General features: G+C 37.8%; 3 protein-coding genes and 3 non-coding genes across 8 annotated transcripts; 4 read left to right on the forward strand and 2 right to left on the reverse strand.

Moving 5' to 3' along the window:
- The first annotated feature begins 30,085 nt into the window (after window positions 1–30,085).
- LOC141647436 (small COPII coat GTPase SAR1A) lies at window positions 30,086–35,453 on the forward strand. Its single transcript, XM_074455610.1, has 4 exons — window positions 30,086–30,491; window positions 31,202–31,333; window positions 34,728–35,049; window positions 35,161–35,453. The coding sequence occupies exons 1-3, from the start codon at window positions 30,363–30,365 to the stop codon at window positions 35,043–35,045; spliced, it is 579 nt and encodes a 192-aa protein (XP_074311711.1). The 5' UTR covers window positions 30,086–30,362; the 3' UTR covers window positions 35,046–35,049; window positions 35,161–35,453.
- Window positions 31,632–31,749, forward strand: LOC141650392 (small nucleolar RNA snoR83). Its single transcript, XR_012546430.1, has one exon. It is a non-coding gene; the product is annotated as a small nucleolar RNA snoR83 (small nucleolar RNA).
- On the forward strand, window positions 32,099–32,215 carry LOC141650394 (small nucleolar RNA snoR83). Its single transcript, XR_012546432.1, has one exon. It is a non-coding gene; the product is annotated as a small nucleolar RNA snoR83 (small nucleolar RNA).
- A 56-nt stretch (window positions 35,454–35,509) lies between the features above and the next one.
- On the reverse strand, window positions 35,510–40,536 carry LOC141647437 (eukaryotic translation initiation factor 5B-like). 3 transcript variants are annotated; one of them, XM_074455611.1, is made up of 12 exons: window positions 40,425–40,532; window positions 38,371–39,599; window positions 38,172–38,279; window positions 37,983–38,083; window positions 37,804–37,894; window positions 37,602–37,712; window positions 37,442–37,507; window positions 37,251–37,310; window positions 36,470–37,027; window positions 36,236–36,355; window positions 35,965–36,084; window positions 35,510–35,877 (listed from the first exon to the last, which is right to left on the reverse strand). In XM_074455611.1, exons 2-12 carry the CDS (start codon window positions 39,562–39,564, stop codon window positions 35,812–35,814), a joined length of 2,595 nt encoding a protein of 864 aa, XP_074311712.1. In that variant the 5' UTR covers window positions 39,565–39,599; window positions 40,425–40,532; the 3' UTR covers window positions 35,510–35,811. The 3 variants fall into 3 exon arrangements, with proteins under 3 accessions (XP_074311712.1, XP_074311714.1, XP_074311715.1); XM_074455613.1 differs by having other exon boundaries at window positions 35,520–35,877; window positions 40,439–40,536; XM_074455614.1 differs by having other exon boundaries at window positions 35,612–35,877; window positions 40,429–40,504.
- A 712-nt stretch (window positions 40,537–41,248) lies between these two features.
- On the forward strand, window positions 41,249–41,321 carry TRNAA-AGC (transfer RNA alanine (anticodon AGC)). Its single transcript has one exon. It is a non-coding gene; the product is annotated as a tRNA-Ala (tRNA).
- A 628-nt stretch (window positions 41,322–41,949) lies between these two features.
- LOC141647438 (pentatricopeptide repeat-containing protein At1g09190) lies at window positions 41,950–43,512 on the reverse strand. Its single transcript, XM_074455615.1, has one exon. It carries the CDS (start codon window positions 43,430–43,432, stop codon window positions 41,975–41,977), a length of 1,458 nt encoding a protein of 485 aa, XP_074311716.1. The 5' UTR covers window positions 43,433–43,512; the 3' UTR covers window positions 41,950–41,974.
- Window positions 43,513–72,089: the final 28,577 nt, after the last annotated feature.

Raw genomic sequence — 72,089 nt, forward strand, 5'->3', positions numbered from 1 at the left:
ATGAAAATCACTTTTTTTTAGGTTGACCCCTGAAGGTTCTGAGTAGTGGATAAGGAGTGTTGCTACTGAATATAAATCTAAAATAGGTCAAACTTTTGCTACATTAGATGCTTGTATTGAGTTTTATGACATATATTTATCAACATGTGGATTTGAACCGAGATTGTGTACAATTAAAAAGTTGATTGTGGTGATGTAAAAACAAAACTTATTGTTTGCCAACGAGAAGGCTTAGAATTGTAAAAGAAAAATTTTGCCTTATAATGGTGAAGGAGAGGAGACAATGGTCAAGCTATATGATCCTAATAAGACTAAGATCACTGAAATTTGTTGTAAAGCAAGGATTAAATTTAGATCTATTGGTAAGGTTTTTGTTGTTGTTGTTGTTGTAAAGCAAGGATTAAATTTAGATCAATGTTTGTATCGACGATGGTAAATGTTTGCATCAACAACGTTACACTCAACAGTGTCTTGATAGAGATAATGGCTATGGTCTAAATGTCCCCCCTTCTTTGATGTGAACTCTTTTACTTTCTCGATCAAATGAGTCATCTACCCCTACACGATCCTCGATGCACCAAATGGATCCTCAATGAGGTAGGGGAAAGAAGTGAAGTTGTGGCAGTCAAATTCATATCTCATAGGTGTAGAAATTTCTCCATTTTCTTCCTCATTTGTCATTCTCTTGGTGCTACTGTTCTGTACACCTTTGCTACGTCCACCTGCCAACAATATGCCTTACATCCATTCGGCCTCTTCCGTCTTTTAATTGTATGTCTCCTAACAAAATGGAGATTGATAAGTATACGAGACAATAAGAAATGACAAAGGAGTAAGTATAGTTTACCAAATACACAAGAATAACCAGTGATAAGAAAGTTGGTAATGAAAGGTCCAAGTGATTCTTATTATTTTGAGAAAAAGTGATTCTTATTATTTAGACGAGTAATTGGCATTTTGGAGTGACCTGTCCAGTATCACATCCATACTCTACTGTTAATTAAGACTGAACGAAGTAGAAACTTTTGTTACAGATACTCATAGTTTTTCAAAACGGAAGGAGGGCAATATAATTAAGAGATTATTGCATATTAGTTTATCATTTCACATAATTTCACTAATAGTGTTATCTAAATCTAATATCATGTACATGTGACACTAGTGTTGTTTAATGTACTATCAACAACGAAAGAACAAGACAGTGCTTTGATCCAGCCACCATCAAATGCAAAAAAAAAAAAAAAAAATGTTATTTGAACTAATTAGAATTCACATATATTTCCCAAATGAGTAAAACAAAATTTGACTATGTATACTATTTTCACAATTACGTGATATCACACCTTTTATTTGGTTTTAGGCTTTTTTCTTTGGTTTAATCCACTTACTATGCCAGATTTATGATGATTAAGTACCACTAATGTACACATTCAATATCACAATATACTAACAACAGTATCACATATATTTTTGTTTATCAAACCAAAAAAATAATACTAAACGAGCTTTATAACTAACAGGCATATCTACATTACTCATTTAGTGGATATTAAATCACAATTTCTCAACTACAATGTCAAACAAATTCAATTTCATAATATACCCTAATTTTTTAGAATTAAAAAAATATAAACCATAATTTTCACAATTAAGCAACAAAAACATCTAATAAACAACTACAACTACAATCAATGATAGTTTCAATATGTCGATATAATCACCAAAAAATGTTGATTATCATGTATAACTAAGATATCTACAAATTTAAAGCAAGAACATGAAAGTACCACAAATCGCTCGACAATTAGTTCGATATTTTCGATTTCATCCCATTAAATTCATGTAATTCACCATATATACGGTAATTTCTAACAAATCAACATTAATAATCAATTTAGTAGTACATTAGTTAAATAAAAATCGCAGAAATCAAAAAAAAATGAGAAAAGAATATACCTGTATGAATTTGGAGTGAAACTTAGTGAGATTATTCAATGTAGTGAACGAATTAATCTAGAAATTTAAAAATCAATTGAAAAGGAGTTGAATTTTAAGATTCTAGAGAGATTTTTCGAGAATTTTTGTGAGAGTAGTTGTTGAATTGTTACGATTGATTTTGGTGTATTTTTTAGAGAGAGAAGAAAAACTGATTTGGGGGAAGTGTCAGAGGGGTTTTGTTTGTTAATTTTGCTTGTGATTTTGTTTTGTATAGTGCGTGATACATTTGTTGAACTCACGGACTCAAATAATTAGGTGGACTCACCGGATCCCGCCTCACTAAAAGAAGCTAAATAATTTTTTATAACAAATTAATTATAATACTATTATTTATTTTACTAATTAGCAAAGAAACAGGTAAAACTTTTGATAACCATCCGCCCCATCAAACGCTTCAATGGACTACGAATATGGTGTGGTACCCAACTCGCTAAAACCAAAGAGACCCGTAAACTTTTGATAGAATAGTTATTTATCCAATATTGGATTACAAGATTGGATCGACGATGTAAAGATACAACTTAACTCGATCGAAACCTGATTATAATACTCCCTCTGTCCCGGTCATTTGTTAATTACCTTAATCACTTTTTATACTGAGACTCTTTTTGAAGTGTAATTTGATCATCAACTAGCCTATTATTGTCCTTTAATCACTTAACAACACCCTCAAATGGACCGCTCCTCCGGCCTCTTCTTAGTTAGTAAATTTCTATATTAAGACTTGAGAGACTACTTAAAATGTGAGAATGCATCATTTGTAGCTTAAACATAGTACCAATATATGACCCCACAATATGTCAATTAATAGTATTTATTTGTTTTGATCTCCTTCTACAGTAGCTTTTAATTTGCTATGTTACCTTACGCAATCAATTATGTACATACTACAAAAACCAAGCCACCCTACTCCTGACTCCTGAGTAAATCATCTGATATTAATTCTGCCATGATCGCGCCAAACCCACTCATAATCCCTCCATATCAATACTTCTGATTTGTTTCAGTCAGCACAGTTCATGCCTAGCAAGTGTTCACAAATATCGTACCATATCGTTATCTGCAATGACTCCTCTTAAACATAAACTAGTATAGATCTCGTGCGAATGCGCGATTTTCTAGATAAACATATTAGAGAAACTAACAATTAGTAATAGTATTAACTTCAATTAAAATTTAATTATAAAATTTACTATTAATAATGTTTAGTATTAAGAGGTAGAAAACATAAGATTCAACACTTTTAATACTTGTCGCTTTTTATCAAAAAATAACATTTTATGTAATTTTTTTTCATAATAAATCTATATATATTTAAATTTCGTCTATCAAAATTTTATACTTTTGATGGAATTCAGAGTCAAAATTTGTGAAGTTGGACTCGCAGAAAGAGAATGTAACCTTTGGTTTGAAACTTTGAATGAGGGGGAGTAAATGAAATTAAACAGAATGGCCCAATTGTAGATATTACATAATGAAGCCCAATTATAGAGTAATTTTCATTTAGGCGTGAAAATATTGGAGATCTCTTATTCTTTTAGTATAAGGGTGATTCTCAAACTGTCTTAAGTTACGAAGAACTCACAACCGCTTTAAATAATGTGAAACTGAAAGAGGTTTGTGATTTGTGAGACTGTTTTAAGTAAGTTTTTGGAGGGAAATATAAAATTGAAACTTTGGAATGAATGAATGATATAACGTTGAAAGTTGTTAACATTCTATGCATGACAAATTGCCCTACCGAAAAGGTTTAAAAAAGAATGTTGCTTCGTACAATATTAAATTAAATTCATATTGTCTTGGTTCACAATGACGTATTTTAAAGGTTTTGAAGTTTATTGCCTCTTCATTTTTAGTCTGACATTGGCCACATTTATTGCATAATAATTAAGATTAGAATGCAACAATTGATTTCAAGATCAAAATAGGAGTAAATATTTAAAACTATTTCTATTACTCTGCATATCCAATTATCCATAGCATAAATTTAGGTGTAAATGAAGTGACAGTGGAAGTAGAAGCAAAAAACTCCTTTGAACTGATTTACGATTTTTTCACTTAATGAAATGTAACTAATCTTACTTGGACTAAAACATACTCCCTCCGTCCCGGTCATTTGTTGTCCTTTTCTATTTCAGGGTGTCTCAGTCATTTGTTGTCCTTTCTATTTTAAGATTAAATTTGATGAGTAATTTGATCATTCACACTCAATTTATTCTACTTGTCATTTAGCCATTGGCCCCCCTCCCCTTTCCTTGATCTTTGTGCCAAAACCAAAGGACAACAAATGACCGGGACGGAGGGAGTAATAGGCACGCACATTTTACGCATTTAACACACTATGCAAAATTCTAAAGATAGATGACTAAATAGGGAGTATAATTGAAGGTTCTAAAACAAGGTTCCTACTTTGTATTATGGACAAATAAATAAGGGGTTTTTGCTAGTTGCCTTACTAATTTTGTTAAACATATTTGTAGTTATAGTTTTAAATGAGGACAACGACACTAAACACCTACTATATTTGATTAAGTTATAAAGGTTTTGGAATTTACTACAACCACATTTTACCATGTTTTTAAAGTGATATTGACCGTATTTAGCAAGATTTGGCCGAGACAATTGATGACATGGTCGAAACAGAGATAAATAACACTATGTTTGTAATATGTTATTTCCTTATATGGAAAATTCATAAATTTGCTAAAACAGGGAAAGTAAATTAAAAATAAGAAAAGGAGTTTAAAGAAGAGAGAAAGAAGACATTATCAAACTCGACAGGAGGAGGAAGAGGATCAGTAGGACTGACAAATATTTCAGCAGTAACAGAAGATGGTGAAAAGCTTTGGCCTCCTAATAATAATCCATTTGGTGGCTCACTCATTGGTGATACTTCCTGCAATTATCCACGAAAACCCATAATTCATAAACATAACTCATCAAATTTCAACATTTCAACAAAACAAAACATTTCGACATTTCATTTTACAACAAAAGATCATATTATTCGCTTTAATAAAATAGCCATTTCAACCCTTTGATTCGGCTTTATGTATCATAACTAAAGTATTATTAACTCAAGAAGAGTAGAAGACATAAGTCATATAACATTTCGACACTTCATATTGAGCTAATAACTTAACATTACAGAAAAACTTGTATTCGACTCTTGGAGTCGAGTTCGAGTAACATAACAAAATCATTAACAAACAAACTTCAAGAAGACATAATATTTGGACGCTTCATATTGAGCTAATGGACATTACAGAAAAGGTTGTATTCGACTCTTTTAACCGAGTTTGAGTAAGATAACAGAATCATTAACAAATTAAACAAACTTCTTACAATGTAACAATCACACAAAAAATGTAAACTTTGACTAATACACTTACAGATTGAGACATAATCCGTTCATGAACAAGCTGAGAAGTAGTAGATGAAGAGAAAGAATTCCCCGAAACGAATCGTTTATGATCGTCAGTCTCTTCATTAAGAAAGAGAGGTTGATGTTCTTCCTCAAGAATAAGAGGAGTTGCACATGAAGAAACAACATTTTTAGACATTATGGAAGGAAGAGAATGAGAAAGAGCCTTAGAAAGGTCTAAACTTATCTAAAGTGCTAAGAGAGTGAGACTACTTCTTTCTTTCCTACAAGAATTGCTCATTTCATGAATCTCTCAATAGGGCATAACGACGCATTGTTGCAAATTACATTTAATGGTTTCAAAAAGGTACTGTTGTAGTGTTGTGAGAGGAATGAGATAGGATAAAGAATTAAAGACGGTAGATCGCATTAAAGTGGGACTATTTTATTTAATTTAAGGGAGATTGTCAGGCATGCGTAATGGGAAATTAAGATATTAAATTTCATTCAATACAAATACACAACCTCTTTATTTTTTGTCATAACCGCAGAAAAAATGACTCGTCAAACCGGCACTCGACCGAGTACCAGAGATACTCGACTGAATACTCTATACTCGACCGAGTGTCTCCTGAACTCAGCTGAGTACATCCAAGGCATTAGCCTGCCTAAAACGTACAAGACACTTACTCGGTCGAGTACAGCCCACTCGACCGAGTACTCAAGAAACACAAAAGGGTAGTATTACAATATGCACAGAAAATTATTTACAATTATTTAAAATACTTACACGATCAGTATGTAAGGTAAAAAAATGATTGAAACGAAAGAAGTATAATAGTAAAATCATTTACTCTGTACAACTCAAATACGACTTATATTTGAACCCAATTCATAGGCATTTGTAATTGAGCGAACAGTAAATCTCTCTTGTGACGGGTCAAATATCAAACACATAGGTAGATAAGATAAAAATTAAAGTACCTAGGGAGTCATTAATAACTGTATTAAGAATAAGAATAATAATAATAAGAGTGAAATGTAGGGCTAACTGTATGGTCTTTCTTTCTTTCATTCTTCGTAAACTAGTTGAGGAATATCTTGATATATACCGTAAACAGTCATTGTAGAAAGTTGGCTAGATAATTATTGTTGTAGTTGCATGAGATTAGATACATTTTTATGTCAAATATCAAACACATAGGTATCGAATTTTGTAAAGTATGAAAATTTCCTTAAGAAAATTCCCGTTGTAGAGCGATTTACTGATACTGATTGCAATGTTAGCGTATTCTACAGTAAGCAGACGTCAAAATTTAATAAGTTTGTAACCACCACATGATAGCAATTGCATTTAATCAAGCAACACGATTACTCGCTCCTACATTCCCAACAAATTTGATGAAAATGGATAAACTTAAAAGTAGGGTTTGTGAATGTGGAAAGCTAAAGTAGTGATTAATGTCCGTGTATTTATGAAGGAGTAGTATGTATGGTTGTCTGCGAAAATCAAGTCGTTTGTAGCTAATGTGAGTAAATTCACTACTTTTTAATTCATCATTTATTTATTGTTATTTACTTTTTGACAAGTTTTTCTAGTGAGTGAGTGTCATTAAATGACTTAGTTAATCGAATGCTTAACGATGAAGATCAATTAAGGAAGCATGGAGGAGATCCTTAACAGGATTCTTTTAGCACAGATTCTTATTTTAGGCGAGCTATTTTTCTTCTGAAATAAGACAGTCTTTTAGCATGGATTCTTATTTTAGACGAGCTATTTTTCTTCTGAAATAAGACGGATCAAATGTAACCATTTTACGATAAAATGATACTATTTTCTGATAAAATGTTACCATCATTTTCAGAGTAAAAAGGGACAACTTTAGTTATATAATTTTATCATTAAATGGTTATATTCTATTAAAAAAATGTGACATTTACTCCGTTTTATTTCAGACCGTCTGAAACAAGACTTATTGTTTAACGCGGATTAGGTCTTTAATTAGACCCAAACACTATCACTTTAATTCCAATGAAGAACGTTAACTATCAAACATCAAACATTCCAGTCAAATTAAAGACCCGAGTTAAATATTCTGAAACTTGTAACTCTGACTTTAGTACTTTCTGAAAGTTAAATACAGAGTAATTACTTCACATTGACTTCTTCAACTCCAATCTAGTTCTTATCATCCCTACAGCAGTCCTACAAATTGGTTTTCAAAATAAATTCATACTTTAATTTAGTAATTCTCGACTGTATAAATGTCAAGAATATTTACTCCAGGCTCATTTATATCCTCCACCCAACCATCAACGCCTATTAAATGCGGAGTATGAATTGTATGCATTATACTATTCTTATTAAAGAAAAATACGGAGTACAATTTTAAGTAGCTAAAGCCTTCTAAATTTGGCTATATTAAGAATTAATTTTCTCTAGGGCTGTATAATTAGACCTGGTAAAACGGGTCAACAGGTCGGGTTTGTCTCATTATCGGGTTAGTTCGGGTCGAGTCGGATCCTTTCGGGTTTTAGGGTTGTTTCGGGTATGTTTGTCGAGTCATTTTCGGGTTAAGCGGGTAAGGTAGTTTAGGGCCGGATCATTTTCAAGTCAACGATTAAGAGAAATAAAGCCATTTCAAGTCTTTTAGGGTCAATTAAAGTTATGTTTTGTCGGGTCAATTTCGGGTTGGGTGGTTTCAGATTACGTCATTCTAGATCGGGTCTGTTACGGGTCCATGAAAGCTCGGATCATTTACGGGTAAGGTCGGGTCAATTCGGGCTTCAGGTGTCATTCGGGTGTTGCAGTTCGGGTTGATTTTGGATCTCGGGTCAGCCTTTTCGGACCGGGTTGATTTTAACAGGTCTAACCTTATTTATCATTTTCCATTATTATTATTATACACAACTCTTAAAATAAAAGGCATTAAATTTTGTAATTTAATCATTAGCATGATTTTTAATTCTTAATTGAATATTTAACAGAAGAAACAACCAAAAAATTTTAATAAGGAAAAATGAGGTCAGGAAAATGTACCATGTATGGAGCATGCTTCCATCATCACATCATATTTGACTACTACATTTATTATTTCCAATGTTCCCAAAATCCCAACTACAAAAATAAATATGGTGGTAAGGAATAATCAAAATAATGCACATGTACAAAATCACTCTTTTTCTGTTTTCTCTACGAAAAAATCCATTTTGACAAGTTTTTCACTACTTTGACTGTGTCTGACATCAGACATTCCGCATTGTTACAAATTACATTTAATGGTTTCAAAAAGGTATTGTTGTAGTGTTGTGAGTGGAATGAGATAGGATAAAGAATTAAAGATGGTAGATCGCATTAAAGTGGGACTATTTTATTTAATTTAAGGGAAATTGTCAGGCATGCGTGATGAGAAATTAAGATATTAAATTTCATTCAATACAAATACACCACCTCTTTATTTTTTGTCATAACGGCAGAAAAAATGACTCGTCAAACCGGGCACTCGGCCGAGTACCAGAGATACTCGACCGAATACTCTATACTCGACTGAGTGTCCCCTAAACTCGGCTGAGTACATCCAAGGCAGAACCCGCTGTAACATCCCGAAAAAAAAAGGACTAATATTAAATAATATAGTCATATGATATATTAAGAGTTGGAATTAAAGCCTTTATTAATCTATATAGACTGATAGTTTGGACCCTATATAATTAAACACGAAATAGTTAAATATAGTCACCCGAATTAGAACCTATCTGTCTCGACCGAGTTTTTTTTTAAGAGTGTCATATAACGCACATTTTGATATGTAATGTTACTTAGATCTAAATAATGATAAGATCTTTTTATAAAATATGTATCGGTGTTGTTATGAAATATTATGGTATAATATTATATGGATGTCCATATCTTAGAATAACTCTGGAATATATTATATTATGGAAACTCCATGCCCATTGTATTATATATATACATATACCCTTCATAATTGAATAAGAATATGGTTCTGTCTCTCTCTCTATATTCTCCCTAACTTCTCTCTACAATTCTCATGTCTTTATTTCACAACACGTTATCAGCACGAGACTCTAACTTATTATTATTCAGATCTCTAACTTATTATTATCAACTTATTATTATTCAGATCTGATAATCAGGAGGTTCATATCAGATATCTTATTATATTATTTATATTATTTACTTAAATTCAGGTATGTAAACTCATATTTAATATTGAGTTGTGATGAAATAAATTCAGTATGTTAATTTATAAACTACGACTCATAAATCATATATATGAAGTGCAGATTTAGAACATAATTTTTCTTTAGTTACGCGTAAGTCTTGATTTGGTAATTTGATACCCAATATAATCTAGTACTGTAGTCCTAATTCCTAACTAACCGAGTAAAGAGAAAAAATACATTGAGCATCATGCAACCTCAAAACTTTCATGTAGACAAGTACGTACTACAGGATTTACGTTTCTAACTCTTAATGAAAACATTAGTACGGTTTCATCACACTTTTCGTTTATTGGTCATCTTTGATTTACTGTTTCATCAGTGTTTGAATATCTATAAATTGTGAGAAACTTTGGAAAATTATGATTTATTTTCAATTGAAGAATTGTTGTTCACAAAACCATATATGTTGTTTGTTATCAATGGCATTGGATAATTTATTTGTTTTGTTTAACATGTGAAATCGTTATTGCATCTGCTATAGACAGAAATCGTATCGGTTAATTCCTCAATTTTGTTTGCAATAAACAAAGTATTACTGTAGGTTGTTTCAATAATTTTAAGTGTTAGAATCTTATGAGAGTAGTGGCCTGGTAGCAACTCTTCTTGGTGCTTCAATTATAATTAATAAATTATATATTAATTATATGTTTGATGGTATAAAATTTGGCCGTAGGCTTGAAAGAAATTCCATATAATTTTATCATTGAGGTAAGGTACCTAATTGTACATAGTCTGCATGTTATAACAAGCATTTAAACTGTTGTTATTGTAATCCTTACTACGTGAAATTGGTTATAATTTTACATGAACACATACAACAACTCTAATTTGTGAGTCGTCGTCAGGTATAGCCTAAACAACTCTATTTTTAAACTGAATATTATTGGTACACAAATTGCTTTTGAATTTTGCATTATTTATATACGCGAGCTAATCTAAGACAATAATATATAATAGACACGGTATAAAGCAGGATAAGATTGTTGAAAAAATAACAATAATAATTGTAATAAATTGTGGAGGGTGGATTGGCGGCATAAATAGAGAGGTATGTTATATGTAAACGACGAATAAACGATAATACACAAAACTCAAAATAGCAGAAACCTGCAACAAAGCACTTTCAGAAAGACTAAAGTAATACTCCATATTATGATGTGTTAGTTATTCCATGCATGCAAATATACAATTCAATGACGTTCTAAAGACAAGATGCATCATCATGGAGATTGAGTAGGGAAAAGTGAAAATCAGAGTAGTGAGGTAAAAAGGTAAAAAACACAGGGAATTGTGAAAATATGCTTCGTTTGTTAGCTAGTAATATGAGCTAACTTGAGAAAGGAAGCAAGGTATGTTCTTATGAAGAAAACAAGCCTAATTTCATTGTATAATAAATACCCTAAATTTCTAGTATTCATAGCATAAGTCTAGGGAGTAAATGAACTGATGATTTGTGTATGCATGCAAATAATGCTAAGCATGCAATAACTCAAAAGGACTAAAAAAAGAAAGAGATGTGTATAGCTTAGATATGGAATTTATTATTACTCTGCATATCCAATAATCCATAACATTAAATTCCCGCCGCGCCCTCTTTTTTTGCTAGTTGCTTTACTAATTTTGTTAAGCATATTTGTAGTAATAGTTTTAAATTGTAGCATGGACAACGACACCCGACACCTATATGTGATCGAGTTCAGGGGCGGAATTAGGCTATTTTTACTAGGGCACTAATATTGCATAGCCAAATTGTAGCATTGATGGTAGCTTTGTTGGTCACCTACCAAGAAGGCAGGGGATTGACTCCCATTGATGACAAGTTTTGTTTGATTTTTATTCAAATACCAACCTACCTCTATCTATCTCGAGGTTCCATAAAATTAATAAGGCAATTTTTACGTAAAAAGTATACATTTTATTTTATTTAGCCTAAAAATTGGACAAAATACACACACAAAACTCACTTTGCGAGTGTCCCAAAACCCGAAAAATCATACATGTATATGCATGGTTTGATTTTTTTTTTTATAACCAATACGCTTCAATAGTCCGTAAATCTAGCCCTAGATAGATTTCACTCCCGGCTCCGCCCCTGATCGAGTTATAAAGGTTTTGGAGTTTACACCCGACACCATCTCCTTGAACTAACATGAACTAGGTCGAGTTTATGGTTTCACCGTTAAGTGCCATAAATGTAATGAGAGTGAGAGCGTTTACCTATTCTAAAGTGCGGAATGAATTAAAATAACCTAGAGATCGGACGATCCTTTGCCGAAAATTGGAGTTCGTATCGATTAGGAGATGGATTATGGACCTATACCCTTTGGACCACACTGGTTTGGCTTTGAAGGGTAATTTTGAGCTTTTTTTCGAACTTGGATCAGACTGCATTGGAAACTGGTCACCAAGGATTTGTAGACAAAAATACCTAACCACAGCAAATATGAGTATGTGATCAAGGGATTGGAAACTGGTCACCAAGGGTTTGGACCAGAAAGTATGTGATCCAGACTGGCTCGTCCGGTTCATTTCAACTACCACTTCGAGCCACTTTATGAGTATATTTTCATAAATGATGTATATTTTTTCTCTTAGGAAAAAAGTCACTACTTGTATTAGTCTAAGAAATCAGATAATTTTTTTAATATGATTTAGATAACATCATTCATAGTTAGTTACAGGACAAATGTTTCTAACTCTAAAAGTCACTACTCGTATTAGTCTATCGTCAAACCGGGAGGTTAGAATTGGGGTGTAAACATATTTTGTAACGTTAAAAGTCGTCGCAGGAAACTCAACTAGTCTTACTTATCGGTCTTAAACTTAAGACGGATGAAATATCATCCCCTATCTATAAAAGCTAAAACATTTAGCTTACTCTTATTGGTTCCTAAAAATTAGGGAATGAGAAAGCAATTTGTATTTTTTTTCCTGGGGGAGGGAACCCACGATCTTATCACAATTAATTACTCTCTTTCTTAACTTTAGTCCTCTCTCCTGCTTTCCGTATTATTATGAGTGGTTATATGATATTATATGATAGGGTTAAATGATACAATGACATTATATGATATGATGATAATATAAGATATCTAACATCCGAAATAACCAAATTAAAAGAAATTATTACAAATCATTACATACCCACAAATTAAATTACAAATTACATTACAAATATTTACAATTACGAATTATGAATTACAATTACAATTAGAAACAAATATAAGAGAACTACGATATGTATTCAAACAAATAAATTCCACAAAATATATATAAAAGATTGGATCAATAATGCAAACTAACCCCAAAAATTTGAATGTATTTACAAAATTGGTGAGAAAATGACAAAAAAAAGTCAAAATTTTTAATTAGATTTAACCTATTCAAACAAATAATTTCACAAAAGATAAAATCTGATCAATAATGCAAAATAAAGCTTATTCAAACAAATAATTTCACAACATCGAAATTTTTAATTAGATCGAATTTTTTAATTAGATCTAACCTATTCAAACAAATAATTTCACAAAAGATAAAATCTGATCAATAATGCAAAATAATGCAAAAATATTGGCCAATAAACCAATAAAATCGCAGTAAAAAAAATTAAGACTCAAACGGAATTATTAGATTATTCTTTAAAAAAATCAAATCATTTATAATGACTAGATCTGAATATTTTGGTTCCTAAAATACTATATTATTTTGGAGAATCCTATTTATTAAAAGAACAACCACATAGGTGACGTGTCAGCCTGTGGTTGAAAGTACATTTTTTTTATTTAAAAAATGCAGGGCCACCCACATTCAGGTATCAACATTTATTTAGAAGAATCAATTTGATCTTATATGATATATGCTTGATCTATATCGCTCATAATTAACTTGATCCTTGTAATTATATCTAATATTTATTGTTAACTTCATTATGTTATAAAATAAATCAAATATTAAAAAAAATCCAATCTACAAATTTGGCATTTCATTTGCACTTTAGTTATTATTTCCAATGCAGTTAAGATTTTAATTTTATTTGGCTTATATGCAAATCTCAATTGATTTTATCAGCAGTAATAAATAAATTAGGAATGAAAATATAGAAAAAAAAAGTTATTTTTTTTTGTAAAAGATCGTTTTTAATTTTTTTGACACATTTATTGCTTAAAAAATGGAAAATTAAAATCACCTTATGGATGTTTAAAAAACAAAAATCTCAAACGCTAATTTAGTGATGCAGTTTAATGATGCAATTAGATTTGTTGCCAAACAATAGAACCATTTTTAATAAAAAAAAAAAAAAAAACTACAATGTTGAAAACAAATATAACATGGTAAAATTGTGTATATCACCTGAAACAATATTGAATCTTAAAAATGCGATTAAATATTTTTGAATAAAATGCATGTAACAAATTTAAATATTATAGCTAAAAAAATTAATAAAATTTAGACTACTAACAAAAATAAAAATAAATACGTTTTTAAATTAAAATTAAAATTAATATATTTCCGTAAACATATGTAAAGAATTTTTTTTGTAGCAATATAAACGGAAAAATATTATAATATCTAACCTTTTCAATTTTCCGGAGTATCATATAAGACACTAAAATTGTTTCAGTAAAGATGAATTGAAAATGAGTATATGAAGAGAAATACTCCAAATTAAATGTGAAGAATTATTGATCTAAGTATGAGGGTATAGACAAATATGGGTAAATAATTAAGGAGTACTTAAGTGGAGTTGTGACTACAGGGTAGTTGCGGTGCGTTGATATGTTGCTCCGACATTGATTAACCTGAATGGCATAACGGTGTAGCAATAGGTACCCCCATTGAGTGACGAACGCCGTTTTATGCATATCATCTTCAGCCATTTTGATCTGATTGTATCCCGCATACCCATCCATGAAAGAAAGAAGCGCGTGATCTGCTGTATTATCTATTAGTATGTCGATGTGTGGCAGTGGGAAGTCGTCTTTCGGACTGGCCTTGTTCAGATCTCTAAAATCAACACAAACCCGGATTTGGCTATCCTTTTTGGGTACGAGGACTATGTTAGCCACCCAGTCTGAGTACTTGGAAAATTTGATGAATTCGGCTTTAAATTGCTTATCTACCTCTTCTTTAATTTTGAGAGCCCATTTTGTTCTCATTCGGCGAAGCTTCTGCTTTACAGGCTTGAAACCTGGTTTGATTGAGATTCGATGTTCTGAAATATCCCTGTCTATCCCTGTCATATCCTGGTAAGACCAAGCGAACGACTTTGAACTCGTGAAGAATGTCGATGAAGCGAGCCCTTTCAATTGGGTCCAGGGTCGTCCCTATCCTAAGGTCTTGGGGTTCTAAGTTTGTCCCTACGTTGATAGGTTCAGTGTTCCCTATATCTGGTGCTTGTTCCCTCTCTTCTAGTATTTCTTTAATTATGTAGGGAGGTAGTTCGATTGAGTCTGGGTCAGGATCATCCTCAGTATTATAATAAACAGAATTGCAATCAAAATAACACGAGGAGTAAGCATAATCAGATTTATTCATATTAAAGTTTAAAAATAGCTGAAACAAAGAGGCCATCTACGCAATAGTCAGTGGCGACAGAGGGACAGTTGCTGGGACATTCCCCATATTACTGTTATTAGACGACGCTACGCTAGGAGAAATGATGGGATGGGGAGTGACAACAGGAGGAGACTTTTTAGCGACTTCTCTAGACTTAGACTCAGGTTCCAACCTCGACTTCGACTCGAACTCGTCGTCTTCTGGTTCTCCTTTGAACATCTCTCCTTCTCCAGTTGTGAGCTTGAAGAGTCTTCCTTGATTATTGGTCCATTTGATCGACTTCCTTCATCCTTTCTACTGATTGGCTAGATCTACATCTGTGATGAGCGCTGCAGGGTTGAAATGGTCATCCCATAGTATCATGGTAATAATCTCATCTTGGGTTGCCTTGACAAATCGATCCTCACCAAACAAAAGGCTAACAGCTTGTTCGTCGAGATAAGGTGCCGGACGAGTTTCGACGGTAGGAACCGTTTCTTGAGGAATGAAGTAGCAATCATGGAACACTTCGATTCCGTCTAGCTTGTTGCCTTTGAATATCCAAGGTTCAGGAAACCGGTGAAAAGATTCATGGTCTCCTTCCTTGACTTTCGTTAGTTCCGACCATCTTGGACTGAGGATAAGAACTGACGGCAAATCAAAACACAATCGACCACATTGCACACTTACTCGAAGAAAACAAGGACTCGTGTAATGACTCAAAAGGACATGAGTGCCCTTGTGTCGTGTGACGGATTTTGAAAATGTTGATTTTGAAATGTTATCCTAGATAACCATTGTGTGTGATTGTAGGAGTGCTGACTCGAAGTGACTTTGAAAATGATAGCGTAATGCTTAAGACCTTTGAAATTTCGACAGAGTTTCGACTTAATTTTATCGACTTTGCGCTATTTAGGCCATTTTGAAAGATTTACATTTTACATTTTGAAGAAAGGTTTTTGAAAATTTCGTCATGGTTTTGTTTACAAAAGGTGATAACATACAAGCTACAAGCATAGGCATAGGCGTTATAACGGTATGCTGAGTGCTTTTAGAAGGTTTTGGCTTAAAGGCGGGTTGCCATACCAAGCTATCAAACCCTGGTATATGGAGAGGTCCGTGCCAAACATGAGTAAGGTCAATTCCTAGTCCATTCGCTTAAGTAGTGAAAGCTCTTGATACAAACATGAGTAAGCATCGTGGTATGGTTGACGTCAATCGCTATCCATCTTTGGGCACAAATAGGAATTTGCACCGTCCAGACGGGACGATTGGTCGAATTGGTTTGGCTAAAAGCCTAGGAAGGCTGGCTAAAACGACCTAAGAAAGTCGAGTAATGAAAACTGACAACTGTCTCATATAAACTATTCCCTAACCTTATTCAAGTTTCACCCTAGGTAACACTAGACTTAGTCTAAGTGTATCATCCCCAGCGGAGTCGCCAAACTGTGGACCAAGCCACCCGCACGTTGGTTAGATTTCGAGGCGACGACACTTTTCCCACGGAACTTTGGTTGGACAAAGCATGTGACACCCCGCGATAACGCGGAAAATATAAGTTATAAATTCAAGCGGAAAAATAGGGAATTTTTGAAAGTTTTAAAATTTAAAGCGCGGTTTTATTAAAATACCAAACACAAACAAAGAATGCGTAAATAAAGTTTAAATTATACAAAAGTGATAGTCAAGGTGAGGGAAAATATATCCCTCGAATGACAATACAATAAAAGGTAGGTCTAAACAATCCTAATAAACCAACTACTAGGCCGAAGTGCTCGCTAGCTCACACATGTCTTCACCCCATGAATGCACCACTAATACCTGTCATTCATGTAAACATGAACGCCACAGTCAGTGGGGAGTAACTCAAGGTTCTCCCAGCCACAAAATGTCGAAACGAACATGACAAAGAACTAAAACAGGTAAGTCATGTAAGACTCTTACAAAAATATGGATACCAAGTTTATGTTTAAACATGGTAATTAAATGAGATGGAATAAGATAGATCAACATTAGCATGATAACGGTTAAACTACTCATGTGAGACAATTAAATAATATGAAAGACAAGAATACGGTAATCTATACCAAAGCACGCATTTCAAGGAAATACAACATAGATGTGAGGTTAGAATTCGAATCATGTGAAGCAGTTAAGTAAGGGGTCATCCAATGCAATTTACAAGAATAGAAATCGTAGCCATTATTTGGAAAACCACTGTAACACCCCCATACTCCAAGTGCCTTACCAGGACCACTCAGGTATAAAGATGCTACCATCTCGGTTACCCGAGGCATGATAATCATAAGACAATGAAGAAACATACTTTATTAAACAAGTTAAGTGATTACATAACAAAACCAACTGTAAGCAAAATACAACTGCTCTCCAACTATAAACCAACAGAAAGGAACTGTCCTAACAAATACAGCGGAAGACTAAAGACTCTGATATGTGATGACTCCATCCCAGACTAGATCCCACGCGTATCCAAGATATACCGCTAAGCAATCGCTCACCACCCCGAATGGATCACCATAGTTTTTAAAACATTTAAACGGGGTCAGTACTAATCACACAACTCAATATACATCAACAATAAGATAAACAGACAGCTTAACTGTCACACACACAACCACACCAATTCCAATAATCTCAATCACCGATCGTCCACCTTTGGGACCGCCCGCCAGTGGGGGACCCGCAGCCACCCACCAAATCCCCGCTCATCATACCGAGCGATAAACCCATGTTCATTAATGTGCATATCCCCTTCCGTGGCGGGTTCCACGAAGGGCGAAACCAGGGCGTGAAGCCACTCCCGCAAGTGACTCCACTCAGCCGAGAACGCATCTCGAGAACCATAGGCAACCAGTCACAATCACAATATCAACAACCGTCTGAATCTATCAACAATGTACAATCACAATCACAGTCGTCACAATACAATTACTATAACAAACAATCAATCTCAACACATCAACAATCATCCCATTATGGGACTAATACCGAGTAGAAATCCTACCCGGTAAGCACACAATCGACGGTCTCTCTTCGCCGAGTCAAAAGCTTCCTCTATGAACCCTCCTCCTATCATACAACATATAGAGGCTACCAAATCACATACTACACATAAACCCCCGAATCTCTAAATTAGGGTTTAACCAAATCAAAGGAAAGACAATAAAAAGGGTACATAGATCTTACCCTCGACGCAAGGAACTCAACGGTATAACCAACGACGCGAACTGACCTTCCAAACTCCGGGGATTGCTAATTATGCGATTAGAATGAAGAACTTGCTTGCTTTCTCTCTTAAACAGTAATTTAGGTTTTGCAAAAGTGATTTAGAACAATGACGACAAAGCTTATATACCTTAATCGCATAATTAACAAAACCCGAGAAAACTCCCCGTAAAACCGGATACTCGATCGAGTACCCAAGGTACTCGATCGAGTACCCCCTTACTCGATCGAGTGCCCCAGCTACTCGATCGAGTACCCAACAGGTCAGAAACTTTTTCTAAAACGCTATTACCCTTACTCGACAGAGTAAGGCCTACTCGATAGAGTACCTAAAGACTTATAAATACGAGTATTATTACGGTCTTCCCTCCTTAAAAAGAACTTCGTCCCCGAAGTTCAACCCATACATAAAAACAACCATACTGCCTCGACCGAGACACAACAACTTAGCTAAGGACTCAAGAACTCGACCGAACATAGAACATGAACTCTTAACACCCATTCCACCAACTATGTTTACTTCCACAACATGACTCACTATATCGTATCTACCACATATATATCTCTCACGACACCAACTCCATGCATAACCAACTACCATCCTCTAATGCTGCTAGCTCCATAATATCATCAACTATCAAATCCAATACCAAGACACTCATAGACATCAAACGGAATGTTACATTCTACCACCCTTAAAAGGAACTTCGTCCTCGAAGTTTACTCACACTCGTAACCTCATCATCCAACTGTCAACACTAGTGAAATATTCTCACACTCCTAAACATCACGCTACTACAAGCACGGTCATGACCTTTAATAAAATCACCCACAACACGAATCGATCTTATATTCTACATCAAGACTCAACTTCCGAATATATTATCATATGTACAACCATCAAAATCTGTTTTATCGCATCCTACTCCTCTTAAGACAAATGTTACGTCCTCGTAACTCACTAATACCAAACCATATCTATATCTCATTACCCTCTGTACCACCACATGTTAAAGATAACCGTCTATAAACCAAACACTCACTATTCTTATATCCAAGGCTCCCATACATAAACATTTCTCATTCCTCAACTCATTCGGCATAGCACCTAACCTATACCATAAACTCGTAGCAAATCACCATACCCACTCTTCATTATTACTGCCAAACAACATACCTCTCTATGTAAGGCACTTATCTCCCAGAAGCATAACTCGCGATCCGTACTCGTTACGTACACGCACACTAGATCCTCAAGTTCTTTCTTTCATTACCGTAAAACTCATACACAACTTAACATGACACTAGTTCCCAAACACCCTACACTCACTGTCTCAACAAAAGATTATGAACTACCTGCCGCTTTCAGATCATTACAACACATGTTCCACGAATCATTTTCCATTACCATGACTACCGATGTCTCATCTGAAAACAAGATCAAAATTACTGTAACAACCTCTCACAACCGTGTCCCATCAACAGAATATCACTATAACATGACAACAACGAAAACATATACAACTCTATTTCATATCATATTCTACCTCATTCCCAACTTAACCTGGTAAAGAAAATATCAATCAACAGACAACTGTCTATCTGCACAAACTGAAACTCGCAGGGAGCAACATCAAACAAAACAACAATCTATGTATAACTGGTATGTACTTTCGAAACTCGAATCATAATCATCCTGCCTACTCCACCACAACCGGTGACGGCATCACAACACCGCCACCAACAGCCACACCGTAGTGCGAAAATACCCGCATCACAGCACTATGTACCGTGCCCGGATCACCACCCGAGGCACCACAACCACACCGATAGACATCACAACTGCATACAATTCCCATAAATACTGACTCAGCATAACTTCTCAGACAAGAAAAACTTACTCAAACCGACTTTATTAAATCACCACGCAACATATTATATGGATAAACAGATAAGCATCTCATGAACATCATTTCTACCATTTCACGGAATACACATGTGTTATCAATACACATAAAATTATAACTAGCCATGTCAAATCAATCAAATTATTACCTTTTTGGATATCATTCAATTAAATTACCGTGTCCAACATATATATTACCGAACATTCATAAAACAACTTTATAATTATCACACCATACCACTTCTTGTGAGGTCAGAACCTCACACTAACATTTACACATAACATAGACTCGTAATCACAACCAACTAGTCAATCCTGACCACGTAAGTTACCACTCGATAAAGGTTACCTGTCGCCCGAGTTTAACTCATATGCCCCTCATAACATATTCCCCCATTCGCACAACCATCACTTCCTGTCAAATATAACCATACCTTTACTATTCAACAATTAGCATCCGCCTCATCTAACCACATCTTATACCCTCTCACAATCATACACAACAATCAGGTCCCTACCAAATCAACCTCTTTAGAATTGCTACCTTTCTAATATACCATCACTCTTAACCACTAGTGCTAACACCACAATGCCACCACTGCTCGTATATCAAACCTCTTACTCTCATATCAAAATAACATGGTTTTTCTCCTATTTTTGGTTAACATTCCAAATAACGAACATCAAACCCATCCACAAAATTACCTCAACATTATTCCCAATACTATCTTATTTGTATTGTCATCCAACTCTCCACCAAATATCTCGTATCGTGCCAATACTCCACCAACTTCTTACTCCCTTAATTCCTCGAAACTCATTATCAATCATGTTGTCCTGTGACTCCTATATAACCTTTAGCTAACATCCTCGTAATACTATCACACATTTCGATGATTCCTTACCTTTATATCACATAACTCCGGTGAACATTTTCCTCAGCTTACTTTTATCCTTCTTTCCTCTTTACACTCAATAATACCAATTAATAGTCCAACTCCTTATTCCTTCTAGCTAACTCTTTAGAAATCCAGTTACCCCTTCGTTGCTCCAAAACTCAAATTCCATTATTTTCTACCGACATCATCTCACTCTTTCTTACCATGGATCTTCTATTATTATGCTATCACTAACACTTGCCACTAATCTATCCATAGAATCAACGTTTAATGTTCAAACAATTGCATCTCCCTTTTTACATCTCTAGAAATCAGAATTCATTTAATACCGTTAATTACCCAAGGAAATCACACAGTAGTTTCATCTTTTAATAAACCAAACCTCCCAAACTCACTCACTGTCTACAAATACACCTCGTGACATGTCTCCACAAAGTTCACTATATATTACTCTTCTCAACCCCTTTAAACGAACTTCCACTACATATATCCATAACCCACACGACTCCTAACCATTTCCCTCCATAATTCTTTACACATCTCAAGCTGCCACTATCCACATCCTTACTTTCAATCTTTTATTCTCACGTTCATTATACTCACATCATCCCTTGCCCACATTCACTTACTTTTACATTACTCAACACACAATCATATCACTCATCCCGTCTCGCAAAACGTGCGCCATGCCTCAATAAACTATACCAATCTTCCTTTTCTTTTTCCACCGTCTATCATAATCACATATAACTAATATCCTCCCCACCGAACTCATACTCATCATAAGTGCCACTCTTTACATCATAAGATTGGGTAACTTACGCTTCAGGACCAACACATATGTAAAACAATGCATAAAGAAGTAATACAACACCTTTTAATTAAACATAATATGCAACGAATGTCAAAAGATAAACATATGACCCGAAACACGCATATGACCTGCATAGACCCCACTCGATCGAGTACCAGAACCTACTCGATCGAGTTGAGGCTACTCGATCGAGTGCCCAATCATGCTCGATCGAGTGCCCCGACTCTTAACCCAAACAGACCTTCCGATCTCTCGACTTACTCGACCGAGTAGCCCGGCTACTCGATCGAGTGACCCCATACTCGATCGAGTGCCCGAGGTACTCGATCGAGTGCCCAAAAACACGATTCTGGTCAAAATAACGACAAATACCCACTCGATCGAATCTTGCAGACTCGTGAATACTACTCGCATGTTATCTCACATACCCCAACGTACTATACATTCATTATTATTTCAACATTATGATTACAACTACGCATTCAAATCTGCGCGACTCCCCATACAATCAACAAAATAATCTACTTCGTGTTATCAAGTGCCACGTTATAAACAACCATCATACTTTTCATCCAATTCGTTATACAAAACACATATCATTGAACCTCTATTCTTCATGTTACTACTTACCAAAAGCCAAACATTACCATCTATCATGCTCATATAACATTCAACTTTCAATCATGTATTACCCGCATGTTTTAATTTTCATAACTTTTCATAACACAAACCACACCCATACACTACAAATCCTATTTCCATGTTGCTAATACAACAACACTACAAATCCACTTCATCACATAAACACTTCCATAATCAAGAGATTCATATCCTTACGAAAGTGCCACTTCATCTTTTCCAATCAATTCATCTAGTTCAATCACATACTTCATCTAACAAGCGCATATGATACGATAGTAGACAATTATACGAACTTAATATATAGCTTTACGCAAACAAAATTACGAAAACAAATCTTATCACATCCCCTAACCACATGTTATTAGGATTGCTTCACTATAAACCATTCGTCCTGCAACATCATTATTCATCACGCATCATCATATACGAACTACTTTCTTTTTCTACCATATCATTCATCATTCTCATATACTTTTTCAACGATTCCAACCAACATGTAAACCAACTATCATGCAACATGTTTCAACAAACCATATACAAAAATCACATCGTCACCATCTTTATCTACACATTCCCCATTCTCCACAATCATACATCCACTGGTTCATACCACACATTACTATATAGATACACAATACACAAGGTAAACACATAGCGATCCCGACTCATATCCCAAGGTGACCGGTTCAAAATTGTAGGGCGAGTTCGCGACTTTAGGACGTCTCCCAAGTCTTTGCATTAGCTCCTACAACCTTTACCCCGGGTTCATTTTAATTGACTCCCTATATTCATTGGATTTATTGGTTACAGGTTTCAGGATCGTCGCTCTGATACCATTTGTAACACCCCATACTCCAAGTGCCTTACCAGGACCACTCGGGTATAAAGATGCTACCATCTCGGTTACCGAGGCATGATAATCATAAGACAATGAAGAAACATACTTTATTAAACAAGTTAAGTAATTACATAACAAAACCCTTTCGTAAGCAAAATACAATCGCTCTCCAACTATAAACCAATGAAAGGAACTGTCCTAACAAATACAAACGGAAGACTAAAGACTCGATATGTGATGACTCCATCCCAGACTAGATCCCACGCGTATCCAAGATATACCGCAAGCAACCGCTCACCACCCCGAATGGATCACCACAGTTTTTAAAACATTTAAACGGGGTCAGTACTAATCACACAACTCAATATACATCAACAATAAGATAAAAGATGACTTAATCGTCACACACACAACCACACCAATTCCAATAATCTCAATCACCGATCGTCCACCGGACCGCCGCCGCCGATGGGGGACCGCAGCCGTACCCACCAAATCCCCGCTCATCATACCCAGCGATAAACCCATGTTCATTAATGTGCACATCCCTTCCGTGGCGGGTTCCACGAAGGGCGAAACTAGGGCGTGAAGCCACTCCCCCAAGTGACTCCACTCATCCGAGAACGCATCTCGAGAACCATAGGCAACCAGTCACAATCACAATATCAACAACCGTCTGAATCTATCAACAATGTACAATCACAATCACAGTCGTCACAATACAATTACTATAACAAACAATCAATCTCAACACATCAACAATCATCCCATTATGGGACTAATACTGAGTAGGAAATCCTACCTGGTAAGCACACAATCGACGGTCTCTCTCGCCGAGTCAAAAGCTTCCTCTATGAACCCTCCTCCTATCATACAACATATAGAGGCTACCAAATCACATACTACACATAAACCCCCGAATCTCTAAATTAGGGTTTAACCAAATCAAAGGAAAGACAATAAAAAGGGTACATAGATCTTACCCTCGACGCAAGGAACTCAACGGTATAACCAACGACGCGAACTGACCTTCCAAACTCCGAGGATTGCTAATTATGCGATTAGAATGAAGAACTTGCTTGCTTTCTCTCTTAAACAGTAATTTAGGTTTTGCAAAAGTGATTTAGAACAATGACGACAAAGCTTATATACCTTAATCGCATAATTAACAAAACCCGAGAAAACTCCCCGTAAAACCGGATACTCGATCGAGTACCCCCTTACTCGATCGAGTGCCCCAACTACTCGATCGAGTACCCAACAGGTCAGAAACTTTTTCTAAAACGCAATTACCCTTACTCGACAGAGTAAGGCCTACTCGATAGAGTACCTAAAGACTTATAAATACGGAGTATTACAACCACTTAGCAAACATTGCACGGGACGTGGCTACTAATGTCACATTCATACTTATGGCTTGCATCTCACCATAAGAACGGATGGGAACATCAATCCCGACGATCATATCGCAACTAGAGGGCTTATAGCTCACCTCTAGTATCCGATAGGACCAAGTCAAACATCACAAGGCATAACTCTTGCCTTGAAAGACAAATACCAATATCTATAACCAAGCAAGACCTTTACTACTCATATATAAATATATAATTCCCCTGGTAGGACGACAATGGTACTCCCAAGACTCAGTCCTAGTCTAAATCTGGCCAGACTCTCGGGGCAGAACGGTCCCCGATTCGACATGCGGCAGAACAGTCCGCATCCAAGACTCGATCGACAGAACGGAAGTCGAGAACTCACAATCGGTAGAACAGTCCAAAAGAGGCGGAAAATATGAGGTAAACCCACAATCAGCAGAACAGTCCGAAAGAGGCGTAAAGATAAGTCAAGCAATACGGTATAGCATAAAGGCATTATCACCAGAATACGATATGAGCTAACCCACAATCGGCAGAACAGTCCGAAAGGGGCGGGTAAACATAAATCAACCAACTCCCGGCAGAACGGCACAAGAGCGGCGCAAACCAATACTTGGCAGAATGGCACAAGTAAGGCGTAAAGATATATTAAGAATGTATGATAGTATCATGGCATTTCTACAAGAATACGACTCTTACAAGTAATTATTTATAATCACCCTTTTCATACCTGTAACATATAAAATAAACATTTCATTTTATAAATATACATGCCGGTTAATTAAAATATAACAAGCGGTAATGAATAATTTACGTCATGTGAAAATTTACGAAATGCATACAATCGAATACATGTGACAAAGTGAGTCCAAAGATACAAAAGTAGTGAGTCCAAAAGAGATAAGAATATGAGTCCAAAACTTTTAAGAATTTGAGTCCAACAAATATGAGGAGTTGAGCCCACGAAGTAAAAGTCAGTGAGCCCAACACCCACCATCGCACACAAAACGAAACCACAATCAGAGGAGGAAATAAGGGAGGAGTATGGCTCGGCGTCGTGACCAACAGCCTGGTCATCAGCCACGTTATGGCCGTACAATCACCAGCCCTTGCCACTCACAGTCAGTCCAATGTCGCGGCCAGACCGCACTTCGCCTTTCCCGCACCAAAACAGTCCTCAAAACAGAGGTAAAGCAGTTTAAGACCCGGTATAAAACAAGGCTCAACAGTCCAAAACGAGGTTTTCAAAGCGGGAAAAATAAGTACACATGAGACTACGTCAATGCGAGGGAAAAATAAGCGAGAAAGCCAACCCGAGGGACTGATTTGTCCGTCTCAAAACAGAGAGCGAAAACAGTCCCGTTTTGGTTACCAAGAGGAGTTTCTAGCAGCATAACTTCGTTTCATTAAGGACAATCATAAACCCGGGTTGAGACAGACACGAAAACATGCTTAAGGTACCATTACCCAACCACATCTCATCCAATAATACAAGGAAAAAGACAGAAACGGGAATGGCAGCAGCATACAGAACACGGAATGAGCAGTGAACACAACAACTACCCCCATACCCGATTCCAGTTTGAGACGGGTCCAAGGCAACCAAATCAGCCGTGTAAAGTGATCATTATCAACACAAAGACAACCCCATTCATGAGGAACACACAAAGACTTAAACTTTACGATAAATGAAGGTAAAAACAAGTAGGAAGGACGGATTCCCGACATTTTGTCGAGTAACCTATCACCGTTACCTTAACTCCTCGAATTTCCGAGTAAAAACGTCAAAAATGGCACGAGCTACTCTCCGGGCTTCAAGCTTGACAACTAGAAAGGATGAAAAACGGGTTATACGAATTAAGAAACCGAGTTGTCATAAGATGCCATTTTCGAAAACTCAACAAAGTCGAAGCTTTCTTACCTTAAAAGAACGAGGGAGGGACGAGGAAGCTAATGGTACAAAAATAATGGAGTTTGGTTGAGAAACGAAGGCAGGATCGAAGTTTGAAGGGTGCGAAAATGGAGGTTGAGCGTGGTGTTGTTGTTGTTTGTTGTTTACTGGTGACTGCTGCAATGCTTGTTTTATTCGAAAAAGAAGAAGAAGGGATGAGGGGGTGGGACACGGGTAGAGTAATGTAACAACAATAATATAATAATAATAATAATAATAATAATAATAATAATAATAATAATAATAATAATAATATATAATAATAATAATATCTAATGATATAAAATAATAATAATGTAAAAGTAGAGTGAAAAAGGGTAGGTGGGTGTGAGGTGTTGTCGATAAATGGTTGGTCCGGATTAAAGCGGGTACAAAGTAAAATGTGACGGTCTATAGCTAGATGGAAATTAAGACGGGAATTATTACCATTGCTGTCACTATTATTATCCGACCAAAATATGTATACATTTATTCTTATAGGAGTATAATTTACGCCTCAAAAATATAATTTAATATTACGTATTTTTATAAAAATGAGCTTTTATATAATATGTTTCTAAAAATCGTGTTTGACATAAAATTAATTAATAATTCAAAATTATAGAATAAAGTAACCAAACGGTTTAATAAATTTTAAATGTCAAAATGGGGAATTCGCGGGTGTTACAAAGCACGTCATGGGCCGTTACTGATTTGAAAGGCATTGAAACCGGTGAAAGGTTTGAGCAAGCCTGCATTTGTGGAGCCGCCACCAATTTTTATGGAAAATTGGAACCGTTCGAATACTTCGATCATGTCATGTCAAGACACAAAGTAGTGACATGAACACTAAGAAATTCGTTACCCTTAGCATTCTATGTCTAGAATGACTCTCGCGATGCCAATGAGCACGAATGCTCACAGATATCTGAGTAAGGGGTGAGGGTACGTATTAGGAAGCTCTTTATTTGAACACTTAATCCTGTCCGCCTCGATAACGGCCTCTACTAATGATCAGGGAAGTATTTATATTCGATATGTTGTCACTTGTATGCATGCTATGCAACAAACATGTTTTAAACCTAGCATGTGAATATATACTATGTCGGTTGACAAGCAATTTAGCACTCAATTGGGGGTCAAAATTGAAATTTAGGTTGATTGACATGTGAAAAGGCCAGATATATAAATCATACAAGAACGATATGAAATAAATACGCAAATACAATTACAATAAATTACATGATATGAATAAATTACAACGACTATTGAATTTACATCATAAACGTGCTCAAAAGGGATTTTAGAAGTAAAAGAAAATAAATAAAACGAAATGAATAAGATAATTGAAGTTTGAAATATAGGAATATGCCGGAAATATGGCAATAATATGGATAATAGTTAATTAAAAGCCTAAAAGAAAGCCTACGTCAAGACGAGAAAGAGTTCAGAGACAGAATCCAACTCAGAACAGGCGCAACATCCACTGCGTCCTCTAGAAGAGGCGATCAGTTTATGCGGCTGTTCTCGAGTTAGATTCTGACCGTGAAAGTCGAACTTGTGTTTCAGTTATCGTTCGTTGGTTGATTTTAGGGTCGATTATTAGCATATGACTCAAAATAGGCGATTTAGTTAGATTATATGCGTACAAGGACCGTCATAAAGAGATAAAAGGACAAGTTAAATAAGATATAAAGGTGGTTTACAAACACGATATGTATACGATGTCGGAAACGAAAAGGTTGAAACTTGAGGTAAGGCTAAGGTAGAAAACAGAAACCATAAAACGATGTATCAAAACGAGCCCAAGAGACTTGATATGAACGAATCGAATCTCTTAAAATCCAGTTTTGAATATATGACGAAAAACCACAAGTATCGATTATAAGGGATCTAATGTCGAAAACATTGAAAAGGATTTGATAAAAAAAAAGGGTAATAAAAATAATTTGTCGAAGAAAAGGAAAGAAAACGAAAGAACAGAAGAAAACGAAACTTGCAGGAAACCCGAGGAAGAAGAAGACGTGCAGCAACTGATGGCAACCCCTGGAAGAGGCGCAGCAGATGCTCCGGCCTTTCCAGAAGGCGCATCGGTTGATGCGATTCTTCCCCACGCCAGATCTATGCTGATTTCGTAAAAAGGGTTTTAAAAGACAATTTTGAAAGAGTTTTCGAGCATATTTACAATATAAATTCTTACATTAATATCTACAAATAAACAAAAGAGAATAAAATTGGGATTTTACACCCCCAGGCTTACATGTTTGACGAAGCGAGATTAACTAAGTTGTCATTAGTGATTGCTCGACTCGATGTAGGATTGAAAGTGCCCTCTTTAGGAGGATTTAGAACGATTGATTAAGTTATTAAGTGGAGTTGGTCAAGTGGGTCGGTCTATGGAACGTGACTGGTACTCAGAATGATCTGAGCTTACGTGGTCGAGTAGATCAAGCACGTAGGCGTCGAAAAGTAAGAGCGCGGTCTTAGAATGCAAATGGAGAAGAGAAGGGCGGACACTCGCGTGAAAAATATGTGAGGCGGAGGCCTCTATTTATACTAATCACGAGGAGGAATTTAGGAAAAAGTCGGATTAGAAAAGAAATCCGGAAAGATTTTGGGAACTGGGGAAAAAACAACCCAGGAAGAGGCGCAGCAGGAACTGCGACCTTTCCAAGAGGCGCAGCTCCTACTGCGTCATCTCCTGAGGCCTTTCTTCCTCAGCAAGAAAGATTTACGCTATTTAATTTAGGAATTAGGGAAGATGTATGCTTCCTTATTCCGTAAAGAAGATATTTTCGATATTTAATCATAAAAAATAAATATTTAGGAATAAAATTCTAGAATATTCTAGAACATTCCGACTCGGCTTAAGACGGTTTTAGAAAATGGAAACGGGTTTTGACCCGGACTCCAAATGTACTCTAATTACTATCAAAACGACTGTATCGGCGCGTAGATGACGACCATGAGGTTGACTCGACTGTTTGAGCTATCACTTGTCGCGAAATGTCATAAATCGCTCTGCGTGATAAACATGCAGCACAATCATGGGTGGTTGGCGGAAGGTGTAGAAACGAGGCATCTACACTTTCATACGGAGTATTTAACATAAAAACCGATTCGACGTGAATCCATTTTCGATAATTAAATTCATCGTAAATTTGTAACTCCATTACTCCTACTCCATTTGTACTTTTTTTTCTTTTCTTTTCTTTCTTTCTTTTTTTTTTTCTTTTTTTTTTTTTTTTTTTGGTATGTGTGTTTTACCATTATGTTGTTAAACATAAAATAAAAATTAAGCTCCACTATTTGATTGGATATTTGGATTGTATTACACTATTACTACTCTGGTTGGTTAGTTATTGTTCATCTGAGTCATTTTCTACTTTTTGTTTCATTTCAAAGAAAAAAAAAATCAGTGAATCTTATTGTCGACTCACCCAAGTTTCTCTTTTACCCTCATCTCAATTCTCAATCAATCCCTCTTTCAATTGAATTAGTCTCAATTTAGGGCACAGTTTAATCCCTAATCGTTCATTTTAAGGTTTCAAGAACTCAATAACAATATGTTTCTAGTCGATTGGTTTTATGGAGTTCTCGCATCACTTGGTTTATGGCAAAAGGAAGCCAAGATCTTGTTCTTAGGTCTTGATAATGCTGGCAAAACTACCCTTCTCCATATGTTGAAAGATGAGGTTTTTTCTTTAATCATTTTTCATGAATTTGGGATTTTTTTAGGTTTTATTTTGACGGGTATTGATTCTTTTGGTCGTTTAGTATTAATTGGGTTTAATTTGTGATTTTATTAGGGTTTATTTTGATGGGTATTGATAATTTTGTAGGTTGATTGATTTGATGGGTTTCAACTTTCAAGTTATGATTTTAGTTGTTGAATTTATCTTGTAAATGATTTTTTTAAGTGGGTTGATTGATTTGATGGGTATGATACTTTGTTAGTTTAGTTAATTGCGAAAGTGGTAATGAGCCTCTTTACGTTGTATGATAATGAAATTAAACCCCTTTCGTTTCAATTTGATTGATTAGATCCCTTTAAGTTAAACAAAAAGTGAAATTCAATGGAGAGGGGCTTGATTACAATAGATGGGTTTAAATTATGATTTTATGTAGTTTTATTTATCATGTAAATGGTTTTTATTTAGTGGGTTGATTAATTTTAGTTTAGTTAATTGCGAAAGTGGTAATCGAGCCTCTTTACTTTGTGTAATTATGAAGATTAAACCCTTAATAGTTTCAATTTTAGTGATTAGTTCCAAAAGTTCAACAAAAAGTGAAATTCAAAGTAGAGAGGCTTGATTGCAATAGCATGGGCTTAAATTTTGATTTTAGTCGTCGTATTTATCTTGTGAATGGTTTTAATCAAGCGTGTTGATTAATTTGATGACAGAGGTTGGTGCAACATCAGCCAACTCAGTATCCAACATCTGAAGAACTGAGTATTGGTAAAATCAAGTTCAAGGCTTTTGATTTAGGAGGTCATCAAATTGCTCGTCGCGTTTGGAAAGATTATTATGCCAAAGTAATTTCACTTATCCTGAACTTTTTATGTCAACTTTTTGGTGTGTAAAATAACATAGCTGATTAGTGTACTTGTTCTGCGGCATATTGTGTTTAAAGTCGAGGTACATTTTGATGGTTTTTTAATGTGCTTAACTATTTTCGGGGAAGTTTATCATAGTTGGTGAACGTTATGAGCTTCCCTTCATGATTGCAGATACAAGTTTCAGTTTTTCTTAAATGTGTGGTTAAATTTTAACTGAGAGTCTTATGTATGCACATTGTTTTGGTTGGATGAGTGGTCGAGCAAGGCCTTCATAATCCCGGATAAAAGTATCTGTTTTTATCTGATTCATGGGAGGCCAAGAAAGGTATTGGCAGTTCGCTGATGACGCCTTCTTGTTTCAAGGCGTTCTAATAGTAGCTTCCCAGACATTTACTTGTTTAGCATAAACCGCAATTTTGGCATGATGTATTGTGCTTAATTTGTGCTACTGTATTTGTTATTTTTTAATTTCCTGTGTATGATTTGCAATAATCTCGGGTAGTGCATAGTTTTCGTGTTGTTGTACCTGTGCTGTCACGTTTAATGTGGCGGGGTTGATTGAAGTTGTCGTAGATCAGTTTATAAAGAGGTGCTTTTTTTTTGGATTAATGTGAAACTTATTAGCATCATCGACTTTATATATGAACACGTTTGTCGAATTCAAAATGTACAGACCTAGTAGTAGGATTGGTCTAAGGTGCGCATTGTATTTGTTGCATGAGTGTTGTTCAGGCCTTCATAATCCCGGATAAAAGTTTCTGTTTTATCTGATTCATGGGAGGCCAATAAAGGTATTGGCAGTTTGCTGATGACGCCTTCTTGTTTCAAGGTGTTCTAATAGTAGCTTTCCAGACATTTACTTATAGTTCAGCATAAATCAGTTTTTTGGCATAAACTATTGTGGTACTGTCTTTGTTATTTTCCAAGTTCCTGTGTATGATATGCAATAATCCCGGGCTAATGCATAGTTTACTTTTTGTTGTACATGTGCTTTCACTTTTAATGTCGTGAATTGATTGAGGTTGTCGTAGATGTGTTTAGTCATTTTTTTATTAAATGTGAAACTTATTAGTATCATCTACTTTATATGTCAACACGTGTCTCTAATTCAAAATGTATAGACCTAGTAGTAGGCTTGGTCTTAAGGTGCACAATCTGCATAAAGAAGCGCTGTATTTCTGATGCCACTGGTGACAGAGGATTTACAGAAACCACCTTCTCCGATTCTCTTATTTCGCTGCGTTTTCAAAATCTTTGAATGAATTTTGAAAAGGAAAAATGAATTCTGAGAATCGGGTATTGTAATACTTAGTGGATTGTCAATATGCTATTCCCTTCGTTTTGTTCAATTCTTTATGTTTGCTTTATATTATATTCTAAGACCAATGTTAATGTTGAAGTTACTCTCTTACCCTCCCTTTCTCTTCCTTCCTAGTACCTGCTTTGCTTTCTGTTTTTTAATACTCCCTCCTTTCATTTTTGTTTTCCCGTCAACACTAAATTCGGATTAAACAATCAAAATATGCACAATGAAGGTCACTTGTTGCTCCATTCAGACTTTCAGAGTCCCCAAATCTACCATCACTTATTGAGCATAAATACAGAAAATGGTTGGCTAACATTGCCTCAAATGTCTTACAATTAAACGAATGTTATAGACTTATAGATATGGCAGTAGGTGTAGTCCCAAACATTTGATTTGATTTTTCTTTGTTTATCTGCTCTCTTTTGAGTTACATTGGGAGGCAGGCCTATTTTCATGGTAATCGTTTTATGGAGTTCGTTCTGAAAATTGTGGTTTCTCCGAAATTTTAATGTCCTTGGGTGAGTCAACAGTGATTGTCACGGGGGTCGGGTGAGTATGACGGTGATCGTCTTGAGGTTGGGTGAGTATGGTGGTGATTGTCATGGTGGTTAGGTGAGGATGACGATGGCCGCGATGTTAGGTGGTGAAATATGGGTAAACGAAAGTCGGTGGCGTTTTGGGACGGTAGTTGATGCTGGAATTGGGAAGTAAGAGAGGCGGAAGTGGTGGTGGCTTTTTGGGATGGTAGTTAGTGGTGTAATTGGGAAGTAAGAGAGGTGGACGTGGCGGTGGCTCAGGGTGAGATTAGGAATGATGAGTGGTGTTTGAGATGTACTGGTGGAACTTGAAAGGTTAGAGATGGGGATTATTATCATTGGGTAGGGGCATAGTTGGAATTCTGAAAACAAAATACTCATTTCACCCTTGCTGAACTTACCTAAAATAGAAATGTAAGGATTCATTGAGACGATTTAAAATTGAAATGTAAAGAGTTCATAGGAGTAGTCACTATATTGATGAGTACTCGCATCATATTGTAACACTGTATTTTTTATGAGGTTTCCTCCATTGCATTTCCTCAAAGTACTCTGTCAATTAATAATTACACTATCTATTCTCCGTTAGTTGGTGGTTAATTCCTCGGAGGGTGGATCAAGAATTTATTCTTTCAAGTTTTTAATCTCATCGATCATTTGCTCTGTGAGGAATCAAGAGGTATAACAATTTATATACTGGTCAGCTTTTGGATAGTCTGATGACTCTGATCATTAGTTTCTAAATAGCAGAACCTTTTCACACTAGATAAATTCTTGATCCTTCCTACGAGGAATTAACCATCAAATAACGGAATATCTTAACAGATATTTGTATGTTGCTGATCATTTAATCGCACATCGGTCTCTAGGCCATCAATATCTCATACCAATATTTCTACTTGTACATGACATATGACTATATGAGAGATTTTGATTTTTGTTGGCGATGGTATTTTTATGTTCAACTCTCAAGCAGGTCTTTTTGCTGTGCCTTTTTCAGGATCCAATTCTTTTTCCAACTATTCTCACAGCCTGACAGTTAATTCTGCATGCTATGATTGTGTTGCCTGAATCACTTTTACTTGGTGTAGAGTACTTCGACATATATTGTATCGGCTGATCTCAGTTATTGATGGGGTGGTAGTGTACTAGTGGAGTTGATATAATAGTTGAACCAAAAGTCATCTAGACAATAGCCTGAAGCCCTGAATAAAATGTTTACACTTATTTCCCGCGCTTATGTTTTTCTACTCCTTCCAAGTTATTTCGGGTTTGGTTGTTAGAACACAAAATCCTCATTTATAGCTATTTGGCTAAGAACTGGAATTTTTAAGCAATCGATGAGTGTTGTGTAAAAAGTAAAAAGGCGGTCTCACAATGGGAGACCAACTTCAGTACTTATGAATGCAGTTTTCATTTGACTATATGGTTAAATGTGTTGGGTTAGTCTTGCACAAGTTTTTATGTTGTTTCAATTTGTTTCTTGTCATGCTATGAACATGAACCTGAACGATTTTGGATATGGAAGGTGGATGCAGTGGTATATCTGGTGGATGCCTATGATAAAGAGAGATTCGCCGAGGCAAAGAAAGAGCTAGATGCTCTTCTCTCGGATGAAGCTTTGGCAAATGTCCCATTTTTGATTTTGGGCAACAAGATCGACATACCATATGCAGCTTCAGAGGATGAGCTGCGTTATCATCTAGGGTTGACCAACTTTACGACTGGTAAGGGCAAAGTTAATCTGGCGGACTCCAATGTGCGTCCCATGGAGGTATTCATGTGCAGCATTGTTAAGAAGATGGGCTATGGTGACGGCTTTAAGTGGGTCTCTCAGTACATCTAGTAACGTATGTCATCTCTTCTTTACGTGTTTTATGTTTTACATGTGTTTTAACTTTTAAGTGTTGAACTCTTGTCCCCGAGCTGGATTTTTATTTTGTGGTTTTTTTTTTTTCCAGTTTCAGGCAGCTTGTGGAGTACTCGAAATATATGCCAGACTACTTGTCCTTGATGATGGATGATTCGATTACTGTTGTTAGTTGTAAGTTGCAAATAGCGTGCTGTATTTTGCGTGGCATATAAGCCCACACTTTCTGTTTCGATGTGTATATGCAGACAGAACGTGAAAGTTTGGTTTCAAAATCTTTACTTTGTAGCGTTTTATGGATATTGTTCATGTACTTAATGATGTGCACAACTTTGTATTTTACATTCACATTAAGTAATGCCGTTCAATTTGGTTTCACCACAATCGAGCTCAGCACAATTCTCCCAAATATCTCGACACAAGTTGGGCCATTGTATCTCTTTAAACGGGTAAACGGAATTAATTAATTGTAATTAAATGAAAAATATTACTCCGTATTATATCAGTGCATATAGGGAGGTAATCTCGTACAACACCTGCCGTTTTTTTGAGGTAATCTCGTACATCTGTCGATTTATAAAAGGGAAGGCAACCGAGTAGCATTACAAATTACAAATCTCCATCAAACCTCCTATCATACAAAGCTAGGGTTTCTTAGTGAAAAATTGCCGGAGGAACCCAGAGGCTCGAAGGCAAGGCGGAATGGCATGTCCTCGTCTCCTCGATCTCTCTTCTATATATATCATTGTATTTTGAAGAGCAACTTCAACTTTTTAAGCAAAATCTTGTCCTGATGAGATATTTCTTCCTGTTATATACAGCAGTTAGTTACAATTAGAACAGGTAGAATGAATATATGAGAGCAGGAATACAATCAATGTGGTAGGTTACTCACCCAGTAATTAGCTTTAAGTGCGTCGATCGATTTCCTCGAGATGCGACTAACTAGCTCATCCGTAATGCTGAAATGTCGTCCGAAAATCTTTTGCTTCTCGTCTGGATTAGTACCTACAATCTGCAAACCATATTTAAACCAATTTTCTTGAGATTCTACACTTGAACAACAGTGGCATAAAGATGGCAACCGCGACAGAGTCAGACAACAAAAAATCAACCCTACTAACAACAGTAAGTAGATTCGATAACACAAGACCCGAAAATCTTACCTTAATGGCTACGGTTTGGCCTTTCTTTGCAATGTCAACCTCTTCATTATTACAATGAATTGACACAATTTGACCAATATCTACAAAATCTTGAGCGCGAACGCAAATGGGAGTGCCTTTCTGAAACGCAAACCATACTCGATGTCAGTAAGAGTATACAGCAACTGATTTAAGGTCTTTATGCAACCAACAGTGGTAAAATAGGTCAGGTATACTCGAAAAAATAAATCATACCTTTACAATACCCTCAAGAACATCCACACCCAATAGAATAGGATCCTTTTTGTTGAATACACCATTAGGCACGATCTTGAGTACGCAAGGAAATACTGCCTCATTGGCCGCGCCTTTCTTCTTTTCCTCTTTGATAGTGTCAATGTATGCCGTAAATTGATCAAACAAGTGATAAATGATATCAGCCATGAAGATCTTAACACCAGTTTTGTCTGCATATTCCCGTGCCTCGGGTGTGGCCTTAACATCAAAGGCCAGAATGGTAGCATACTCTTTCTTCTTCCCGAGCATTACCCCCGCTTTCATAACATCCTTCTTATGAATCGGGCCTATACTTACTGCACTCACAGGGATGCTTACAGCTGGGGATTTCAGAAATGCTAGCAATGCTTCTAAGGATCCCAGGGTTGATGCCTGCACGCAAACCCCCTCACCACTCTTGTCAATCTTGCTCATAACTGAGTCCATGTCTTCCGTGGCCAAACTTATCATCTTTTCAAGATCGTCATCAGCCCCCACAACATATAACCCGGTGCCAGCTATTGCATGCTCAAGACTCTGTTGGAAAACATCATCAAAAAAGTGGGAAAATTCGAGATAGGCCGCGTGTTTGAACATAGATTAGCATGATAATCAGGCACCCCACTTAATTGGGTTTTACCTAAGAGGTCTTAGCCTAGGGGTTAAGACAGAACACTTGAGGACAATAGGCCGCGTGTTTGAACCCAAAAAGAAAACTTAGTTGGGATGTACAACAATTTCCAAATTATACAACATATACCTGTGCAGTTATCTTGATTCCTTGCGCAGCCTTGATCTCCTTATGATGCAGATATGTTCCCTAGAAGTACAGACAACAGAGCATCAGTAAATAGACACTGACAATATCATAAACGCAGTAAAAACTCGAACTACAAACAGATAAAACGGTTTTTAAGCTGGGCTAAAGGCTCTAATGGTGATTGAACTTACCTTGACTCTGAGTTCAGTCATTGGGCGAGGCGTTAAGAGAGCGCGGATAGTGGTAACAATTGGGCCCTGCAAATGATAAATTGGCAAAACTCCATGACAAATATTTTCAAAATTTTTAAACTTGGACTATGTTGGGTAAAAGCAGGCAACAGTAGGTTACCTGCATGCCACAAACAACAATCTGATCTCCTTCACGGAGAACGCCATTTACCAACACAGCATCTATGGTTGTTCCGTGGCCCTCAGTAACCTTAACCTCCAGTACAGTGCACTGAAAAAATAACAACCTCAATAACGAGAAATCGGATTTTCAAGTAGGAGTGAATATTAATGAGACTGAGGAATTATAAAGAATTAAAAACCTGCACTTTGTTGCTGAATGTAAGTTTCTCAATCATTGTCTTTTCCGACCATTTAACTAACAGCAACAAGATATCAGGAATACCTTCTCCACTGTCAGGCGTTGACAACAAAGTATAAGTTAAAACAAAGAATAATCATACTTCTCAAATTAGCTCTCAAACTTGCAGAATTATGGTACCTGATTGCACTAGTAGGTACAATGCTGAAGGTTTCCCCCATTTCTTTGTTTTTGTAATATAATTCAGTATTTAGACCTTGTTCCTTGAACTGTGTAATAATCTACAAGGGGATAACAATTTAATTAACAATGAACATGAATCCAACAATCTATAAAATGGCAAAATAATCTTAGATTAGGGTTCATTACATTGGTGAGCCTCGTATTAAACTCATTTCGTACGTTTTGAGTCTGTTGCTTCATCGCTTTTATGATGGGTGTATTGCGACATGTTTTCCAACCATAAAGCCGATCCACCTATGGATGAGAAGAAGCACAAAAAATTATCATCAATAAAAACAACAATACTCTAAGAGGCAATTGAAGATGCATAGCCCAACTAACACACCTTGTTCAATGCAACAATGAACTCTGTATTTCTCATCTTCAAAAGGTTAAGTGACTCAAGCGTCTGAGGTTCCAAGCCATGCATGATATCCACAACCAAAATAGCAATATCACACAGCCCAGAACCTCGTGAACGCAAGTTAGTAAAAGATTCATGCCCTGGTGTGTCGATAACAAGAAGACCCGGAACATTCAGTCTAGCATCAGCCTTGAGTTCCTTGGTCCTCTCCCTAATGTTAGCAGCAGGAAGGTATGTTGCTCCAATTTGTTGAGTAATACCGCCAGCTTCACCTTGTTGTACATTAGTACCTCTAATGCAATCAAGTAATTTTGTTTTACCGGCGTCAACATGACCCATAATACAACAGATCGGAGACCTTAAGTCACTTTCACTCTTAGTAGTCGGAGCAACTGAAATACCCGTTTCCTCTTTTGCTTGGATTTCCTTACAATTTTCCTTCCCTTGGCTTTCAGGAACCGATAGAACAACCTTTTCGCTTTCTTTCGTAGTTGTTAACTGAGCTAACAACTCAGTCTCTTCATCATCAAATGCCCCCTTTACCGGAAGAGGAATAGCAGTATCGTCCCAACTGTTAGTATCCCAGTCTTGGTCGTTATCTTTTTCTTCTTCTTTTTCATCAGAGCTATTTTCTTGTATGTCGTAACTATCCTCCTCTACATCAATTATTATTGTCCCCACCTCTTCCATCTTCTCCAAGGTTTGAGTCTGAGCCCCATTTGCTTGACCTTGATTTATCTTTCCCTTTTTCGTCTCATAGATAGGACGTTTACTTGGCTGAACACCTTCAGCCGCAGGCAAAGACATTTCACTAGTAGAAAGAAACTGCTTCCTGATGATCTCAAGACGGCGTTGTTCTTCTTTCTGCTTTGCAGTCATTGGCTTACCCTCTTTCCTTTTACGCTGAATCTTTTCTTTCTCCTTTTCCTTCTTCCTACGCTTGGCTTCTTCCTTTTGCCTCTCAATCTCCTCTTGCATACGTCTTTCCTCTTCTTCCTTCCTCAACCTCTCCGCTTCTTCTTTTTTCCTTTTTTCTTCATCTTCCTTACGTTTAGCTAATATTGCATGCATTTTCATCACATGGTTCGGCACTTTCTTTTCAACAACCTTACTCGTATCATTCTTCACTTCCTTTTTTACCTTCTTTTTAGATCCTCGCTCGCCCTGCTTATCCATCTGTATTATTAGCTACCAATTCGCAATTGCAATCCCTGTACAAAATCCAAACATCACACTTGTCAACTTATAAGCTCTTCTGTACTACAAATTCTGATGATCGCCAAAAATTAAACTTCTAATTAACCGTCTTGCACTACTATTGTGCTATAAGGTCTCATCCACGAGCATCATGACCCATTTACGCCAAAAAAAAAGGTCACCCCACAAATCTGTTTTACAATGTCCTTGCGTAAGATGGCCTTATACAAAAATTACCGACTACAATTGCTTCCAAATCATACCGATGAGGTCAAGCAGCGACCTTGCACGATAACTCAATAAACAACTATTGTCTATTAATCGAAAAGCTTGCTCAACCACATCATTCAAGATTTAAAATTCCTATTCATGTGCTTCTTAATGTCACATTGTCATGTAAGTGATGTACTTCCTCTGATCCACTTAATTGTATACGTGTTTCAAAATTCCTCGCATATTTTTGAAAAACCTATACAATACATGTAAAAAGCGGCAGGACCATGATTCAAACTCAGCGGAGGGGCGAGAGGGTAATGGTATAAGGGAAACTCGAATAAAGTTGGAAAATTATAACTAAAAGCTTTGAATTTTTTATCTGCAGAGGGCGCCACTGCTTGTAAAAACGTACACAATCAAGGGGACTATAAAATACAAATTGAATTCCTGTTTGCAAAATACTAATTCCATGAACACTGATTTATCAATTCGAATTATATTTTGCGGTTGAATAAAATAGATACGAACAAAAACTAATATTTATCCAACTCAAATTAAACGTCAAATACAATGGCAGTAACAAACAAACTAATAATCAAAAAAGAAAGAGAAGAAATCCATACGAACAAAAACTTGCCGTCGAATAAAATCAAACCGGGGTGATACAAAGTCACAAACTGTGATAGACGATGATGAAGTTTAGAATTAAAGAGGAAAGAAATATACTCAGTATCTGTATGTTATATAGTTTTGGTTTTATATATGCCTTGTGTGACAAGGGCTTTGTGGGCCTGTTAAACGATTACTTGTTGTCCAAGGTGTTCTTACCTATTTGTAATATTTATCCAACTCACATTAAACTTCCTACCTTCCTATTCTGAACGACTTATATTAAATTTTCTACCCATTTTGGAACACCTAGACCTGTACTAGGGCCGGGCCGGGTCGGGCCTGGCTGGATTGGGATATGCTTGACCTGGGTTGGGCCTTACCAATTTATTTGATTTTATTATTATTTTTGCTAAAATGGCGGGCCGGGCTGGAATTTTAGAACCTGGGTCAGGCTAGAGCCAACGACAGACCAGGCCGGGTCAAACCAGGTTACATAAAATAATGGGCCAAGGCGGGTCGGGTCAACCCGTGCTGATGACCAGCTCTAGGAACAACACACTGGAATGTAAAATGACCTCGTTATCCTTATAATGTGTACTATATTTAATAAGAACGGTTTTTAAATATCTTGTTTAAGGACACACATTAAGAATCCAAATTACAAAAAATTCTCGCACCTATCTCATGAAAAATTGAAGGATGATATCAATTACCATTTTTAATCAAATAATCTTGAATTTATTTCCTCATTTATTTTCTTAATTTGTGTCATTAAAATATATGTTAGAAATTTGTGAAGAGTAATATACCAATCCGCAACAAACAGTAACATCTTGGGGATGTAGCTCAGATGGTAGAGCGCTCGCTTAGCATGCGAGAGGTACGGGGATCGATACCCCGCATCTCCAAATTTACTTTTTTTTTATCTAAAATTAGAGACATAGCCAGCAGCTTCTGTACTGCTTCTTTCAGGGTCAATCTTACTGTAAGCCGCCAAGTGAATTTTAGCATAGCAGCACCTCTGTACTTTTCATCTCCGCTTTTCGGTTTTCCTGGCGTAATCAGTGTAGGTAGCCATTGATCTCTGTTAAGAAAGATGACAACCATCCTTAGCGCTGCTGACTACTGAGCTTTTCATATGCAGATTTTGACATAATATGACTCAGCATAATCTGCATAAAGCCACACATATTGAAACCACATTTCTTTCTAGCTGTTCAGAATCTACCCAATCATGTTACAGAGGACTAGGGGGTATTAGTATAGCATAAACAGATTACGGAGCAATACCATATGCGCACGGATGAATGACACGGCAGTATCTGAGAGAAAGAATATGTATTACAATAACAAAACCCTCTATTTGTTGCAGGTTTACAGTAGATACATCATACATGTGGAGTGCCTAACTGCTAGACCTACAAAATTGACCTGACTAGAATTATTTGTTCGGAAACCCAATTCATTCCGGAACAGAATAATGGAAACACGAATTGTAAGCTGGTGGGGGGGGGGGGGGGGGGGGGTGTTGGGGAAATCAAGCCATTGCTCATTTAAGTCATTAGTCAACTATGCTACGTCCAGTGGTCTTTCTGACACATTTTTCCTTCATAAGTAATCTCAACTTATCAACCTCTTCCCATCTGCCTTCTTCTGCATAGATATTGGATAATAAGACATAGTTACCAGAATTCAATGGCTCAAGACTGATGAGCTCTTTAGCAGCGTATTCTGCAAGTTCCACATCTGAAAAACTGCGCGAAGCACTAAGTAATGAACCCAATAATGCAGCACTCGGTCTCATAGGCATGTTTTTTATCAACTCATATGCCTCCCTAACACAACCACATCGTCCAAGGAGGTCTGCCATGCATCCATAGTGCTCGAGTTTAGGGACGATTTTGTATTTCTCAGTCATTAGCATGAACAAATCTCGACCTTTCTGAAGAAGCCTTGCATGGGAACAACATGTTAGAACCCCAACAAAGCTCGAGTCATTTGGTTTTACACCTCTACTAATCATCTCATTGAAGAAGTCGACCCCAAGCTCTCCCTTCCCATTGAAAGCCAGACCGGATAGCAGGGTGTTCCACGAAATCACATTTTTTCGTGGCATTTCTCTAAAAACTCTATCAGCTGTTTCCAAGTCTCCACATTTGCAATAGAAACTCACTATCGAATTACCCACCGTGACGAAATCTTGAAAAAGCCCACTGGATTGAGCATACGAGTGTAACCATTTCCCGACACTAAACTCACCCAAACGAGCACAAATCGGTAGAACAGTGACCACAGTCGCCTCATCCGGCCTATAAACACCATTAGCTTGCATTTCTTGAAAGAGATCCAACGCCTGGCGATCCCTCCCACACTTCTCTAAATTAGATATCATCGAATTCCAAGACACAATGCTCCGCTCCCTCATCTGCCTAAAAAGACGCAATCCCATATCAACATCCCCAATCTTACAAAACCCACGAACCATCAAGTTCCAAACGATCACATCTCTGTGAGGCATTTCATCGAACACCTTCTTCGCATACCCCATATCCCCACAACCAGCATAAAACTCAACAATCCCAATTCTAACCGAATTACGACGCTCCAAACCAATCTTCATAACATCACAATGAACAAACTTCCCCACCCTTTGATCCCTAATACCACAACAACTCTTAATTAAAGGCGCAAACGTATACTCATTAGGCAAAACCCTTTTATTTTTCATATCAGAAAAGAGAACTAAGGATTTCTCGAAAGGGCCTGAAACGGAATAACCCTTAATCATGGCATTATAAAGGAGAAGATCGGGGAAATGAGCTTGCTGAAATACAAGCTCGGCGTGTCGTAATTTGCCGTTGGCCCGGCAAACTGAGACAAAATGTGAGAGGACTTGGTTGGACTGGTGGAGCTCATGACGGAGGAAATGGGCGTGGATTTCGAGGAGACGGGTTCGGGTTGCGCGGTCGTGGAGGAGAGTGAGGATCCGGCGCTCCACCGTTTTGCTTCCTATGCTCATTTGGGTCGTATTTGTTCCTATTTGTTTTAATGAAATGTTGAGAGTTTTTGGTTGTGAAGAAATACAAGGTGTTGTGTACTATTTGGCGCCAAAGATGTAACCGTCATTTTAAACGGCGGTTAAACTCGAACTTTCAATCATGGTAACTCGGTGATTTACTGATTTTAGTTAGACTATCTACATCAAACTAGTTTTAAACCCGTGTAAATTGCACGGGTATATTTCAAAAGTTGTTATTATAAAACATTGTAAACATGGATTAAGTTTTATTGTAACTATTTATCTCATTTAAAATTACTTATCTTTATAAATAGGCAGTAATGTTTTAAAGTAAAGCAATAAGTCTCCCTAGTTTTTGTTTAATAATTTTAATTAGTCAATCTAATAGTTGAGTTATAAAGAAGATTTTAGATTTTAATTGAAATTTTCAATTAGCTTGTAATTAGTATAAGTGATACATTAGTGTCAATTGGTCGGTAAGTGTTACAGTAAGATACACCCTCTTGTCAGCTAAATTTGAGTTTCTATTCGGTTTGTTACTCAGGCGGCCTTAAAAATGGCCGACTTATATAAGATGAAACAAAATCATTTAGATGTAAATTATCATAGAATTAGTGAAATTACAAATTATTAAACCCATTGTTCATTTAGTTACACCTGTGCACGGGGCAAAATGAATGTTTTGACCCGTACATATCTAAATGTGAAAATTCTGACCAATTTTTATTTAGTATAAATTTTTACTTAGTATACGGAACAAAATAAGAATTGACCCGTGCATATTTAAAGCGATTTAATCATTTCTTAAACATTCAAACTCGTGAAATTATCATATAAAGATAATATTATAAAGTAAATAATAATATTATATATTTCATGAATCTCATTAAAATGTAAGTTACATCATCAATTTTCATGTGTTAAAAATATTACATGAATAATTAATGTTAAATTGATCGTAAAATATATTTACCATACCTAAACAAACAATTACTCCATAAAATAATAACCAAATTAATATTTCCGACCAAAACTTTTACTCCGTAGAAAGTAATAGCCCGTGCAAAAAATAATCGGTTAGTCTCTTTTAAGATGAAGGTATATATCTTAACATTAAAACGGGTGAAATATTATCTTTTTAAGCATAAAAATTGTTACTAATCCCAGTAACATATACTTTTATCTTATCCATATTATATGCCCGTCTTAAATTTGAGATAGATGCACCCGTCATAAATAAAAATTTATGAAAAATAATTCGCAAGATAGGTGAAATTATTTCAGTAATAGGTTTAAACGAATTTCATATTGACGACCCATAAGCTTCATGGCCCGTGTCCGAATAAACCCTATCATACGATTCATATTCACATTTATTCACTTATTTATTCACATATAAAAAATTAAAAACAAACCCTACCCACCCTTTACACTCTTTCTCGCCTCTCACCTGCCATCACTCTTTCACTTCTCTTTCCCACCCTTCATACTCTTTCTCGTCTCTCACCTTATCTTACAAAAATTATACTCCATGAGTCATGACTAATCAGTAATCAGTCTAATCACTACCCTTGAATATGATACTCGTCACATGTATGATTTATTTTTTGTTGTTATTATTTTATCAGTTTAAAGAAATTTTTTAGTCTTATTTTATTGTTTATTCGATATTAGTAAAATGTGTTGCCATTTGAGTTCAATTTTTATTTATTTCAGATTTATTTTATAATTTATTTGTTTTTGCTTTTTTCAAATTTTTTATTCACCAATTTAGACCTAATTAATTAGCTTTTTTTTTTATTTTACTAAAGTATTTCATGCAAATGAAAAGAAGTAGATCTATGAATTTATTAATTTTGTTAAATATTTACTTATATAGAACAATATACTGTTTCGTTTAAATTTTTCATTTATGTTTTTGGTGCAGTATGGTTTTGATTATTTATGAAACATTAGTATTTTTGTCAGTATTTTTCTCAAGATTTTATCATTGCTCGGGTCATTAATCCGTTGATCTTTTTTTTTTGATTTTTTCTATTTTTTGTGACTATATGGTCTATATCAGATCTTTATTTTTCGTCAGTTTGGCATTATTTTCATCTCATTGGCAGGGGTCAATTAATCCTATACAATGAACCATATAGCATTGTTATTTGAGTAAATTTGTGTAATTTATGGATAAAGTAGAAAGCAAACAAATGTTACCCTATTATTTATGATTCTTAAATCAATATTAAATTTGTAAATCTGTCATTAATAAAGAAGCCAACAATGTTCTTTTCATAAAGAAGCCAGCAATGTGTCAAGCAATTCATATGTGAAGAAAATTAAATTCATGAGGGAACGTGGGTTCCATAAATTCAGGAAAAGAAATTAGAGCTTTGAAAAGTTGACTTTTAACCATAGAGCGACACCTCGGCTCTGTGGTTGTTGCTTTAATAGATAGGATGACAGTTAAACTTGAACTCTCAATCATGGTAACTCGGTGATTTACTGATTTTAGTTAGACTATGTACATCAACAATTTTCACAATATAAGTGTCATGATTATTATATTAATATTTTTACCTTTTTTATTCTTCTTTCACTTCAATAATACTACTCGTAGTTTAGACACTTCATCAATAACATTCTTATAACACTTACTTTTCACTATTTCCTATACCTCACCTTTTATATTCTCTTTTATACATTAATATTTAGGGTTATTGCATGAGAATAATCCAAACTAACCCCCTCTTCTCATATCAATCCAAACTAATGTTTAACTGAAAAAAATCCATACTTTGACATCATTTAACTTGTACTAAACTCATGGAAGGTTTCCTTGACTATAATCTTATTTTTTTTGTTTTTTTTTGTTAAGGGAAGACTATAAACCTTAATTAGTCTTTCATTCTATAACAAAAACAAACACTACATATTCATTCCCTTAATCAATCAAAAACCCTAAATTAATTTTCCCCAAATAATTGATTTCTCCCTAAATTAATTTCCCCCCAAATTAATTCCCCAAGTTAATCTAAAAGTTGTTGTTGGCGATGATCAAGTTGATGTTGCTATTGGCAATGCTCTAATTTCCCTCAAACTGGATTGACACCTGCAAATTTCACACTTTTTAGTTGTATGAGTTCATGTGCTAACTTGGGTTGAAGAGATGAAAGAACCCAAATTCACAGCGAGGTACTCAATGATGTTATGGTATGAAGTAGACAAAGCATTGGATAATTTTGACCAATGAAGAAATCTGGTCAACCACCAAACCATGGTCCATAAGTCATAACCCTCCACTAATAAAGCTTGTCAATAATTTGTCATCACATTGAATATGACGTGAATGTACGTCACTATGAGATTAATTAAGTTGAAGATACTTACATTGTTGATAGTAATTAGGTATGACTATGATCTGTATCAATCTACTTTAAAGTTTAGTTAATTAATTACCATTATTTTACCTATGTATTGTTTTAATTCCTTTAACTCCTTAAATGGGAAATTTTTCATGTATGGTTGATCTTCTTGGGAGGTCAGGAAAGCTAGACAAGGTTAACTATTTCATTAAAAAAAGGATTTTCATATTAAGAACTTTAAAGAAGAAGGGATGAATTAGAGTAAGAACGAACAAAACGCGAATGTGAAGAACAAAAAAAAAGGAAGAAATTGAGTTGGTTATTGAAATGAGAGTCTCTCTCTAGTTTTCTCTCCCCTTCTCTCTAAAAAACAAAACCCTAAATCTTCCCCTTTTGCTGTCGCCGTTCTCCTCCTTCCTCCCACCGCCACCCATCAACCCCCTACCATGTCGCTGGGGATGGGGTCTCTCAAGACCTTTCTCCGGCGACCTGTCTCCTCTCTTCTGATTAACCCTCTTCCCCTTTCTTACCCACACCCGGTTCTGGATCGTACGGGTCTGCCCGTTCTTCTCGGTCTGCGTGGTGTATGTGGGCTGTTCGGGTCTTATCGGACGAGTTTGTTGAGGTGGTATGGCAGGGTGGTGCTTGGATCTGGCGGTGTTGTGGGTTGGTAGGGAGGCGGTGGCTTCCGTTTTTTTTCTTGTGTTCCGCTTTGTTTCCTTTATGTTTTTGTTTAATTTCCGCTTTCGTTTTTGTTTCGTCTCTCTTTCTGAGGGCTCTGTCCCCGTCTATCGGTGGTGTCCTTCTTTCAGTTTGAGAGCTTTCGTTTTCTGGTTCGTTTGCAGTTTTCTAATAAGTCAGCAGAAGATCAGCGTTGTTATAGATCGTTATATGGTTTTACATCTTTTGCCCGATTCATGGCTACAATCAATCACGTTAGAAGAAATGGATACTCGTCAAGGAAGATTCGGAGACCCTCTTATGGATGAAAGCCTTTTGCGGCGAATCGATGATAGAGACTCTGTTGCAGTGTTTCATTCTTTGAACAAGAATTTATTTCCTATGGTTGTAATCGATTTGTATCCGATTGAGCTTGGCATATGTTGTAGATGTCGTATGACTTTTTATTGATGATAATGATCTTTTCTCAAAAAAAAAACAAAAAAAAAGGAAGAAATTGAAGAGACACTGAAGAAGGAAGAAGAAGAAAGAAAGAATCACAAATGAAGAAATGTAGAAGACGGCGGAAAAATAGAAAAGAAGGGACCCAAAGCATGACCTGTTGGAAAATAGGCAGTATCAGGTAAAATATAGAGGTGGATTAGTATAAGATAAATGAAGGAATAGTTTGGATTTTTCTCAGTTAAACATTAATTTGGATTAATATGAGAAGAGAGGACTTAGGTTGGATTATTCCCGTGAAATAACCTTAATATTTATTCTAATGACTACTATTAAAATATAAATTATTTTGTTACTTTATAACCCACAAAATTTAAAAATACTGTAAAAAAATTTTTTTTTTTTAAAAAATCTTAATAATTCATAAAACTTTAAAAATACAATACGAGTACATTAATAATAACAAAAAAAAGAGGCAAAACTAATACATTTCTTAAAATAAAAATACAATATTAATTACCACTACCAAATTTTTGCCATATATGCTCGATCAAATCGCGTTTAAGAGAATTATGAGTTTCTCTATTTTGAAGTCGTGATTGATTGTTCATACAAGTTAATAGACTTGCAATTCGTTGAGTTGAATATGTGGATGGTTGACTATTATCGTCATCAATATCTTCCCCATCAAAGTCGGAACTATCATATTGGTTAAGATATTATGTATCTCGTTCGTCCTCTACTATCATATTATGCATTATTATATACATGCCATAATGATTTACCCATGAGATTCGGATCCCAAACTAGACTTGGTTTTTTGATAAATGCAAATCGAGCTTGTAATACACCATATGCACGTTCCACATCTTTTCGGACAACTTCTTGATGTTGCGCGAACAATTTGTGCTTTTGAAGTACCGGAGTACGAATTGACTTAACAAAAGAAGCCAATGCTGGATATATATATCATCAGTAAGATAATATCCCATATTATACTGATTACCATTCACATAATAGTTAACTTCTGGAGCACGCCCCTCTAAGATGTCGTCAAAAACGGGAGAACAGTGAAGTACATTTATATCATTCAGTGAACCCGGTGTTCCAAAAAATGCGTGCCAAATCCATACATCATAGCTTACAACGACTTCTAAAATAACACCATCACCCTTGCCCACAAAGCCTACCCTTTTGATTATTCCCTTTAATCTCATCACAACTATAATAGGACCATAATTTCATAAGAACCATATCCTCCTCAACACTCCATAAACTAGGGGTAGATTGTTTTCTAGATTTTTTTTTTGCTTTTCTTGATTCTCTTGAAATAAATTTCATGAGATATTTTGAGAAACTTGAACATTTTGAAAATTTGATTGATCTTGGGAGGTTGGATAAAATTGAGGGTTGTGATAATATGGGGGAGTTGGAAAATTATGTGCATTTAGATTAATTTGAGAGTTTACAGTATAATTTTGGTAATTTGTAAAATCAAAATCAAAACTTTGTGAGTTTTGATTTTGTGGAGAATTTGAGGTAATTCAAAATTAGGGTCATTAAGATTCATAATTATTGAAACGGAAAATTCACGTGGTACCCTCGAAATTTTTCATTTTGCACGTGGTATCCAACTTTTTAAGTTTGTGTACATAATACCCTCCATGTTTAAATTTCATGCACCACATGTCATTTTTGTCGCTATAAAAAAACTCAATTGCGCATAATTCATAGACCGAAATTCAGAATCGGCCAATTTTTTTCCCTAAAATAATTATCTCGTCATAATCTACGATTTGAGGAAAAAAAATGTCGACTGATATTTTATAGGATTTTTTTTAACGAAAATCTCAAATCAACCATATCTTCGATCTTAAATTCCGTGGACAATGGGGCCCACGGGGGCGCTTGGGAGAGAGAACAAGCGTTTGCATTTTATGGAGTCGCCACCATTTTTTATGGGAAATTGGAACCGTTCGAATACCTCGTGTCATGTCAAGACACAAAGTAGTGACATGAACACTAAGCAATCGTTACCCTTAGCATTCTATGTCTAGAATGACTCTCGTGGATGACAATGAACACGGATGTTCACAGAGATCTGGAATAAGGGGTGAGGGTACGTATTAGGAAGCTCTTTTGATCGAACACCTAATCCCGCCCGCCTCGATAGCGGCCTCTACTAATGATTAGGGACATCATCTATACTCGATATACCGTTGATTATATGCATGCAATGCAACATCCAAGTTTTAATCCTAGCATGAGAAGATTAGACTAAGTCGGTTAACAATTAATTTAACATACAATTGGGCCGAATCGGGATTTAATGCTCAATTATATGTGAAGGCACATAAATGATACAAGATACGATGATAAATATAATAAACAAAATTACAATAATGAAAAATTACAATAATTACATCGGGTTCATTGATTTATGTCGAAAACATGCACCTTTAAAACGGATAATTTGAGAAAAAGAATAAAAGAAAGAATTAACGAACAGATCAGTGGGTGATAATATGGATAATAGTTAATTATACATAAACTAATTAAACTAGGTCAAGCAACAACGGAGTTCAGAGACAGAACTCAACCTGGAACAGGCGCAGCAGGACTGCGCCCTTTGGAAGAGGCGCAGCAGTTGCTGCGTCTGTTCCAAGGGTGAGTTCTGGCTGTGAAGCCGGAACTGCAAATCGTTAATATAATTTGGTGATTTTAATGGATTGATTAACATATTTACTCGGATGAAAGTGATTATCAGGTTATTTACATGTGATCAATGGTCATAAAAACAACGAAACATGGATGAGACGGATTAATTACATGAACGAAGGATTGATTAGTGACGTAGGTGAACAAAATAGGTTAAACATAACAAATTAATGACAAATTAATGACGAATACGACAAAAGACTGATGAAAATATATCAAAGATCGAATTCCAGAAACTCGATATGAACAAATCGAATTCCTATAACCCGGATTGAGTTTAATGACGAAAACCCGCAAATATGAGATTATAAGGGATTTAAGTCGGTTTTAATGATGAATTGCACGTGTTAAGGATGAACAATATTATGCAGATAAAATTATTATGCTATTGTGTCGGAGAATTAAAGAAAGCAAACGAAAACAAACAAAGAACGAATTACAGAGGACGAAGGAAGAAGAAAGGAAGCAGGAATTGCAGCAGCCTCACAATGAGGCGCAACAAGAACTGCGCTCCTTCGAAGAGGCACAACAGTTGTTGCGTCCTTTCTCGACGGTTTGTCTTCTGGAAATCTGAAAAAAAGGGTTTTGAAGCACGGTTTTAGAAATCGGTTTTAACAAGGTGTTTTCGACATAAACCTTACATTAATGATGATACAAAAAGTAAATAACAATAATAAAAGAGAGATTTACACCCTCAGACTTACATGTTTGACGAAACGAAAAGAACTAAGTTATCGATTAGTGATGCTCGACTCGAATGTAGACGAAAGTGCCCTCGTAAGAGGAAAACGATAAGATTAATTAAGTTGATTAGTTGTGGAGTTGGTCAAATTGGTCGGTCATGCAAACGAGGCTGGTACTCAGAAGGATCCGAGCTTACGTGGTCGAATATTCAAGCACGTAGACGCCAAAAAGTAAGAACAACGGTCTAGAATGCAAAGGGAGAAGAGAAGGGCGGACACTCGCGTGAGAAATATGAGGAGCAAAGGCTCCTATTTATACTAATCACGTGAAGGAATAGGGTTTTCGGAGAGACTTTGGAAGTGAATCTCGGAAAGATATGAAAAAGATACGAGAAATACGCAGAAAAGGACATGGGAAGAGGCGCAGCAATCACTGCGTCTCTTCGAAGAGGCGCAGCACCTGCTGCGTCTGTTCCCAAGTGGTTTCCTCCTGCGGAAGAAAGATTTCCGTGTTTAAGTTATGGAATGACGGAATAAATTGGTTTTCCTTAATATTTTGTATGAATATTACGGGAAATTGTTTACCAAAAAATAAAAGATTGTGAAATATTTATAAAATATGGAATAGAAATATCCGGAACATTCCAGAACATTCTGACTCGGGATTTAACGGTTGTCAGAAAATGAAGACGGTTTTAGGCCCAGACTCCAAATGTACTCTAATTACTGTCAAAACGGCCGTATCGGCGCGTAGATGACAACTAAGAGGTAGACATTAGTGTTTGAGAAATCACTTGACGATGAACTTACGAACTGTCACAAATCGTTCCGCGTACCAAACATGCGGCCCAATCATCACCGGGTGGTTGTCGAGAGGTGCAGAAATGAGGTATCTACAGAGCCCCCACTTTGACTGAGGCTTGGACAAGGCGAAAGTCAAAGTATAGCCCTCAGGTCAATCGAAGATTACAACCTGACAACTATGGCGACGTGAGGCGGCTCAAGGGGTCTGAGCTAAGGACCTGTCGTCGGGAACATTTTAGAGTCTGTCGACTTCCGGGGAGGGTCGTTTAAAGTCCATTAGACTACGTGAGGAGGCTCGCCAACCATAAGAAGAGACCATACCTGAGACTTCTGGACGAAACGGGACTGAAGACGCTTCGACGAAACTCTTTGGTCTGAAGATGAATTGGTGTCTGAAGGTATGAAAGCTTATCCTGAAAAAGGGTACCTGAAGGACATGAAGGGTTTATCCTGAAAAAGGGTATCTAAATGATTATAAGGAAACAATGATTTCGAGGAAAGACAGCAGGACACAGTCTGGAACTGCTGGGAGAAATTTGTTCGTGTTCAGCTTCAAACAAACTTCGGAAGAATTCGGGGTCGATGTTGATCTCCATGTCTCGAGAGGAAGTGACTGTCGGTCATGAACTCTCGTTGGGGAACATAATCGGGAACTTATCTTCATGTCTCGAGAGGGATAGTCTATCCGCTTACTCTCGCTGGGGAATATAATGAAGGTGTGTCGAATCATCTGTGAAGAAATACCCGCTCGTTGTGACAAGCAAGGTCTTGGAAGCGATAATTAACGTATGATAGTCTGCTGTTGGCTTAGAAATACGGGTCTGAACGAAAGATAATCGTCAAACGGACCACAAAAGATAAAATGGCATCGAGGAAGAGGCGCACCAATGATGGGCCCACAAATAACGAACTCATAACGAATTTTTAAAAACTCGTATGGAGGGAACATCAGGAAGAGGCGCAGCAAGAGCTGCGTCTCTTGGAATAGGCGCATCACCTGCTGCGTCTTTTCCCAAGGGTGTCTCTTCTGCGTAAAAAACGCGATAATCAGAGGGTTTAAGTTCATTTGTTCGAAACACAATCCCTCAATTTCTCTCTCAAATCTTAACCATTTCCGCCAAAATTTGATTCAATATCTTGCATTCATCATGACTAATCGAGGTATGTATATCATTCTTGCATTAATCTTCTATAAGGGATGAATTTGGATCGAAAAAATTAGGGTTTTCAAACCAATTGATTCGAAAATTAGGGGCTTTTTCCCCAAATGGACTTGCCTTGTAAAATTGGTACTAGAAACGAATAATTGGTAGTATAAGGATCGCAACCATGTATTTGTTTCGAATTTTCGTTGAGTTTTGAGCATTTGAGTGAAATTGAGACGGTTTCACAACTAAACCGTAAATTGCTTCGAAAATAGCCTTAGGATTGCCCATTTGCGATGAAACTTGATATTTGGGATCTTTGGATGATGGGTAAACTTCCTACCATCTCGGAATTTTGGTTTGTGACGGCTTTTTCAGGACACTTTTCTAGGGCATAATCGCCGTTATAACGAAATGCTGCCGAAATTTCGATTCGAACCCATGACTAGGCTTCAACTTAGGCTTGACTTGACCCTAACTACCATATGAGTGATTGGTTTTGTGAGAACGCGGCCAAAGGTGGCGAGAAAAGAGCGATTTCGGGGCCTCCGAAGGCTCGAAAATCCCTTAACTAAGGCTCGTCGTCACGTGACGCGGCCTAAATTTGCTTTAATGTTGCAGGTGATGAGGCTTCTACTTCTGGGAGAGCTCCCATGGAGATAGACGCTGCTGTGGACCCTTCTCGTACCATCGAGGAGGATTTGGAGGAGGCTTTCACCGCCGCGGTGATGGCTGCTGAGGACGAGGTCCGCGAGGAGGAGGAGGCCCCGAGGAGGGCCAATGTTGGACGAGAAGGTCGTCAGCTGAGGGGAGCACCCGCGTGGGCTGAGACCTGGGACAGCAGGCACTTACTTTGGGCTGCAGAGGGTCACCTGTCCTACAGGACGGTGAAGAGCTTGGTAATCTTGAATTCATTATTCATCACTCATCTTCTTTCATTTCATTTGCTCATATTTCCTTTCCAATTTTAACTCAAAACTAAAAATAGTTTTTGTTTCAAATCACAATAGGAGGCCGGGAACATCAGGTCGTTCTCGGGTTACACGACAGCGATGGAGTGCTACGAGCGGCTGTCAGCGGAGGAGCGCGCCATGATCGAACGTGGAGCGTTTGGTGCCTTAGTGCAGGCCTGGAGGGATACCGCGAAGAGGAAGCTGCGGGCTAACCTTAGCCTGGTCCGTGCTTTCTTGGACCGATTCTGGGACACGACTTCCACTTTTCACATGCCTTTTGGTGAGGTGGGAGTCACTCTGGAGGACTACGACATGATTTCGGGTGCCGTGTGGGGACCGAGGTCGTGGAGTGGCGGAGGCGCCATGAGGGTGGACTCGGCCGAGTCTAGGAGGTTGATCGGCTGGAACTTGTCGCCGAAGGTGTTCTGATCTCGGTTTGGTGCCCAGTTCCTATGTCCGAGACTACTTTGCGGGGAAGACCCCGCGCCGGTGACGATTGACGGAGAGAGACGGCTCCTCCTCCTGTCTGGTGAGCAGAGGGCCCGTTTGTGGCTTTGGTGGTTTCTGTCTTCGATCTACCTCGGAGACAAGGGAGAGAGGCTGTCGACGAAGCTTCTTCCCTTCCTTTCTGACCTGAGCTCCCTAGGGCGTTGGGACTGGTTCACTGCTGGTTTTGCGGTCCTCATTCGCTTCATGAGGGCCATGGTTCGTCCGGAGTTGATGGAGAAGGGGACTTCTCCTGGTTCTGTCGGACCTGGATTGCTGCTGGAGGTATGAACCTTCATTTAGACTAAAATCAATTCTTTTCTTTATCAAATTACGAAAGATCGTTATTGATTACCTTGCTTCACAGGCGTGGGTGTACTCCTACTTTCCGAGCCTCTCGCCCAAGAGGACGAAGCCGCTAGAGAGGGCCTATCCCGTCGTGAGGGATTGGGTAATGTGCAGGACGAGGAGCAAGCGTTCCTCTCACGGTGTTTACCGGCGGGACGTGAACGCTCTTCAGCTTGACATTGTGAGCATCTCACTTATGTTCATTTGCTTCTATATTGCCTTTAATCGATCATAAGAATGATTCCTTGTTTGTCTTGTCTCAGTGGGTGCCCAGGCCTTGGGCGGAGTACGCTGGAGCGGTTCCTTTTGTGGCTGAAGTCCTTCGTCCTAAGAGCTCGAGCCAGCTACTGTTGAGGACGTTGATGGGTCCTGTGTGGTACTTGGGCGAGCGCTTGGTTCGTCAGTGCTCCCGGGATGTATTGACGGTTCCCATCGATCCTCCTAGGACGATGTTCAGGGAGCCTTATGAGGCTGAGAGAGAGGCTGACTTGGCTGGTGTTGGTGGCGACGCCCTCCTTCTTCCTGGCGAGGACTACTCGGCGTTCCTCTACGGGAGGTTGGCGTACTGGCTGGTTGTGGTAAGAATCTTTACTCTCCTTTATTTGATTTTGAGAATAGGATGAAAGATCATCGATTAATGAGAAACGTCTGACTTTGTAGGAGGTTGAGGCGGCGGGCATCGAGCCCCCAGAGTACCCCGAGACCCTTGAGTACACTGACGCGACCGGGAGGACGACGATCTATGAGCTGCGTGACTTTGACGTGGCGGTGACGGATGCTGGCCTGGACGATTGGCAGCATCTGATTCGGAGGGTGAGCCTCTAATTTGCATAATTTTTTTTTTTTGTGTAAGAACACATTTGATTGAACTTATTCAAATATTGAGAATTTTCTTTTTGAAAATGCAGGTAGCGCCGTCTCGGTTCGTGGCGTTATGGAGGGTGGCCAAATGGCTGCGAGCTACTGCCGTCGAGGCACTTGTCGGCGGTCGAGGTCGTCAGGTATGAACCTTATGTCTACTTCATTTTTGAATTTTGATTTTCCGACTTCTCTTGTAATTGCTTGAAATGATTGACATGAGCCAATTTTGTTGTTTACAGGGGGATCGTGAGCTGGAGCGAGAGTTGGATCAGTCTCGGGAGGAGACGACTCGCTTGTTGAGGGAGCTCGAGGTTCGAGACGCCGAGGTTGCTGCTCTTGCGGCAAGAGTTGCGGAGCTAGAGGGCGACCGGCAGTAGTTTTGTTTAGTTTTGTTTGTATTTTGCACGTTTGTACATTTTGGACCTTCATTTTGGACATTTTGGACTTTGCTTGGGGCTCGAGCCCCCAGTTTGCTGTACATTTCCCTTTTTTGGTTGTATATATGATGGCCTGAGTGCCTTTGCTGCTGGGTTGTGCTGCTTGTATCTGCAGGTTAGCTTTGAACAAGTTTGGCAGATGACGGTTTATGCCGTCATGCTGCCGAAATTTACATAGAAATCACGTAGATCATACATTTATAGATACATACGGCCTAAATTAGCGCAAAACAAATGACTCAAAGGAATTCAAAAAATGCAAGAGAAAATGCAAAAATGCAAAAAATTTGCCGGAAATGACCGGATGGTAGGGAGGGTTACCCCTAAAAAAAGAAAAAAATAGAAATCTATAAGTTAGAAATGAAATGAGAAAAAAGAAATATATATAAGTGAAATAAATATATGAATTTTGAAATGAGTTAATTTATAAATGAAAATTATTTCCTAAAATGAATTACATTAAAATGAAAATTATTTCCTAAAATGAATTATATTCAAGTGTGGTAAAATGACGAAAATGTTGATATCGTCTCGAAACGCGTGCCCGCGGAATTAGGAAACACGAAATATGGCAATTTCCACGTATTTACCAAAATAATAACCCGTAGGAATAGGAAATTATTCGTCAAGGAATTTAGGAAAGATCCAACCCGGAAAATCACAGAAACCTAGCTGAGGAAGAGGCGCAACATGAGCTGCGTCTTTTTGAAGAGGCGCAGCAGGTGCTGTGCCTGTTCCCAGGTGTGTCTGTTCTGGCAGATTTTAGGAAACAGAATTTAGTATAAATAGAGACGTCAATAGAGCTTTTATTCACACAATTCTTCCGTCTTTTCTTCGTCTTATTACTTAAAATTCTTAATATAATCACTCATCATGAATACTTTGGAGATTCGCCTAAAAGAGTGGACTAATGAGTTTTCCAACATGGAGAAACACGACATGGGCGCCTATAATCTTATATCATTGTTGAGTTTGAAGCTCATCAAGGTTGTCAAACCGTTCTTGGATGCTTGTCTTGATTATTGGGACCCGAATTATCATGTTTTTGCTTTCCCCGGAGGCGACATTTGCCCATTTCCTAAAGAAATTGCTGCGATCGGTGGGTGGGACCCGGAACACTTGCCTGCCATTCCTTCTACTTCGCAAGGGTATAAGAGCAAATTTAGAGACTTGCTTGGATTGACTAGTATTGAGGTGGACCGTTTAGTGACCTCAAAAGGAGTACGAATGTTGGACTTCATTGACCATTTCATTAATAGGGCTGACCCCACCATTTCTTATGTTGCTAGGCGAACGGCATTTGGATTTTGCTTGTTGCATGTGTATGTCCTCCAAGGGCATGTTGATGAAGACTTGAGAGGTGATCCCCGTCTTCTGGGCCTAGTTAAGCAAATGGAGCTGCGCAGGAGCCCAACTTGTTTATGCTTAGGAGAGATCCTGTTGGGCTTGGATAATAGGAAAGCCAACTGTGACCTACCGTACTTGGGAAGTCCCGTTATTCTGCAGGTAAAAGAACTTTTTCTTCTTCTTTTTTTTCTTTTTTTTTTCTTTTTTTTTTCGTTTTTGTTTTGTTTTGTTTTTTTTGTTTTGTTTTGTTGATGTCTAATACCTGCTTTTGGTAGGTTTAGCTTATGGAGCGCCTTCGATTGATCGAGCCCCCAGTTCATGTTCCTTCTTATCATGCTCATTCGATTGCAATGAGGACTAGGCTGTACATGGTGGACTTCACTCGAGTCTGCAATTATTGAGAGAACAAACTGAAGAGTGATGATGGCCCCTTGATTAGATGGATTGTACCATGGTGGCACCTCAAATCTGTCACTGGAGTATCTTCCCTGGATCCTACTCGATCTGCGCGCATTCCTGGCTTGGAATTCATGGTGTGCATCTTCCCGGAGAGGTTGATGAGACAGGTTGGACTAAAGCAGACGATTTCGAAGCTTGATACCGTCCCGCAGACTGCCGTGACGCTTACTACTGAGAGTCGAAGGGAGTGGGCCATTAAATGGGCCCAAAGAAACGTGTGGTTCTTGATCTCCTCTGCTAATGCCTTATGGGTGTCGGACTCTTATATGCGATGGAGGAAAGCTACTACTCCGGAAGAGCGCGAGAGATTGAGGAAGCGTGAGCCTGTTGACTACAAGGTGCGCGAGGTGGAAAAAGAGAAAGAGATGCATTTGACTGAGGGAGAGGAAGAAGCCGGGTTTTGAGTTGTTCACCCTTCAAAGAAACCAATGACCTCTCCTGTCGTGGATAAAGTGATTGACAAGAGTGGGAAGTCTAGGACTCAAGAAAGACCGTTGATGATTAGATCCGAAGTGGCGCAAGAGCGTCCGGCTCGAGGTCGCGACAAGAAGTATGACAAGAATGACAAGGGCAAAGGGAAAATGGAGGAATAGCCCAAGTCTTTATTATTATTATTATTATTATTTATTATTATTATTATGGTTGTATTAAAAAAGATGGGGTTTTTAGAATCCTAGTCTATTATTTATTTTTTATTATTATGTAGCGTATTACTATTAGAAAATGAATGAAATAAAAAAGGTTAAATGGTTATGAAACCGCTGTGGCTTTCTATTTATTATTCTTGTCGAATTCCAAATGCAATGCAAATGTCCTTCTATTTACATTTTAAAATAATAGGTTGTATCCTGTGAAGGATTGCCTACGTATTCATTAGAAAATAAAATCAAACCCTTGCGCGTAGTTCGAGTAAATGTAAAAGAATAATTGTTCTAAGCAAGAGCTTGTAATGAACTTTAGAAAATAAGCATGAGCTTTTTGCTTACTCTTAAGGTGCAAATTTAGTTTATTTGATGATATGAGGATGACAAATTTGTCAAAATGCAAGAGCAGAGTGACATTAGCTTATTTCAGCTTAGCCAGGGGCCGTTTATTTAGTGCCACAAGAGCAACACGTGGGGTTACGCGAGGCGCGTTTTTGTTCCTATTCTAGGCATAATACCGTTTTAGTTGGTCGAGGTTTCTCGGGTTGGAAAACTCATTCCCATCTAGGTCTGTGATCCTAACCGCACCCCCTGGAAGTATGGACTTGACTAGGAATGGCCCGGCCCAATTAGGTTTGAATTTTCCCCGTGGATCAACAGGTAAAAGAGCTCTAACCGACTTGAGTACTAAGTCTCCTTCTTTGATGTTCCTTGGCTTAACCCTTTTGTTGAAAGCTTGTTTGATACGTGCTTGATATGTTTGGACATTATGCAAGGCGCGTAGCCTACGTTCATCCAGGAGGATGAGTTCTTCATATCTATCCCTCTTCCAATCGGCTTCTGGGATTTGACTTTCGAGTAAGATACGCAAGGATGGTATTTCTAACTCGACTGGTTGTACAGCTTCCATGCCGTAAGTCAAATAGAAAGGGGTGGCCCCAGTGGGCGTCCTAACAGATGTGCGATATCCCCACAAAGCAAAGGGTATCTTGTTTGGCCAATCTCGATAGTTGTCAATCATTTTCTTGAGAATTGTGACAACGTTCTTATTTGCTGCCTATACCGCGCCATTAGTCTGTGGTCTATAGGGCGAAGAGTGGTGATGCCTAATTTTGTACTTGGCTAGCAATTTCTCCGTCTCAGCTTGGAAATGTGATCCATTATCACTAATGATCTCATGTGGGCAACCGTATCGACAGATGATGTTGTTCTGTATGAACTTTTCCACGTTTTTAGCCGTGAGACTAGTGTAGGAAGCCGCTTCTACCCATTTGGTGAAATAGTCAATTGCCACTAAGATGAAACAGTGACCTCCTGTTCCGGCCGGGGTTATCTTCCCGATTATGTCAATTCTCCAGGCAGAAAATGGCCAAGGAGATGTCATCGTGTAGAGCAACGAAGGAGGGACATGTTGTACATTCCCAAAAATTTGGCAATTGTGACAATGTCTTACGTATTTGATACAATCGGATTTCATTGTGGTCTAATAATACCTCAAACGTGTGATTTTCTTTGCCATCATGGGCCCACTCATATGAGGACCGCATTCTCCATCGTGAACTTCTTCCATTACTTTCCGCGCCTGTGAATGATCAAGGCAACGTAGGATTACACCAAGAGGTGTTCGTTTGTACAACTCTCCTTGCATGAGAACGTATTGGGAAGCTAGCAGGCGTATAACACGTTGTCCCCTCTTGTCCATATCCGGTGGATAGGTGCCGTTGAGCTTGAAATTTAGGATTGCTTGGAACCAGGGTTCATGTGCGATTTCCTCTTCATCGGTGATTTGGTGGACATAAGCTGGCTCTGACCGTCGTTCGATACATAAAGGCATTTCTACTATGTTATCTGGCATATTAATCAAAGATGTAAGTTTTGCAAGAGCATCTGCAAAATGATTTTCTTCCCGAGGTAGGTGTAGATATGTCACGTGATCAAAGAATTGGGCAACTTGGTCTATTCTGGCTTGATAGGGTGCTAGGCTTTCGCTTCTGATTTTACAAGATCCCGTAACTTGATTGATGATCAGGGATGAATCCCAATGTACTCGGAGGTTTTTAATGCCTAAGCTTACTGCCGCTTGTAGTCCAATGAGACAAGCTTCGTATTCTGCAGCATTATTTGTCACCTCAAAGTCGAGTTTGACAGAGATTGGTGTATGCTCACCTTCAGGAGAAATGAGCAACATTCCTATTCCAAATCCTCTTAGGTTTGATGCTCCATCAAAGTAAAGGTCCCAGGAGTCTACATCAGTTTGGAGTATATCCTCGTCTGGAAATGACCAAGTGTCCATTGTTTGTGCATCATTGATGGGATTCTCTGCAAAGAATTCGGCAACGGCGCGCCCTTTTATAACTTTCAGGGGGACGTACTTGAGATCGAACTCTGAGAGCATCAAAGTCCATCTTGCTAGACGTCCGTTGAGGACGGGTTTTTCGAAGAGGTATTTGACTGGATCCATTTTGGAGTATATTTTGACGGAGTAGCTAAGCATGTAATGGCATAGCTTCTTCGTTGCCCACACAAGAGCGAGGCATGTCTTTTCGAGTTGTGAGTATTTTCACTCGTACTCTAAGAACTTCTTACTAAGGTAGTAGATAGCCCTTTCCTCCTTTCCTACGGTTTGAGATAGCATGGCGCCCATGGCTATTTTGGTTACCGTGAGATCCAAACCAAGAGGTTGATCTCGTTGAGGTGGCATGAGCACTGGTGGTTTAGCCAATATCTCCTTGATTCGGTCAAATGCCTTTTGACAATCATCATCCCATTTGGTGTGGTCTGTTTTCTTGAGCTTCTTGAAGATAGGCTCACAAATCATGGTGAGTTTCGATATGAATCGACTTATATATTGCACTTTTCCCAGGAATCCTCTGACCTCTTTTTCTGTTTGAGGTTGTGGCATTTCGATCTAGACTTTGATCTTGGAAGGGTCTATCTCTATACCTCGTTGGCTAACGACGTATCCCAGGAGTTTGCCAGATGTTACTCCGAATGCGCACTTCTGAGGATTGAGCCTCATGTTGTACTTTCGTAGCCTTGCGAAAAATTTGCGAAGGTTCGCAATATGCCCCTCTCTATCCTTGGACTTGACAATCATGTCGTCTACGTATACCTCAACTTCTTTGTGCATCATGTCATGTAAGAGTGTAGTTGCGGTGCGTTGATATGTAGCTCCGGCGTTGATTAACCCAAACGGCATTAACGTATAGCAATAGGTTCCCTATTGAGTGACAAAAGCGGTCTTATGCATGTCTTCTATGGCCATCTTGATTTGGTTATAACCCGCATACCCATCCATGAAGGATAGTAATGCGTGGTCTGCAGTATTGTCCACCAGTATGTCGATATGTGGTAGAGGGAAGTCATCTTTAGGACTTGCTTTTTTAAGTCTCTAAAATCAATGATACGTGCATTTTATATAGTCTTTTTAGCCTATTTATGCACGTATTTCTACGCTTTTATCGTAGCTTTATGCTACGAAATGCCCCGAATATGTTACTTTGGTTTGTTTTATTTTATTTGCAGGAATGAACCAGAAAGCAGTGAAATCAAGCCTTTTAGCGTCCGTTTAGCATGAATTTGGAGGAAGAGTGAATTTGGAGCGGGAATGTAGCTATTTTGAGATGCGCAAAGAAGTAAGATAGCTAGGCGAGCAAAGGAAGAACTTCAAATTGCTAGTGCCTACTTTGGAAAGCCATATCTCGAGTTATACAACAGATATTCAGGTGATTCCAATTGGAGATGAAAGATTATCCTCTTAGCTTTCCAATGCCATCGGAATCACCCTGTTTTCCCAAGTAACGAAGAAATGGCAGCCGTTTTAAGTTCAGTGCGCAAAGCAGGAAACTGTTGCTGGAAAGTACTCGATCGAGTAGAATTTTGTTCGATCGAGCCCTTTTTCTACTCGATCGAGTAGTTGCATTTATTGATTTACTCGATCGAGTATATTTTCTACTCGATCAAGTGGTTTAAGCTTTAGTTTACTCGATCAAGTGGTTTTAAATCACTCGATCGAGTGGTTTCTCTTACGGGCTTGGGCTTTTAGCTTAAATCTGTCATTAGGTTGAATAAAATCCTATTTTTCTTATAAATAGGAAGGGGAGACGTCATTTGTAACGCTCCCACACACAATACACTGTTACTTTGCTACTGTTACTTTCTTTCCGGATTTATTTCAGTAATTACTTCTTCTCTTTCTTTTCCTCCTTGATTTATGTTTATGTTTATTACTTCTTCTCTATTTCTTGTTCTTGCTTATTTAATTATGTCTAGCTAATTCCTTTAATATGTTAGGACTAGGGAAACCGTGGTAGCAATATGTTAGGTTCGATATGATTAGATTAGTTTTGCGACAAGAATTGTATTAGGCAATATAATTGTGATTAGGTTGAATGAATGCATACAGGAAACAGATTTATTTAGTTACCCCGACCTGGATCGAAAGATTGGAAGGGAAGGCTTGCTTAATTACAATAGGTAATACCTAACTAGGGCGAAAGCTAAATTAGGGAGACCCTAGAGCGATTAGAGACCGAAAGGGTATAATCGTAGGTTTAAGGACCGAAAGGTGACGACCTCGCTCTTCTTATTAATAATTTAATCGACTCAGTTGATCCGATAGTGTAGCTGCCACGGTAGACCGATTCCTAGCATATTTCTCTCTTTTATCTGATTTACCCTTGCTTTACTTCATTATTTCCTCTTATTCATTTCCCTCTTGCTTTAATCTCTTTAGTCTAGTCAAAACATTTCAAACCCTTAACTGTGACATTAGACAGATAGAATAGACAAGTAGATAGTAAACCGCCTCCCTGTGGAGATCGACCCTACTTACCGCTGACTTCTGTTAGTAGTACTTAGGTATTTATTTTTGGTAGAGAAACGACCGTATCAAATTTTGGCGCCGTTGCCGGGGAGGCAACTATTTATTTATTTGTTTAATTCATCATTTTTTTTAGCCTCGGGGATTTTTCCCTTGAGGCCGTTCTAATCTTTTCTTTAGTCTTTGTTTTGATAGGCCTTACGGGTTCTACCTAGGCGGTTCTAGGTGAAAGATTGTCAAAGGGAAGGCTTGAGTACCTTTGACCCATCACCTATGTCCCATTATATGGCGCACGGTGATTTCTTGCGGGAGATGTGGTTCTCTTGAGCACAATGCGAGCCCTTTGCATGGCGGGCGATGAGCTTCTCGAGTTCAGGCTTTGGGGACGAGTTAGTCAAGCAGCTGTAGTTGTGCCGCCACATCCACCCTGTCAATGGCCACCGCAACAAGATCCACCTGATATACAGAAAGAAGAGATTGCGGAGCTGAAATCTTTGTTGGAGGCACTTGCATTCCAAGTGCAAGAAGGTGATAGAGATACTTTTTCGCGATTTGATAAGCTCGAGTCTGACATAGCTCAGCTAGCTGCTGAGTCGGATAGTTGGCAACCAGAAGAGGTATACTTCACTGAGAGCGGTCCTTCCCATGAAGAAACCATGTTGCCCAATGCTGAGGATGACTTTTATGACTCAGACGACGAATTTCTATCATATTTCAATAGTCTACGCGAGGATTTCAGCGCTGTACAAGAAGAATCACTCGATTGAGTGACTTATTTTAGTTAATCGAGTGAATTTCCAGAAGAAAGTTCTCGATCGAGTGATATTTCTACTCGATCGAGTGAAACGCATGAGGAAAGTACTCGATCGAGCGATAATTCTGCTCGATCGAGTGAGTTGGCCAGTGGGAGTTTTGATTTGTCACCTGGGTTCGTTCTAGATGACGATTTTGATGATGATAATGGTTACGGTGAATCACCCCTTTTCAAGGCCGAGTTGGATGCACTTGAGGCTGAGATTTACGGGATGAAATCCACTGAGGAGGTTGACGAAGAAGCAGCTGAGACGGTAATTGCTCCTAGCACGGAAGAGGTAATAAATTCTTTTATCTATGATTCCATCGTTGAGAGCAACCAACCCGAGGTAGTAAACGATAATTTGTTTATTGTTTGTTTAAATAGTAAATTGCCTCGTTTAATTTATGTTGCGCGTTCCAATGCTTTGCCCCCTCCCAGTAAGTCGTATAATTTAATGATTTTTCACCGTCCTTATCATTTTAATTTCGTTACTCTGAAACGGGACCCCAATTTATCGTCTTCTGCTCCCGCGCTCCTATATTTTGTGGATAAATTTAAGAGCTCTCATAGGAAATTTGTGAGACTTAAATGTTTATATACTTTTATTTCCTATGCTTGTATTCCTCTTTGGTGCTACTTATGCTTTTGTGTAGCACATGCGCAGATGTACGATCTAATGCTGCGCGCTTTGAGCTGTTTTGATTATGACTAATTAGAGAGCCTCGAAGAAAAAGAAGGTCGAGCTGGGACCTGTCTGAAGCTAGCGCTACCCGGGAGGCAACCCAGAGTTTTTATTTTGCATTTTTATTTCATTTCAGTTGTAATAAATGGTTTTCATACCATAGACTATATTAGTATGCTTGTTTTGTTAGTTTTGCGGGCTGTTTTTCATTGCGTCTTTGCAGGAATTACTAAGGATCACTCGATTGAGTACTTTTTGTACTCGATCGAGAGCTTTTGCTGCTGAAATCACTCGATCGAGTACTTATTCTACTCGATCGACTACCTGCAAAAAAAAAAAAAAAAAAGGTACTCGATCGACCACTATTCCTATCGATCGAGCTGTTTTGGACGCCCATTGCTTGGATTCGCTTCCTGTGACGATATTTGAGCTGTTTAGCGACCTCCCACGTTGCTGGCTGGTTTGGGGAGGTCCCTTCTTCGCGCAATCTTGTAAGTTTTACGCATTTACTCTCTTTCTCTTTTAGTTTGCATTTCCTTTCCATATTTTGGTACAATGGGGGCATTGTACGGTTTGGTTTGGGGAGGTTATGCACCATATCTGTGTCTGCATCTTGTTTTTATTTGCATTTCTGTTATCACGTTTATTTCCGTATGCATTGTTGTTTATTTTTCATATAAAATTTAAAATCTCAAAAAAATTGAATAAATTGTTAAAAATTCAAAAATTTCACGTTTATTTTAGCATATAGGTTGAGTCGGAACGTTAGATTTCAGTGATGAAATTGCACTGCATTTGTCTTTTTGCTTAAGCTTTGCAATAAACTGTTATCTTTTAGCTTTGTCTTTTGCATATCTACGAGTTAATGTTTAATTTAGCTGAACGAATAGACTTGACCTGAAATTTTGGCAACCTACTTATAATTTCTAAAGATTTAGAGCCTTATAAACTGGTGTCATTTGTGACCAGTTTCATGTAGGATTGTGAGTAGTTACTCCTTGCATAACATGTATCATTAATTTGCACGTATATGAAATTCAATTGCTTTTTGCCTACATACATTCGGGTTAGTGGTTGGTGTCACATGCAGGGAGGTACTTACAATTTCCCTTTCTTTCACTTTTACCCATTTAACTCCACATTAGCCAAATCTGCCTGTTGACCCTTAACTACATCCAAATTTAGCCTGCCTTGTCAAGCTAGTTTAGATTGTTTTTGCGGTATATTTTTCATTGTGCCAAATTTGGTTCATATCATATTGATTTGGAGTTGGTAGAAAGGAAGAAGGAGGATGATGAAAAATAATAAGGTAGTGAAAGATGAAAAAAATGACGTGAAAAAAAAAATGAAAAAAAAAGGAATTCGAAAAGAAAAAAAGGAAGAAAAGAAACCATGATTTAGAAAGAAAAGAAAAAAAGGAGTTTGTTTGATGAGACGGTTTCACTCCTATGCTTTATTTACATTTATTGAGGAGTATTTTCAGTTCGGTTTGGTAAGTTTTATGTCAAATGAAGGGCATATGTTCTTAATTCATAATTGAGTTGGAAATGAATTTTGTTATATGGTTCTGTTTAGGTACTAGCTTGATCACCTATACCTCCACATTCCCATAAATGTTTTGCCTTTTCTTACCCATTGCCTCACTTTACCATATTTTTGTAAGCCCTCGGCTGTGACAGGACCTTGTTTGGTTGGAATGTGTGTACGGTAGTTAGAATTGTCTATCATATTAGCTGCATGCATGTTTATGTGGGTTGTAGTCTAGGTGAGCGGCTATTTTTCTTTCTCTCTTACATATATATGTTCACGCTTTGCTTCATGAGAGAAGAGTGACCCGTGAGAGTCCATTATTAAAGGTCTTGCAAGGTCGAACGGTTCAGCTTTATTATAAACATCTTATAACTCGTTTGCATTTGACTGTTTGCTATAAGTGTTAGTTGCTTGCATTAAATTGGTTTAAGTGGGCATTTGTAGCTAGCTCTGAGTTATCTTTTCCGTTCCATTAGTTTGCATTTAGTTTACTCGAGGACGAGTAAAGGTTTGGTTTGGGGAGATTTGATACGTGCATTTTATATAGTCTTTTTAGCCTATTTATGCACGTATTTCTACGCTTTTATCGTAGCTTTATGCTACGAAATGCCCCGAATATGCTACTTTGGTTTGTTTTGTCTTATTTGCAGGAATGAACCAGAAAGCAGTGAAATCAAGCCTTTTACCGTCCGTTTAGCATACATTTGGAGGAAGAGTGAATTTGGAGCGGGAATGTAGCTATTTTGAGATGCGCAAAGAAGTAAGATAGCTAGGCGAGCAAAGGAAGAACTTCAAATTGCTAGTGCCTACTTTGGAAAGCCATATCTCGAGTTCTACAACAGATATTCAGGTGATTCCAATTGGAGATGAAAGCTTATCTTAGCTTTCCAATGCCAGTGGAATCACCCTGTTTGCCCAAGTAACGAAGAAATGGCAGCTGTTTGAGGTTCAGTGCGCAAAGCAGGAAACTGTTGCTGGAAAGTACTCGATCGAGTAGAATTTTGTTCGATCGAGCCCTTTTTCTACTCGATCGAGTAGTTGCATTTATTGATTTACTCGATCGAGTAGATTTTCTACTCGATCGAGTGGTTTAAGCTTTAGTTTACTCGATCGAGTGGTTTTAAATCACTCGATCGAGTGGTTTCTCTTACGGGCTTGGGCTTTTAGCTTAAATCCGTCATTAGGTTGAATAAAATCCTATTTTTCTTATAAATAGGAAGGAGAGACGTCATTTGTAACGCTCCCACACACAATACACTGTTACTTTGCTACTGTTACTTTCTTTCCGGATTTATTTCAGTAATTACTTCTTCTCTTTCTTTTCCTCCTTGATTTATGTTTATGTTTATTACTTCTTCTCTATTTCTTGTTCTTGCTTATTTAATTATGTCTAGCTAATTCCTTTAATATGTTAGGACTAGGGAAACCGTGGTAGCAATATGTTAGGTTCGACATGATTAGATTAGTTTTGCGACAAGAATTGTATTAGGCAATATAATTGTGATTAGGTTGAATGAATGCATACAGGAGACCGATTTATTTAGTTACCCCGACCTGGATCGAAATATTGGAAGGGAAGGCTTGCTTAATTACAATAGGTGATACCTAACTAGGGCGAAAGCTAAATTAGGGAGACCCTAGGGCGATTAAAGACCGAAAGGGTATAATCGTAGGTTTAAGGACCGAAAGGTGACGACCTCGCTCTTCTTATCAATAATTTAATCGACTCAGTTGATCCGATAGTGTAGCTGCCACGGTAGACCGATTCCTAGCATATTTCTCTCTTTTATCTGATTTACCCTTGCTTTACTTCATTATTTTCTCTTATTCATTTCCCTCTTGCTTTAATCTCTTTAGTCTAGTCAAAACATTTCAAACCCCCAACTGTGACATTAGACAGATAGAATAGACAAGTAGATAGTAAACCGCCTCCCTGTGAAGATCGACCCTACTTACCGCTGACTTCTGTTAGTAGTACTTAGGTATTTATTTTTGGTACAGAAACGACAGTATCAATCAACACAAACACGGATTCTCCCATCCTTTTTGGGTACACGTACTATGTTGGCTACCCTGTCAGAATACTCGGAAACTTTGATGAACCCGCTTTGAATTGCTTATCGACTTCTTCCTTAATCTTGAGAGCCCATTCTGTTCTCATTCGACAAAGCTTCTGTTTTACAGGCTTGAAACCTGGCTTAATCGGAATTCTGTGTTCGGCGATATCCCTGTCGATCCTTGGCATGTCTTTGTAGGACCACTTGAAAACGTCTTTGAACTCGTGTAGGAGGTCTATGAAGTCGGTCCTTTCGGTAGAGCTCAAGGTCCTATCCTAAGTTCTTGGGGTTCTAGTTCGGTTCCTACATTGATGGGTTCGGTATTCTCTATTACTGGTCCCCTTTCCCCTTCCTGTAGTATTTCTTTGGCTACGTAGGGAAGTATTTCAATTGAGTCTGGGTCTTGGTCATCCTCAGTATCATCGTAAACAGAATTGCACTCAAGATAACACAAAGAGTAAGCAGAACCTGATTTATTCATATTAAATTTTGAGAAAAGTTGAAACAAAGAAGCGATCTGATCTGTGGTCAGTGGCGGTAAAGGGACAGTGGTTGGGACATTTCCCGAACTACTGTTACTACTTGAGGCTAAGCTAGGAGAAACAAAGGGAATGGGGATGACGACAGGAGGAGACTCCTTAGTGACTTCTCTAGACTCTGACTCTGACTCCGACTCCGACTCTGACTCGAATTCATCGTCTTCTGGTTCTCCTTTGAACATCTCTCCTTCTCCACTGGTGAGCTTGAAGAGTCTTCCTTGATTGTTGGTCCACTTGATTGATTTTCTCCATCTTTTCTGCTGATTTGCGTTTGTTTCTGTGATTAACGCGGTAGGGTTGAAGTGATCGTCTTGAAGTATCATGGTAATGATCTCATCCTGCGCGGCTCTAACAAATCGATCCTCTCCAAACAATAGACTAACAGCTTGTTCGTCTAAGCAAGGTGCTTGACGAGTTTTGACGGTAAGAACCGTTTCTGGAGGAATGAAGTAGCAATCGTGAAAGATCTCGATTCCGGCTAGCTTCCTCTCGAGATAGTGCCAAGGTTCGGGAAATCCGTGAAAGAGTTCTAGACTTCCTTCCTTAACGAAGTATCCGTTTAGGGTAGGGAGATAGGGTCGCATTTGAACTCTCACGTACTTACGGTTTTGAACTTGAGCAAGCATCTCGAGAACTTCCTCATTGGTGGGTTTGTACCCTAGTCCAAGGGGTATCCTTTTTGAGTTGCCTTCCTTGTAGGGTGCGAAGGTGTTCCTTCGGATAGGGTTTAAAGGCATTCCAGGGAAGTATCCCTGGGATTTGAGTATGTGGTTGACCACCAAGTTGGAGTAGGGATCGTAGTATAAGGGTGTTAATTCAGTTTCTATGACGTTTATGCTTTGGAAGCCCCCAAGCTCATATACTGGATCCGCAAGGACTTGATTGTTCGACTTCTTTTTGATTATTGCCTTGATGGGTGACGAAGTGATCGTCACCACTTTGCCATTTAGTGGGATTTTGATCTTTTGATGAAGGGTGGAGGTCACCGCTTTAGAAGCGTGAATTCAAGGCCTTCCTAGAAGTATGTTGAAGGAAGCTTCAATGTCCACTATTTGGAAGTTTTCCTTTCACTCAATCGGCCTTGTGGCTATGGTTAGGTTAACGAGTCCGACTACCTTTCGTCGTGTACCATCATATGCGCGAACACCTTGATTGGTAGGGGTCCAATCCGACTCTTTCATGCCTAGTTTGTATGCCGTTTTGAGGGGTATGACGTTGACCGCGGAGCCATCATCTACCAAGGTCATTGGCACATTCTTCTTTAGACAAATGACAGTGATGTAAAGAGCCAAGTTGTGACTAGCGCCAAAAGGTGGCAAATCTTCGTCTGAGAAAGTAATAGGATTACTTAGCTTTGGTGATTCTTGGAAGACCAAGTTGACCACATCTTCGGGTGTGGAGTTATGTGTTACACTTAGCTTGGCCAAAGCTTGCAGTAAAGCTTGGCGATGTGGGAAAGAGCTTGCTACTAGTTGCCAGACTGAAAGATCAGCCTTTGTCTTCTGTAATTGCTTGAGCAAGTGATTAGTGGAGTCATCTTCGTTATCATTTGGTGTGACAACGTTGGATGGACCATTTTGAGTAGTATTTTGATATGGACGACCCGAACGAGTTAGGTGGTCCACATCTTGGTCTTCACCATTTTGGACTATTTCTTTGACTAGGGAGTTTTGAATGAGATACTCGTCCTCATCATCATCGGCCCATACTCCATTGATTGTAGCTAGTTCTCTCATTCTCATGATCTCGTCTTCTAGTCGTGTGATTTGGTCGACTAGTTTATCAACCACGGCGACTATTTCTTGCCTAGTGGCATTTTGAGAGAAGATTAGTGGCACATGCTCTTTAGGTGTCGCGTTGGGGTCATGTAAAGTTGTCACCACATTTTCCAATTCCCAAACTTACATATCCACACTCCTTGCTCATGTGATGAAGTCGAAAATGGTAGGGGTGATGGTAGAGTAGAACCCTTCATTCTCGATCGCGTGGATCTCGTATTCAATTGGAGAAATGAGGTGTGAACAATCTAAGGTAGATTCTTCACTTGTGATCACTAGAATCCCAAGAGGGTTCTGAGTGTTGTTGGGTTTACCTCCCGGCGGTATTGGTAGTCGACCATCTTCAATCATATCTTGAAGCACATTTTTCAATTTGTAGCATTTTTCTGTGTCGTGCCCCTTGCCTCTATGGTATTCACAGTACGAGTTCTCGTCCCAGAACTTGGATTTCTTCTCAGGTTCGGGAGTAGGTCCTATGGGTTGGAGTTTGCCTTGCTTTATTAACCTCTTAAGAGCGTTGGAGTAAGTGTCCCAAGATTTGTGAATTTCCTTGGTGGGGTACTTTTCTTGGATGGCTCAAGAAGGTTAACTACATCAGTCTTGCTAATGGAGCCGTAAGAACGACTAGTTGAGCCTTGATATCCTCGACTTACCATTTTGGACAAGAGCCCTTTACGGATGTCATCTTCAATCCTTGTTCCTAATACGGTTAAGTCCTTGAAAGTTTTGATGTTTTGGTATCTCAAATGATTGGCATAGATGGGTTTGAGATTGTCCACGAACTTCTCCACAAGGGTAGCCTCATCCGGGCGTTCAACTAGTTGGGTACTAGTCTTCCTCCACCTATTTAGGAAGTCGGTGAATCCTTCTTTGTCATTTTGGGTAAGAACCTCTAAGGTGCGCATGTTAACTTGGATCTCGGCATTATCCGCATATTGCTTAGAAAACTCGATTGCGGCATCTTCCCAAGTGTCGATCTTCTTGTATTCTAAAGAGTAGAACCATTGCTTTGGGATGGTGTCAAGAGATGAAGGAAAGATCCTTAAGAACATCTCGGGTTTGATGCCTTTGATAGACATGTAATCCTTGAAGG

This window comes from Silene latifolia, chromosome 3, assembly GCF_048544455.1.
Source record: "Silene latifolia isolate original U9 population chromosome 3, ASM4854445v1, whole genome shotgun sequence".
In the NCBI taxonomy this organism is placed as follows: Eukaryota; Viridiplantae; Streptophyta; class Magnoliopsida; order Caryophyllales; family Caryophyllaceae; genus Silene; species Silene latifolia.

What these genes read in the sequence shown, in the direction of transcription:
- LOC141647436 (XM_074455610.1), top strand. Translation starts at nt 30,363, where the DNA reads ATGTTTCTAGTCGATTGGTTTTATGGAGTTCTCGCATCACTTGGTTTA. An exon ending in TCCATATGTTGAAAGATGAG is followed by an intron (nt 30,492 to 31,201) that starts GTTTTTTCTTTA and finishes ATTTGATGACAG; the next exon opens with AGGTTGGTGCAACATCAGCC. An exon ending in GGAAAGATTATTATGCCAAA is followed by an intron (nt 31,334 to 34,727) that starts GTAATTTCACTT and finishes TGGATATGGAAG; the next exon opens with GTGGATGCAGTGGTATATCT.
- LOC141647437 (XM_074455611.1), bottom strand. Translation starts at nt 39,564, where the DNA reads ATGGATAAGCAGGGCGAGCGAGGATCTAAAAAGAAGGTAAAAAAGGAA. An exon ending in TTGTTGTTTGTGGCATGCAG is followed by an intron (nt 37,508 to 37,601) that starts GTAACCTACTGT and finishes TATCATTTGCAG; the next exon opens with GGCCCAATTGTTACCACTAT. An exon ending in GAATCAAGATAACTGCACAG is followed by an intron (nt 37,028 to 37,250) that starts GTATATGTTGTA and finishes GTTTTCCAACAG; the next exon opens with AGTCTTGAGCATGCAATAGC.
- LOC141647438 (XM_074455615.1), bottom strand. Translation starts at nt 43,432, where the DNA reads ATGAGCATAGGAAGCAAAACGGTGGAGCGCCGGATCCTCACTCTCCTC.